The 69,676-nt window shown below is 54.8% G+C and overlaps 3 protein-coding genes across 6 annotated transcripts in view; 1 reads left to right on the top strand and 2 right to left on the bottom strand.

The window, feature by feature from the left end:
* Window positions 1-27,362: 27,362 nt before the first annotated feature.
* LOC142008214 (uncharacterized) lies at window positions 27,363-53,053 on the bottom strand. 4 transcript variants are annotated; one of them, XM_074985347.1, is made up of 9 exons: window positions 52,758-53,051; window positions 50,305-50,418; window positions 46,639-46,752; window positions 43,117-43,230; window positions 39,509-39,622; window positions 35,345-35,461; window positions 31,188-31,295; window positions 30,157-30,252; window positions 27,363-27,931 (listed from the first exon to the last, which is right to left on the bottom strand). In XM_074985347.1, the coding sequence occupies exons 1-9, from the start codon at window positions 52,863-52,865 to the stop codon at window positions 27,728-27,730; spliced, it is 1,089 nt and encodes a 362-aa protein (XP_074841448.1). In that variant the 5' UTR covers window positions 52,866-53,051; the 3' UTR covers window positions 27,363-27,727. The 4 variants fall into 4 exon arrangements, with proteins under 4 accessions (XP_074841448.1, XP_074841447.1, XP_074841450.1 ...); XM_074985346.1 differs by having other exon boundaries at window positions 30,157-30,255; window positions 52,758-53,049; XM_074985349.1 differs by lacking the exon at window positions 35,345-35,461 and having other exon boundaries at window positions 52,758-53,053.
* A 5,834-nt stretch (window positions 53,054-58,887) lies between these two features.
* On the bottom strand, window positions 58,888-60,076 carry LOC142008353 (uncharacterized). The gene is given in 2 exon segments (XM_074985533.1): window positions 58,888-59,749; window positions 59,854-60,076. Coding segments are annotated over 2 exon segments (1,041 nt in total). The 3' UTR covers window positions 58,888-58,931.
* Window positions 60,077-67,647: 7,571 nt separating this feature from the next.
* The window catches only part of LOC142008352 (uncharacterized), a 5,378-nt gene continuing 3,349 nt past the window's right edge, over window positions 67,648-69,676 (top strand). Inside the window, exons 1-2 of the mRNA XM_074985532.1 lie at window positions 67,648-67,730; window positions 69,590-69,676. The exon at window positions 69,590-69,676 is cut by the window's right edge and continues 69 nt beyond it. Of these exons, the coding sequence (XP_074841633.1) occupies window positions 67,712-67,730; window positions 69,590-69,676 (106 nt within the window). The 5' untranslated portion in view covers window positions 67,648-67,711. The remainder of the gene's footprint in view (window positions 67,731-69,589) is intronic.

Raw genomic sequence — 69,676 nt, 5'->3', positions numbered from 1 at the left:
CTCACAGGTTAAGCCTATCTGGACTGGGGGCCCATTCTGCAAGGGGGATGATGTGGATTTAGCAGCGTCCATCTTGGATCGTTTGTCTTGTGGTGTCCAAGGGCCCATGTCCTGGCACGTAGACCCCAGCAGGCTGGATCTACAATGCTTTGACAACTGAATCTACGTAACCTGAAATGAACTTTCTGAGACTTTCAAGTATCAGCAAATAATATCACTGGCTGCATCAGTAGTTATGACTGACGTAGTTTGTTTACCTCGGGTCCACCATCACTGACACCCTGTCGTTGGACACTGAGCTAAATAGGCGGATCGGAAAAGCGGCCACAACTCTGTCCAGACTCAGCAAGAGAGTGTGGAATAACAACAAGCTGTACGCTCACACCAAAATGCAAGTCTACAGATCCTGCATCCTCAGCACCCTCCTTTATGGCAGCGAGACTTGGACCCTGTATGCCCACCAGGAAAAGAGGCTGAACGTCTTCCACTTGTGCTGCCTCAGGCGCATCCTTGGAATATCATGGAAGGACAGAGTTACCAACACTGCCGTCCTTGAGCAAGCTGGAATCCCAACCGTGCACACCCTCATCAGGCAGCGTCGACTCCGCTGGCTTCACCACGTCCACAGGATGAACGATGGAAGGATTCCAAAAGACATCCTGTATGGTGAGCTAGCCTCTGGTAAAAGACCTCCCGGACGCCCTCAGCTGCGCTACAAAGATGTCTGCAAGAGAGACCTCAGAGAGGTAGACATCGAGCTGGACAACTGGGAAGAAGTAGCAGACGACCGCGGCAGATGGAGGCAGGGGTTACACAAGGGCCTTCAGAAGGGCGAGATGAGGATCAGACAGCTAGCAGAGGAGAAGCGAGCGCACAGAAAGCACAATAAGGACTTGCCAGACACCCACCACATCTGCAACAGATGCAGTCAGGACTGTCACTCTCATGTGGGTCTTCATAGTCACAATAGATGCTGTAAATGAAGTCCAATTGAAACTATAAAGGGCGCGATCCATAGTCTATGTAGACTGAAGGATTCCTACTACTACTACTACTACTACTATGTAAAGTATTGATTTAACAATTCTTCTCTCTAACCCTGTTCTTTCTTTTGTATTAATAAGTCTCTAGGTATTAGATCGAAAGAATTGATGGGCGTAGTGTTTGGGTAAGATCCAAGTATTTATCGACAGGGGACTGGGGCTGGGCCCTTTGGGGTCTGGAAGAATCTGTGTGGTGTTTGGTGACACAGGCTTAAGAGCCCCTCACCTGAATTTGGGTGGTGTTGGTCTGGGCTGGTAGAGCGGTGGGGAAGTCTGTGGGTTTGCTTGTGTGGCTTCTGGCTGGCCAGTGGGGCTGGCAGAGATGCTACTGAGGTCGGTTGGATTTGCCTTAGTGAGATGGAAATCCCAGACCAGGGCTGTGAGTAGCCTGGGTTTAAGCGAATGTGCCCTGGATTGATTTCTCTAGCTGTACCCACAAACCCCGTTCTATTACACCAGAGAAGGGGCAGGACCAGCTCCCGGGTACTGCAGGCACCTCAGAGGAGCAGGGCTGGGCAGGCTAAGTGTGGCTAGGGAGAGGCTCCAGACTGATGCTTGCCAGACTGCTGGCCCTGCAATAGAGACCCAGCAGGTGCCAGGGGCCGTGGGGGAAGCGGCCCGAGGAACAAGGCAGTTGAGGGGGAGGAGAGAAGAGCAGAGCAGAACCAGGCTGTTGCTGGAGGGCCCCTGGGGCAGGACTCAGAGTAGTGGGTGGGCCTGAGTCCCTCCCCCTCCTCCTCCCCCTTGTACTGCACCTGCCCACACCTGGGTGGCCCAAATGAACTGTCGTCTGCCCCCGACATGAGGGGTTAGACCCGGGCTGCCGTGGGCCACAGTGACGGGTGCCCTGGAATGAGCCAGGACTGCTGAGTCCCCTGGAGGGGGGCAAAGGACTCCTAGAGGGGTCACTGCTGGAGGGCAGCGTCCTGAAGAGGATGCCGCAAGCCAGAGAGCGACGTGGGGCCGGGACTGACCACACACAGGGAGCGGCGGTGGACAACTCACCCGTCAGACGGAGGTGCCCTGCTGAGGACAACCAGCGAATTCCTGGGCCAACCAACAGGAGGCGCCGTGGTGGTGAATTGCCCCATGACAGCCCGTTAGAGCCACACCCTCGTGCCACCTCCTTGAGCAGCACTGAGCCGTGGCGGCTGACTGCGGTCGAGGCTGTGTGAGGGCAGACTCTGAGTTGCCTGCGTTGACCCGCCCAGGTACAGACGGAGCATGTATTGCTGGCCTGGGAAGCCCGGCCCCCCCCCCCTCAGCAAGCGCTGGGAATCAGCAGTGAGTTCAACTGGCTGTTGATAAATGCAAAGTGACGCTCACTGCAGGGAGAGATTTAAACTCCTCGGATACGTTCTAGGTTTCTTGGGCAATTGTAGCAACTCATCCAAAGGTCATGAGCATCACTGCAGCCACCTCACTGATGCCCTCTGCTCAGGCTGCGGCTGTGGGCAGAAAGCTGGCAGGACATGAGGGCCCATGAGGGGCGGGGTAGTGCAAAGAATCTAGTTGATAGTGAGGTCCAGTTGGGATCCTGTGGGCGGTGCTGTCACCCCATCGCTAACAGGACATCGCAGACCTGGTGGGGCCTCAGTTGGGAATGAGACCAGACAGGAGCCTGGAGAAGTTGTTGGATGAAGAGAGGGAGAGAAAGGAACATCCGGAGTTGTTTTACTTAATGGTGACAAATCTCGTACCTCTGGGCTTAAGGCAGGTGTCCCTCAGGCTGTGGCTACAGAGGCGCTTGTTTTTGGAACCAGCTGTTCTGGAATCCTGCATCTACACACGAATGTGTATTGAACTAGCGCTCAGCAGCCACACTGATAGCGCACCCTGGGTAGGGCTGGATGCCCCCTGTTTTGAGATAACTCCTATTCCCCCTTTATACAGCCTCCATTCAAAATGTCTATTTTGACACAGGCGCTGCTCCTCACCGGATATTTGCAGAAATCAAAAGCAGCCGGAGGCTATTTCAAAATTATTTCAAAGTCTCAGTTTTGCTCTGTGGACACTCGCAAAGTTATTTCAGAATAGTGGCCATTATTCTGGCCCAGGTCTACATGAGAGGGTTTTACCAACAAGGCTCACAGACCACGTCTGCCCAGAGCTGCTCTCCTGGCAGCTCCATGCTAATGAGCTGTCTCCCAATTGGCAATGGCTGCTCATTAGCATGCTCACATAGCTAATTAGCATAGCCACACAAGACTTCACTGTCAGCGGAGGGTCCAAGCAGAGGGTCGTGCCACAGTAAACATGCCATAAAGATGTGCTTCTGCTGGCTAAATCCACCTCTGTTGACCGTCCCTCTAAGCTAGTTGCAGAGACAAAAAGTGTGACCCAAGGTAAAACATTCGCTCACCCCTGCTCTAGAGCACTAGTTACAGCCAGTTCCACTATTGGGGGATTTTGGCTGACTTGAAGCATCAGCAGCTTCCTAACCACTCCTTGCCATGTGAGTGAGTTAACCTGTGAAAAGCAGAGTTCCCGACATTAACAGAATGAGGCAATACAGATAAGGGAAAGAGAAGGAAAGTCCTAGTGAATTTGCAATGGGGGTGGTGATATCAGGACTTTCCACTACAAAAGCTGTATCCAGGAGAACACGCCTGGAGACCTGTCAGGGTGACAGCCGCTGGTGACGGTGGTGAAGCTGCAGACCAGGATGACAACTGACACTTCAGATTGTTCTGCGAGGGATGGTGGGAACTGGTGGACGCTCAGCTGCTCATTCTGTATTCTCTCCATCTGCTTTGCTGGGATGGCGTCTTCGTAACTCTGCAAACTGTGTGAATAAAGCTATTGCAAACACACAACAATTCTCCTATGTGTGTGTGTTGCAACCCTGCACATTGGAGTCCCAACTAAACAGTAATTTTGGTCATACCTGATGTTGGGACCAGAACCTAAGAAAATCTCAGGGTGTTCACTGGTTATTCTCATGTAATTAATGTAATTATTACACCATCAATAGACAACAACAGACAGGTAACAATTGCCACCAATGGAGACAGGTCGTTAGGAATGTTGCTGGTGTTGTGTTGATGCTGGATGGGGCTGCACAGACTCCCTCTTGCTCTTGCCGTGGCAGGGCAATGTTAACTGCAGCACAACAGTTGGTAAATAAGCTCATACACAGTCGTTTTCTGACCTGCATTTTTCACATGCAGAAAAGGGCCCAGAGCCTTGACGTATTTAGGCTCCTGACAGCCTGCTCCCGCCACCAGTTATTCAACGAAAGTGTGAGGGTCTGCATGGTGGATCTAAGGTATCAGACCCTGCTGATGACCCCATGTGGGTCCAGTGGGCTTCCATATTATGGACTCATAGTGTTTATTTTTAAATGAAATTACAACCCTAAAGCTACATGAGACGTACGTTAAGTTTGCAAAGTCCAGAGCTGAGAAGTTCGGAAACGTCAGCTGTGAGGTCACCCCTGTGACGTCTGTACGTCCCTGGGATGGGTGGAGTGTATGGAGCCTACAAGGGGATGGACACGAAAGGCTCAGCCCAAAGCTCTTGGGACCTGCCTGACTTGGTTCTCTTCGGCTGAGACGCACTTTCAAGTCTGTTATTGCAAAAGCAGTTTCTGTAGCTGTGCAAGATGCTAAGGGGGTGGGGGTAGAGGTGGCACACGGTAGCTTTTGGGGCTATAGCTGTGGCAACCACCGTGTGCTTCCCCTCCTCACTTCGCTGGGGACATTAGCCCTGTCGGGTAGGGGTGGGTGTGGCGGTGACATCACAGGGGTCATTTGTAGCCCCTCAGCTGATTGGTCAAAGGAGATTAGAAGACAGTGACCTCACAAAGTCCATGACAGTGCACAGGGAGGACCAGCTGCACAGCAGAGACAATGTGAGAGACGCCCAGAGCTTTGACACGGGGAGTCTCCTTCTTGAGGTCTCCCTTGAGGAGAGGGAGGGAATTTAAGGTCATGTAGGTGAGCGTGAGAAGGAACCTCTTTGAAGTGTTCTCCTTTCCCACTACTAGTTTTGTTGGAAGACTGATGTCCCTGTGGAGAAGGTAGGAGCCTCTGAGATTTTTGTACCCTTGTAGCCTGATCCACCTGGTTCTGGCCAAACAGAACATGTGGAAAACTTTAGGTTAAGATGGGAGGATTTTTTTCCTACCTAGGCCTTTGTCCCTCAGCCTCACTGGGGACATCAGAGTTTAATATTCTTCATTTCCCTTTTCCCTGCTTATCTCCCTGCACTGGCGAGGAGGGGGCTGATCTTGAGCCCTCCGGGGGAGGGAGTGAAGCGCTCACAAAGAGATGGGGCAGGAAGAGACCTCTGAGATTGACCTCACTGGTGACCTGAGCCATCCCTGGGCTGTCTGGGGGGAACCTTCAGATGCCGCCCCCTAAGAATGCCAGTGCTGATTGGCTGAGCTGGGGACTTAAGTGTTCCCCTTTCTCCTCCATCCTTGTGCCTGTAAACGTACGGAGTTTACCAGGGTTTCAGTCTCCCCCTGCAGCAGAGAGCTCCTGGTCCACAGAGTTCCTCCTCGCCTCTGCGTTCCGATGGCCTGTGATCAGGGCTGGGTGCTTGGTCACCATTCAGCTGGGTTCTTGGCTTTTAAATTAGATCCTGTATGTAGCCAGGGCCCAGACTCCCCATAAAGGGACCGGCCACCCCATGCCACTCCACTGACATTCATTCAGCTGCATGGATTATGGGAGCTACATTAGCTAGGATTTTCATTTGGTTCCCATCACCATATTCTCTAAAGGCCAGTTATCTTCGGCTGCATCTACACTACAAGATAAAATCAAACATATTAATACTGATTGTGTAACCCTGGAATTTATAAATTCGATTTTGACTATCCTCAACTTCCCACTCGCTCCTCACAAAGTCAACGTACTGCTGCTGCACTCAACTGGCAAACATCGACTGGTGCAGTAGAGCATTGTGGGAACCTACTCCACAGGGTTCCCTCATTCCCATAGCATTCTGGGTATGCTCGCTGGCCTTTGACATCATCTTCCCACATTGCATTGGCCTCATTCCATCCCGTGTTAAGCAAACATCCATCAACAAAGATGACAAAGTTCACAGAAATCTTTATCCTGCAACTGAATTATCAAAGATTTCATAACAATCAGCAAGTGTGCGTCTTCTCAACTGGGCGTCCGCTGACTGTCCCCACCTCCTGTCACTGCATCCAAGTCCTGAAAATAACACAGGGGCAATGAAAAACTTGAAGGAAGAGAGTTGATGATAAAGTTTTGGAACAAAGAGATTTGCTGAGGGGAGGGTATTTGGCTTCCCTGTAAACTACACGGCTTCTGTGCACAGTCTGGGTTCTCAGCTGGCCGTCCACTGACCGTCCCCCTGCCCTTGATTGCATCTGATCCATGAAAATAGCACAGGGACAGTCTGTATTCTCAGCTGTTGGAAGAAAGAGGATAGAAAAGTCGAGGAAAATTTTTTTTGTCTTCCCTCTTCACTACACAGACGTTGCCAACACGGGGGATGGCAGTGAAATCTGCTACACTGAACTCATAACAGAAAGAGGAATCTCCACTGGCCCTCTACTCACTGTTCCCTGTGTTTCAGGGGGGGTCACAGCACGAAGCAAGAGGGTAGGAAAGGTTTGGGAACAGATTTTATAGATGAAATATCAAAGATTTTGCAAAAAGCAGCAGCAGCCCCTGAACAGCTTCCAGGGGAGATGTCCCCTCCCCAGGCAGCAGCCAGCCCTGACTCCTTGCTGAGGTGTGGGGGAGTTTCAGTGGTGGCCCAGTTGAAGTAGTTCCCCCAGATATCTTAGCCACAGGGACGGACTTTCCCCCACCGTGGCAGAAAGGCCCTGAAAATATTTTTGATGGGGGAGTTGAAGTGGTGCCCCCCCCATGTGGAGAAAAGCCCCGAATGTATATTTGGGGGGGCAGTTGACGTAGGCCCCCCAAATATCTTAGTTGCCAGAAGAGACCTCCTGCTGGAGGCTGCAGGCCCCCCAGAATTTTTTCCCACCCTTGGGGCCCTAACCACGCACAACCCATGGCATGGCACTGCCTGGCAGCACCGTCAGCACCAAACAGCAGGCACATCCTTTCATTGGGTCAGGAGCTCCCCACGTGATGCGGCTGAGCATAGGAAAGACCCCAACTGTGTGGCGCCTGTGCGGGAGGTAAGTGGGGGGATGCACACAGGTAAACCGCTGAGAAGTTTCTGAGCCTCTGACGCAAGCTCGACCCCACCACAGGCTTGTTGCTTTGTGATGCGGCAGGACAGCGGCTGGAGACAGGCAGAGCAGAAAAAATGACAAGTGTAGAGACAGAGTCACAAACTCCCTGCAGGGGCTGTTTGCAATGGGTAGAGGCGCTCACAGCACTAATGGCAAAGAAAGACAGACATTTCTCAGGCTCTCATGCCAACGTGAGCCCACAGCCACTGGCTTCCTGGTCCTGATTTGAAATTCGCAGTGTTCCTGTTACCTAATTCCTGAGCACCTGGAGAGCAGCTGCCAGAGCGGAGCACCGAGGGCCATTGTGGGTTATATACGGGACATCTCTGGAGGCTAATAAATTCGATTCTGAGACATGGCGCTTCCACACCGGCCTTTAATTGAATTTTTGAATTCAAGCTTGATGCTACACCCAACCAGTCCCGTCGATATTGTGATATCAATATTAGTGTTCCTGCAATCCAGCTAATGGCATTTCCAGTGAAGACAGTCATGCGGTAATATCGAGCTAATGGCCTGAAATTCAAATTTATGTTGTGGTGTAGACACAGCCCTAATGTCCCAAGTCCTGAGGGGAGGAAATCTCTCTTCCCTTTCGACAAGAGCCTTTACTGATCTGCTATTATTGAGGACATAAAGGCAAACTATTCCACTGCGTAGGAAAGTCCGGAAGCGGCAAGAGACCACCCTGCCTTAACCAAGGGATCCTGAATGACATAAAAATCAAAGGGAGGTCTAGTAAAAGGGGTAGCTAGGACCAATTACAAAGGAGGAATACAAACAGTGTCACAAGTCTGTAGCAGCAAAATGAGAAAGACAAGTGGTTTTCCCCAGCCCTGGCAAGAGACGCAGGAGGGGGCCAAGAGCGGGCCCATTTCCCTGGCCCCAACCTCAGCTTGGGAGGAGCAGGGCCAGAGTTTCTGGACCCAACATCTGGGAAGGGGCTAACTGTAGGAAAGACTGTGGGGGGCAGCAGCCCTCCCCCACTACTGCATGGGGGGCATTTACCTCTCCAAGGACAGTTGAGAACCCCAATCTCCACAAGGCCACTGTTTTCTAGCTGCCGTTGTCCCCAGTGGCCACTCTGCAGAATTGCTGTTCCCTGTGCTCGCTGCCACTAGGAGTGAGTCTGAAGTATGTCCTCCCTCCTCTGCGTGCCCCTCCCTTTCCATGTTCTGGACAACCGTGGGATTTCAGTCACTTCCCACTTTCCAGGCACAACCAAACCCTGAACTTGGCTTACATTAGGGTAAACTGCACACTAAATGTCATGGATGTAGCTCTTATGGTTTAACATGAGGACTTGAACAAATGTAGCACAGACAGACACCATGGATAGATAGATAGATGATGTCCAGATTGGGTTAGACCATAGGTCCATTTAACCCAGTGTTCTGTCTTCTGACAGTGGCCAATGCCAGGTGCCCCAGAGCGAGAGAAGAGAACAGGCAACCATCAAGTGATTCCCTCCCCTGTCAGCCATTCCCAGCATCAGGCAGGCAGGGGCTAGGGAATAACTGTGCACTCATTAGAAGTTGTACTGGGACAACTGTTCAGGTAGAAAGAAATAGAGGACTTCATCCCTCCCCAGTACAGTTCTACAACCACGAAGAATGGTGCACAGCTCAGGCCAGTGAGCATTAGGACATACCAAAATTAAGGAGTTAGTGGCTGCTCCCCACTTCACACTTGGAGTTCAGAAAGTGGGGCCTTGCAGAGCTTAAGAACACCTTGCCCAGTCACAGGCTGTACTATAAAACGTCCCCAGGTCACAGATTTCCTGGACTTTGGAAGGTAGACTGCCACCCCCCGAGTGAGAAAAGACCCCCTGTTCCAAACAAGACACACTTGGGACGTCTCCTGGTGGTGGTGGGTGGTTGCCCCAAGGTCTTAATCCCCCTTCAGGAGAGAACTTGGACACACAAAACCTGTAATTCAGTAGTGGACTGTTTGGTCTGAGGCACAGACTCTTCTTAGGACACACAAATCAGATCAGTTGCTTACAGACAGAGATTTATTTACAGAACAAGAGCAAATGAAATCCTGGGTTGCACGCAGAGAAACATTTCCCTGGGATTCAGCTTAAAAGCTACAGGGGAAAAGTCTTAAACTAAACAACAAAACATAACTAAAAACAGAGCAGCCAACAAAAAAACAAGGTAACAAGCCCACAGTCCATCCACATTTAAAATAGCCAGAACCGTGAACGTGTCTAACAGTACATGTCCCTTGTACTTACACCTCTATGGCTGATTGTATGAGTTAGGAAGTTTTTGATTTTTATTCCAGTTTCCTTGGAGCCATCTCCCCTCTGGGTCTTGCTCCATGCTGTCAGCAGAGAGGAAAGCCCTGGGAACTGCCATTGTTCTCAGTTTAAAACAATTACTTCACTCCCATTGGCTCCCCTGGGATTCAGGTTACTTTAGGGAGATTAACCCCTTCCCTGCACTCATTTGTAACATAAGATTACTTGTATAACTGTAGCAAAGTGCAGTTGTATATGTTTGTTATGATACAGACTCACAACTGAGGGCTTGGGGTCTGTTCACGTCCCCTCACTGCTTCAATATCATCCAAGCTACGACAGCAAGCAGCACTTTGTCATCTCTTGGTGTCCTCCAGTGAATGCCAGATGCCATCTTGAGCGTGTTTTGGTCCAGGACTCACTACCCCAGCAGGCCTGTGAGATGCTGGAGGTAAGGGAGAGGAAGCAAATCAGATGATCTAAGCATCTCTTCTAGCCTCAAAGTCTCCAAATCTCTGCAAAACTGTGGGTGGCTCTGAGCAGCCTCTGATGTTCCCATGTGTAGCCCGGGTGATCCCCAGAACTAGCAGTGAGTGAGTGGGGCTGGCACAGGGGGAGCAGCTCAAACATGCAAAGGGGCTGGCCAGGGGCAAGACATTAGCCCTATGGGTGGATATGGAAGTGAATCACAAGGGCCTTTTGCAGCATCTCAACTTACTGGTTAAAGGAGGTCTGGAGGCAGTGACCTCACAGAGAGTCCATGACAACAGCCGGGTAGGACAGGCTGTGGGGCAGGGGCAACCTCAGAGACCCCTGTGGTTTTGCTGCCAGGTGTCTCCTTCTTGAAGTCTTCCCATGCTGTGAACCGATGCCCAGGTGCCAGCTAAAGGTCCGGTGGGGCAAAGGGGGTGATGCCGCACCAGCAGCTACGTTAAGCAGCCAGGGCAGGCTGGGTTCTTTGGTTTGTGTTTAGTTCGGGCACAGCAGCAAGAGGGAAAATTACACTTATTAGAGGCTTCAACAATTACTTTTTATTTATACTACGACAAATGATTAAAGTACCACAATTGTGAATTTTTGTTTATAACTTTAGTAGCAGTTAATAGGAAACCGCTGGCAGCGATTTTACAACAGCAGCAGCTGCCGCGTGTAAAAGGGGGTTTTAAACTTACCGCTCGATTTATGAATGAAACTAAGATGGCCGCCGAGTGAGTGACAGGATAATGGTTTTCTTGTGGTTACTAATGTTCACAGAAGGTCATTGCTGCCCGCAGCTCGCCAGTTCAGGTAAGGTGAGGACAGGACCCCCTGTGGTTTGACAGACAAGATAATGATTTTCTACAGTTCTATGTAAAAGATAATGGCCCATCGCAGTTTTCTAATAGATCAAAGGGGTAAACGCATTTTAAAGATAATATAAGGGGTTTCCCCGGCTTGAGTGCCAGGCTAATGGTTTGTAGCAGTTTATAGCCAAAACCAGTTAGCACCCGCGGTTTTTAAAGGGGAAACAACACAATTTAACTTAAGAAAAGTTTTAGACAAACTAGCCAGCTTAAAGTAATACAACTAATGTGTACACAAGAAAGGCCTGTTGCAGGTGTGATTTTCACCCCTGCCTCTTAGACCTGGTGGAACCAGAGTCTTTTCCTCAATTCCTATAGGAAAGAAGTGTAATGCAGGTGTAATTCTTACCCCTGCCTCATAGATCCAGTGTGACCCAGAATCTTTCTTTCAATCCCTCGGGAAGAAGTAGATACGAACCAGGAGTCCCCAGTCTCGGGAGTCAATACCGGACCTGGCCAGCAGGTGTAGGTGATTGGAGCTCAAAGGGGGTGGGCTGCCAAACCCCTCTTTATGCCCCTTTGGTCACGTAGGCTTCTTCCTGGTCTCAAGTGGCCAATCGGGAGGAATGTCTTTGAACCCCAGGTTTCCCAGGGAAGGTGCAAGGCTCAATTCGCGCCTGTGAATTGTGGACAACTGGGCACCTTCGGAGGTGATGGGCGGAGGTTCCCCATTCTTCCTGGGGCAGTGATCAGGCGTGTCAATTACCGATATCAGCCAGAAGGGCAGCCATTAGTTAGCCCATTCACTGCCTGGTTTCTGTGTATGGTAGACAGGCTGGGTGAGACAGCACACCTGCGTTCCCAGGGCATCAAACGCTGCCTGTCTCCCTCTCTGTCTCTCCCAGTGGGGGGGAGAAGAAGAAAAGGCCAAATGGGGGGTTCGTGTCTGGCTACACATGCAGACAGAGAGAACTGAGGGCCAGGTGCAGGAGCAGGAGGAGAACCCTCTTTGCATTTTTCTCCTTCCCCACTACTATGAGCTAGAATGGATGGCCCTCTGAAGGGGGCATGAGTCTCTGAGAGGTTTGGTACCTCTGCAGCCTCATCCACCTGGCGCTGGACAAATTCAAGGCACTGGAAACACTAGGAGAAGGTGGGAAATTTGCCTCATCTGAGCCTTTGTCACTGAGAGTCCCAGGGACATTAATGTTTGTCTTTTTGTTTTCCGTTTTCTCTGGTAGAGAGAGGGCTGCTTCCCACCCTTGTGATGGGAAGGCCTCACACAGAGATGGGACGGGACGGGAACTCTGTGTGTGATCTCCCCTGGTGATCTCAACCATCCTTGGGCCATTTGGAGAGATCTTTCCGACTGCCCCCAGCGAGAGTCTCAGTGCTGACTGACTGCACTGGGGGGCAGTGACAGAAAGGAAACTCAGGACTTCATTATTCTCTTTCCCCATGGCTGGGGAAGGTGGAGGAGCTGTGACCGTCCGTGTGAGCGTGTCCCTTGGAAACAACAGGGTTAAAAATATGAGGTCTCCTGTCATGTGGGGTCATCACAGAGGAGGAGGTGCTGCAGCAAAACCCCATTTTCCACCCTCCCATCAGGCACTTCCTATGTTCACGCACGACCCAGCGCACACGAGTGGGCAAGTTCTCCTGTGGTCACTAGAGGGCGCTGCAGCCTCGCACTGGCCCATTCTCCTGATTGGCCCCATTTGTGATGGGGTGTCCTGGCCCCAGCCCCAGTTCTGTGTGAGAAATGGGGCTCTGCTGTGTAGGGGCTGAAACCATCTGTTTAAGTGGCAGTTTATCATGTGTAAATCATTGAGAAGCCTTAGCCTGTACTGAAGCGGCTGATCACGTTTCTAAATCAAAGTGTCTCCTCTGTGCGTGCGATGAGGCAATAGAACGGTGTGTGGAAACCCGAAGATGCAAAGAATTTTTATCCAGATCGATTCAGGGTTTCGGAAATGAAACTCGCTTAGTGCCCTGGGCTTTGCCGACAGAAAACTGTTTCCATCAATATTTTCCACCATCTGAGTTCCTGGGCTCTGTCCCCACCGCTGGAGGGTTGTTGTGTGTTGGTTGGAGCGAGAGTGAGAACCGTTGGCTTTTCTCTCTGGCTCTGATATCCCCTTGCTGTGTGACTGGTGTGGGTCTTCCCCCGTCTCTGCACCTCAGGACCCCAGTCTGTCCGATGGGAAGAGAGACATTTGCGTAACTCCTGGTGGAAGTGATTCTGGGTGCGACAATGGCATTACAGCACGTTGGGGCGGACAAAGGATTGTCCCATGGTGCTGAGCGCCATTCTGAAACAATCTAAAACAGCTCGTCCAGAGAAAGGTGACGCGGGCGGGGACAAATCCCGCAGTTGAAGTGAATGGGAGGGGCCAGGGTACAAGTTTGGGGTCTCACCAGCACTTCACACACCTGACTGTCCTGGGAGTGAGGCAGCCCCTGACCCGTGGCTCTCCCTTCCCTTACAGGCTCTGCACAAGGTCTTGGCAAACCTCCTGGGGGCCGGGCTGGGGAACCTGCTGGCAGAATCCACAACATACAGACAGACTCCAGTACATCCTCGCAGTGAGCCCAGTGAGGAGGGATCAGAGGTATTTTTACCCTGACACTGCAGTGGCCTGGAAAGGAGAGACAGGAAGATTCATTGGCTCCTTCCTAGAGAAACAGGAGTGTGGCCACCCTGTTTTGATCACCCTGACAGTTAGGAACTTTTTCCTAATGTCCAACCTGAACCTCCCCTGCTGCAATTTCAGTCCATTGCCTCTTGTTCTATCCTCAGAGGCCAAGAAGAACAAGTTCCCTCCTTCCTCCTTATGACTCCCTTTTAGATACCTGAAAACCACTATCATGTCTCCCCTCAATCTTCTCTTTTCCAAACTAAACAAGCCCAGTTCTTTCAGCCTTTCTTCATAGGTCATGTTCTCTAGACCTTTGATCATTCTCGTTGCTCTCCTCTGGACCCTCTCCAATTTCTCCACATCCTTCCTGAACTGCGGTGCGCAGAACTGGACACAATACTCCAGCTGAGGCCTAACCAGTGCAGAGTAGAGCAGGAGAATGACTTCTCGTGTCTTGTTCACAACACACCTGTTAATGCGTCCCAGAATCATGTTTGCTTTTTTTGCAACAGCATCACACTGTTGACTCATATTTAGCTTGTGGTCCACTATAACCCCCAGATCCCTTTCTGCTGTACTCATTCCTAGGCAGTCCTTTCCCATTCTGTATATGTGACACTGATTGTTCCTTCCTAAGTGGAGCACTTTGCATTTGTCCTTATTAAACTTCATCCTGTTTACCTCAGCCCATTTTTCCAGTTTATCCAGATTCTTTTGAATTATGACCCTATCCTCCAAAGCAGTTGCAACCCCTCCCAGCTTGGTATCATCTGCAAACTTAATAAGTGTACTTTCTGTGTCAATATCTAAATCATTAATGAAGATATTGAACAGAACCGGTCCTAAAACAGACCCCTGCGGATCCCCACTAGTTATACTTTTCCAGCAGGATTGAAAACCATTAATAACTACTCTCTGGGTACGGTTATCCAGCCACTTGTTCACCCACCTTATAGTAGCCCCATCTAAGTTGTATTTGCGTAGTTTATTGACAAGTATATTATGTGAGACCGTGTCAAATGCTTTACTGAAGTCTAGGTATACCACGTCCACCGCTTCTCCCTTATCCACAGGGCTCGTTATTCTATCAAATAAAGCTATTAGATTGGTTTGACATGATCTGTTTTTAACAAAGCCATGCTGGCTGTTCCCTATCACCTTACCACCTTCCAAATGCTTGCAGATGATTTCTTTAATTACCTGCTTCATTATCTTTCCTGGCACAGAAGTTAAGCTGACTGGCCTGTAGTTTCCCGGGTTATTCTTGTTCCCCTTTTTATAAATGGGTACTATATTTGCCCTTTTCCAGTCTTCTGGAATCTCTCCCGTCTCCCACGATTTTCCAAAAATGATTGCTAAAGGCTCAGATACCTCTTCTATCAGCTCCTTGAGGATTCTAGGATGCATTTCATCAGGCCCTAGTGATTTGCAGACATCTAATTTTTCTAAGTAAATTTTAATTTGTTCTTTTCTTATTTCAACTTCTAAACCTACCCCTTTTTCACTAGCATTCTCTGTGTCAGGCATTCCTTCAGATTTCTCAATGAAGACCGAAACAAAGAAATCATTAAACATCTCTGCCATTTCCATATTCCCTGTTACTGTTTCTCCCTCCTCACTGACCAATGGCCCTACCCTTTTCTTGGTCTTCCTCTTGTTATCAATGTATTTGTAAAAAGCCTTCTTGTTTCCCTTTATGCTTGTAGCTAGTTTGAGCTCATTTTGTGCCTTAGCCTTTCTAATCTTGCTCCTGCACGCTCGTGTTGTTTGCCTATATTCATCCTTTGTAATTTGTCCTAGTTTCCATTTCTTATACGATTCCTTTTTTATTTTGAGATCATGCAAGATCTCCTGGTTAAGCCAAGGCGCTCTTTTGCCATGCTTTCTGTCTTTCCTACGCAGCGGGATAGCTTGCTTTTGGGCCCTTAATAATGTCCCTTTGAAAAACTGCCAACTCTCCTCAGCCTTTTTTCCCCTCAGTTTAGCTTCCCATGGGACCTTACCTACCAGCTGTCTGAGTTTACCAAAATCTGCCTTCCTGAAATCCATTATCTCTATTGTACTGTTTTCCCCTCTACCCTTCCTTAGAATTGTGAACTCTATGATTTCATGATCACTTTCACCCAAGCATCCTTCCACTTTCAAATTCTCAATAATTTCCTCCCTATTTGTTAAAATTAAATCTAGAACAGCTTCCCCCCGGTAGCTTTTTCAACCTTTTGGAATAAAAAGTTGTCTGCAATGCAATCCAAGAATTTATTGGACAGTCTGTGCCCTGCTGTATTAGTTTCCCAACATATACCTGGATAGTTGAAGTCCCCCATCACCACCAAATTCTGGGCCCTGGATGATTTTGTTAGCTGTTTAAAGAAAGCCTCATCCACCTCTTCCACCCGGCTAGGGGGCCTGTAGTAGACTCCTGGTAGGACCTCATCCTTGTTTTTAACTCCTCTGAGTCTAACCCAGAGACTTTCAACCCGTCCATCTCCTACGTCCATCTCCACCTCTGTCCAAGTGTGTACATTTTTAATATACAAGGCAACACCTCCTCCCTTCTTTCCCTGTCTGTCCTTCCTAAGCAGGCTGTACCCTTCAATACCAACATTCCAATCATGAGTATTAGCCCACCAAGTTTCTGTGATGCCAACGATATCATAGTTATATTCATTTATTAGTACTTCCAATTCTTCTTGTTTATTTCCAATTCTTCTTGCATTTGTATATAGGCATCTCAGAGGTTGATTTGGTCTTGCCTCCCAGTTTTGCCCTGGCCCTCTTTTTACTCTCCCAGTGTAGCCCTTACTCCCTCCCATTTCAAGTTCTTCTCCCAGGTATCCATGCTCTCCACTTACCTGCAGGCTTTGCTCCCCTGCCCCCGTCGAACCTAGTTTAAAGCCCTCCTCACTAGGTTAGCCAGCCTGTGTCCGAATATGGTCTTCCCCCTCCTCGAAAGGTGAACGCCATAGGTTCTGGTACATGAAAGGCTGGATATGAGTAAACAGTGTGCCCTTGTAGCCAAGAAGGCTAAGGGCATACTGGGGTGCATTTGGAGGAGCATTTTCAGCAGATCTAGAGAAGTGGTTGTTCCCCTCTATTTGGCACTGGTGAGGCCACATCTGGAATACTGTGTCCAGTTTTGGGCACCCCACTATAAAAAGGATGTGGATTTGCTGGAGCAGGTTCAGCGAAGGGCAACGAAAATGATTAAGGGGCTGGAGCACAAGACCTATGAGGAGAGGCTGAGGGATTTGGGCTTGTTTAGTTTACAGAAGAGAAGACTTAGAGGTGATTTAATAGCAGCCTTCAACTTCCTGAAGGGGAGCTCTAAAGAGGAGGGTGAGAAATTGTTCTCAGTGGTGTCGGATGGCAGAACAAGGAGCAATGGTCTGAAGTTGCAGAGGGGGAGGGGGAGGTTAGATATTAGGAAAAACTACTTCCCCAGGGGGGTGGTGAAGCACTGGAATGCGCTGCCTAGAGAGCCTCTAAAATTAAAGCAGCTTCACTGCCGTGGGTGTTAATATCTCCACTTTAGACTCTGACAATGGGCCACATCCCCCTTGTCTGATCTGACTTGTTTTATTTTCTCTTTTGATACATCCTACTGATAATGAGCCATTTCTATCTTGACTAATAGACCTTGTCCGCTCTGGCCCTCCCTTTTACTGGGACTCCACTCTTTAAATACCCCTTTAAACCCCCCCACCCCAGGCATCTGACGAAGCGGGTCTTTGCCCATGAAAGCTTATGCTCCAAACTACCTGTTAGTCCATAAGATGCCACAAGACTCCTTGTTCTTAAAATTAATCCAGAGACTCTCAACAGGTTTTGTCTCATTTCGCACTGGAGCTCTAGCATACATTGCTACTCCTCCAGCTTTTCTCCCCCACCTGTTTTTCCTGAACCATTTATATCAGGGGCAGGTGAGATACGGCCCATGGGCTGGATCCGGCCCACCAACTCTTTTCATCCGGCCCACATTTGGTCTATACAGCAGCACAATTTTTCAGTTCCCATTGGCTGGTTTCTAGACAATAGAAGATGACAGGTTTTTTGGGAGGTGGGGGCATCCCATGAAATCAGCCAATGGGAGCTTAGAGATTTTGCTAGGGGCGGGGTGGCAGGTGAAGCTCTTACCCCCAGCGCTGAGAGCCACATGGAACAGCCTGTGGGCTGGGGCTGCTGGCTGGCAGGGAAGCCTGCGTGAGAGTGCTGCTGTCCAGGTACTGCTCAGATAAGTGCCTCCCGGCCAGAGCCTGCTTCTCTCACCCCACCCCAACTCCCTCCCAGACCCTGCACCTGCTGTTACACCTCCCAGGCCAGAGTCCTCCGCTGCACCCAGATCCCCACCCAGACCCTGCACCTCCTCCTACACAGGCCAGAGTCCTCCGCTGCACCCAGACCCCCTCCCAGACCCTGCACCTGCTCCTACACCCCCACCACCACCCTCAGCCTTGGTGCCCGTTCTTCCAGTTACGGCTTCCCTGGAGTTCTCGATGATCCAGGGACTCGGGGTCAGGGCTGCCTTCCTGGAATGCCCTGTTTCACCTCCCAGGGTTTGTAGCAGTTCACAGGACGCCAGCTGTCGCGCTACAAGAATGAGCGGTTCGGCGTAGGTGGAGGGGTCATTCTGACCTACCCAGGCTCGGTCCCAATGGCAATCCCCCTATACAGTGGCCCAGCATCAGGTGCTCCCATCGTGCTCTCAGAGCGGGGGGCCTCCAGGAGCATCACTTTCAGACTAGGTGGATGAGGTCAAACAGTTGTGATCACAGTGTCTTGATTTCACTGTGCTGCCATTCATGGAGTCTCTGGGCTCGCAAAGCCATCGTTATCCTGGACCTAGCCAGGGCCTGAGTCTCCAACTGGATTCATCTGCTGCCTCCTCTGCGATCCCATCACAGAAGCCTTCTGGGCCTCTCTGCACAGGAATGGGGTGAGGATGACCAATCACTGGTCCTGGGGCCAGGCCTCCCACAGGGCTGTCCTCTGAAAGGCCGGGAGGTAGAGCGCCATGTCATCCACTCATCTCATTTTGTGCAGAGAGCAGCTGGCCCGGATGGTCTGTGTTCTTTCATGCCCAGAGCTCAGCTGTGTAAGGACCTACACCTGGTTCACTAGATCCTGCAGTCTGGCATAATCTTGGGTGGCCTGGGTCACAAGCAGGCACATGGCCTCCTGTTGTGGGGGCTGCCTGAATCCAGCAGCCTCCTGCAGGGTGGCCGTGGCTTGCACCAGTACTTTGACCAAGACGATGTGCCGACCTATTCCGGGTCCTGTGGGTGTGTGTGGGGTTTGATACAGCAGGTGGGTGGATGGCCCAGGACCGACCACTCCACTGCTATAGCAGCCTTATATAGTGTAGCAGCAATATGTGATTCAGTGTATCCGCTTTAAAACCTGGGTTTCCACAGTATTATGAGTACCAGGAACAATAACACTCCGATTGTGAACACCACAATGCCCTGTGGCTGTTCTAAATCCCCGTAATTCTCTATACAGCCCCAGCTAGTCCAGCTACTGGTATTTACTAATAGCGACTGATTCATTTATTCGTAACTACAACTACTTAACGCTTGTCTTATATGTGTGTGTGTGTGTATATATATATATATATATATTTGGCATAGGCTAAACACTATGGCCGTGTCTACACTAGTCCCAAACTTTGAAATGGCCATGCAAATGGCCATTTCGAAGTTTACTAATGAAGCACTGAAATGCATATTCAGCTCTTCATTAGCATGCGGGCGGCTGCGGCACTTCCAAATTGACGCACCTCGCTGCCGTGCGGCTCGTCCCGACGGGGCTCCTTTTCCAAAGGACCCCGCCTACTTTGAAGTCCCCTTATTCCCATCAGCTGGGGCTCGTGTAGACGTAGCCTACATTACATACAGCTGTATATAATTACATGTGACTTCCCAATAATATCCAATGCTCCCACATCTCACCAACAACTACCTTACAGTGGCCCTTCGAGTCAGAGATACGGCTTGGTTGGGAACTTTCATGGTGGTGACGTCCGGGTGATCAGGCCGGGGTCCGCTGTCTGGGCTGGAAGTTGCTGGCCTCCGCCTGGTGTCCAGGAGCCCACCCCCTTGTCCCTGCTAAATCACCTTTTATACTGTTTCTTAACTGGGGGTTCGATACCTGGCCAATTAAAGCGTTTGTTACCTAATTTGGGCTTTCTATCCTCCCGGCCTGTCAGAACATGTTACAAGATTTCCTCTGTCCTTGGTCATTTTCCCAACCTCCCGCCAGGACCCTCTGATATTGCACAACCAAGATGTTCTCTCTGGGGGGCTTCCAGCTACTTGCCCCAGCTGTTCTCTTTGGGGACTTACTATCTACTTGTCAGGATGTTCTCTTGTCAACTTTCTGATTTCTTTCTCCTGGCCTGGCTTCAGGCCACCCTGCCGTTGTATGATAGCGTTCCAGGATGGAGTGTATGGTCATCCTTTCTTGCGAGTGAGGCCCGGCCACCAGGTGCTTGTGCTCCCACAGACCACATCATCCATCTTGGGGGCTGTTTGCTCATGACTCATGCTGGGTTACAACTGCAGCATGGAAATCCCACGGCTGACACCACATGTGGCAAAATGGCCCTGCTCTTGAGGCACCAAAGGCCCCACTAGTGGTGCAGATGGGTGATAGGGAAGGGAAACGGGCAAGTGGTCTGAGCCACAGCCCCTCTCAAACACTGCAGGTTTCTTCTCCCTTCCCCCAGGGGTAGGGGTATCCTCTGTCCTTGAGGCTGCGGAGAGAGTCTTCCTGCTCTACTGCAGCTCTGGTCTCTCAACTCTCAGCAGCGCAGCGCCAAGCCCCAGGACCCTCTGCTTCCTCACTCACCCCTTCGCACTCTCCCACCGCTTCCTGGCCCTGCCGTCTGATGCCCCCTTAGCTAGCTCTTTCCCAAGGGAACAGTCCCCCTCTTTTTCCTTCTCCCCTCACATGGAATCTGTTCTGTACCCCTCATCATTTTTGTTGCCCTTGTCCGTACCCGTTCCAGCTCTGAGAGCTTTTGGACACAGGGTGAACAAACTTCCTGCCTTATCCAACGTGTGGAGGCTGCAAAGGTTTATATAATGACACTGATATTTACTGTCTTGTTGATCCCTTTCCAAAAGGCTCCAAACAGTCTGCTCACTTTTTGGACTGCCAGTGCACGCCGAGTGAATGTTTTCAGAGAACTACCCACAATGTGGCCAAGATCTCTCTCTTGAGTGCTAACAGCTAAATGTAGACCCCACTGGCTTGCATGTAGACTGGGAACTTTGCTTGCCAGTGTGTGTTACGTTGCATTTATCAACACTGAATTTTTGTCTCTCATGTGTTGCCTGTTCACCCGGCTTTGTGAGAGCCTTTGTAGCTCTTCACCGTCTGCCTGGGACAGAACCCTTTCAAGTAATTCTGCAACAGCTGCAAAATTTGCTGCTTCCAGGTTTACCCTTTTTTCCAGATGATGTATAAATATGTTGACTGGTCTTAGTTGAGACTCTGGGGAACACCACCAGGTACCTCTCTCCATTCAGAGAACTGACCGTTTATTTCCACCCTTTGTTCCTTGTCTTTTAACCCGCAGTTGATCCCTGAGAGGAGTTTCCCTCTAATCCTGTGGCTAAATATTTTGCTGAGGAGCTTTTGGTGAGGGACCACATGCAAGGATCTCTGATAGGCCAAATATACTATAGACACTGGATCATCCCCTACAGCTATGACCACTGCCAATGATTCATCTAGCTTCTCTGCAATGGTCTTCTCTTCTCAGAGTGCTTCTTAGCACGTGAAAAAAGCAAAGCAGCAGAAAAGTAGCACTTTAAAGACTAATAAAATGATTTATTCGGGGATGAGCTGATCACCGAATAAATCTTTCTGTTAGTCTTTAAAGTGCCACTTTGCTTCTGCTTTGTTTCGTTGGAGTACAGACTAACACGGCCACCTCTCTGTTACTATTTCTTAGCTCTCTGAGGTGCTATTTTATTTTTTGCTGTAGTTTTTGTATCTTTTGCTAGGTGCACTTCCAAGCTGTTCACAGGGAATTTCAAAACATTCCAGAAGTGCACCCACAATAGCAGCTCCTCTGCCGGGTTCTTTCACCTCCCTGTGCTCCCACCACGTTTGTCCAGCACCTGGCCTGCGTGGGCTGTCAGTTCCAGCTGTGCGGAGCAGGCCAAGGGGAGACGCACAGGGGAATTCACTGGCACCACGCCTCGCGTTTCTGGGAAATGGTTGGAGCCCAGAGCCAAGTCCTGCGCCAAGAACACTGTGGCTGGGCCAGCATTACGCCCCCATTTTCACTGGCACCAAACCAGCTGAACACAATGTAAGGAAGCTCTGTGCAGAGTCGGCTGCCCTACGAGGCCATGAGTTGAAGCGATACCGAAACAATGCACCAGAGACAAACCGTGGCAGGAGACCGCAGTGGGGGAAAGGGGGAAAGGAGATGAAACTGAGGGCCAGGGGTCGGAGTGGTGGGGAGTCACAGGGAAAGGCTGCCAGGGGGCCTGGAGGAGAAGGGAGAAGAGAGGGAGAAGGAAACAGCCCTTTATAATGTACAACAGCCATTACTGAGGGAAATAGGCCACGATCCAGATGACTATTCCCCTTCTGCGGCCGGTGCTGTCCTCAGGCTGCCCCTGGCTCTGCCTTACATGGGCAATAAGGCTCAGGGAATTCCTCCTTCAGCTACAGCCGTCCTGTGAGCTGGGCCTGAGCTCCCCCACCGGGGGCAGAGAGGACAGCTGGGACTGCTGGACCATTCAGCTCCTTCCAGCACCTCTCCAGCAGCACCGGGAATGGAGCTCATCCAAAGTGTCCCTGAGACAAGCACGAGCCGTGGTCGGAAAGTCCGGCCCTCATCTACCTCCCCGCTTGTGGCAGCTTGGATCCAGAGGCCTTGCCTCTCAGGGCAGGGCTCTGGGCCTGTTTGCCTGCCCCTGTGTGTACTGGGATCTGGGGAGTCTCTGGCTCTGACTTCTGCTCCCTCTCATCTGAGGTGGGATGATGGAGGGGTAGCGGCCCTTCTTGGGGGCTCTCCACCCTTCACTCTGTCTCCCATCGTGTGGGAGCCAGAATCAGGTGGGGGGGGGCCTTGCATTGGAAGGGCTCTGAGCCCCTCTCATGAGCTGGCATGTGAAGAAGTCCTGGCCCTCTGGGCTGGCAGCTGAGAACAGACAAACTTGGTGCATAGCAGCCCTGACACTTTGCAATACAAAATGGAACCCGAGCAAGCTCTCATCCAGCCCTCTGGCAAACTGCACACCCTGGGGGGCTCTCACAGGCAGCATGTCCCCTCTCGCAGGCGCTGAGTCTATGCATTAGAAAGAAAGCTGCCAGGAACAGGGAGCCCAGCATCAGTCTGGGAAACTCTGCAGCTGCAGTCGGAAAGCACGTAACAATTAGCAAACCCCTTCCCCAGAACCTGGTGCGGTGCCCTCGGCCTCCGGTTTCCACCTTGCTGGGTGGAAGTCCAACAAGCAAACGACCCTTTAAAACGACACTCCCTCCCCTCCGCTGCACCCCACTCAGAACTGATTGTCCTTGGTCAGCAATGACGCAGCATGCAGAGGTGCATCCACATGGGTCCACATCCCACCCCAAAAATGGGGTGAGGGGAAATGGGCCAGTGAACCTGCAGGTGCCACCGCCCGCACAGTTGTCTCCTTCCTGCCGTCATCTCAGCCACTGCTCCTGGCTGCTGCTAGTCACAGTGGCTTGCAGCTGGCTGCCGCTTCTGCTCTGCTGTGCTCTGAGACTCTCCCAGCCGTAGCCCAGCACTTAGTGAGGAACCTTTCAGAGACTGCTGCTGCCTTGTCTTTTACTGCAGCACTGCCCTCCCAGCAGGTCTAAGGCTTAGCTCCAAGTACACTCGGCTCTAGTAACCTCCGAACAGAAAGACGCGCTCTCGGCTGGGCCCACTCAACTCTGCCTTTAAGTACTGGGGAGGGGAGGGCCAAAGGTCTGCGATTCCGTAGGCAAAGTTCACACCACCCAATTAGGAGGAAGATCCATCCATCCATCCACTGGGATCCAGCATCCGTAGATCTTGCTTAGCAAGTGAGGTTCAGTTTATGGTGAAGCCCTCAGTCAGGCCAAGCAGCTAAATAAATGCTCTGGCTTCCAGATGCACTGGGCACCGCCCCCCCCCGAAAGCTCTGGTTGATTTCAGTGGAGCTGTAGCTGGGCAGCACCAAAGCACAGATTCAAGAGCCTAAGTTTTAGCCTGTGGGTCAGGAGGTGTTGACTTTGAACCAGTGTGGGCTGGAAAGAAGAAGGTTTCTAACCATCATAGGGGTGAGGCTCTGAAACAGCCCAGTGGGAGTCATCTGAGTTAGTTTCCAGGACAAGCTGGACAAATTTCTGAGTGTGACTGTGTGATGGGGTTGCTGGTAATGTTGGGGCACAGACAGGATACAGGCAGCCTGAGGGATCATTCCCCATTTATGTCATATTCCTAAATCTCATGCTCCAGGGTTTCTGCCAGCCACTGAGAAGGTCAGGAAGGAGTTACATGATAAAGCATACTTAGTTATTAGGTGTTACAGACCAACTAAAAAAAAGAGGGTGTGTAGATAAAAGCCCTGAGAATTACTTCCGGGGGATTCGGTGTATGGGGATGGGTACATCAAGCAGACTGAGACGTCCTGAACCAAACCCAAAATTTAAAAATAACCTAATGGCAACTGATTAAACATTTCCTTTCTACTTACATATCTGTATGCCCAGCTCTCCTTATGGCCTAGGTATCTACTGAATTCTCTCAATGTGCTCAGGCTCAAACATCTCTGCATCTCTCTCCTCCAGCACACAAAAGAAAGACCCCTCAGCAGGTAACTGCTTCAATTCAAAAGACCCTGTCTCTCTCCTCGATTGTCTTGCTTGGCTGCTTGCCAGAAGAGAACCACTGTCTCTGGGGCTATGTCTACACTGCAGGGTTTTCAGAAATTACTTATTTTGACGTTCTAACGCTGATATCAGTTATTGCTGAAGAGCCTTTACGCTGCAAGAACCCTTCAAAATGGAGCATTCACACCAGTGAGCCAAATCTCGAAATAAGAGCAACAATGGGCTGCCACCCTGGGGGCCAAAGAAGTTGTAATTACCTCTGCTCAGTACACACCGAGTCAGTTTCGAAACAGAAAGGGGGCGAGGGGTGTCAGCAAAGGTCATTTGTTTTGGCGGAGTTACTCTTTCAAGTTAAATGCCCCCTTATTCCACAAGAACAAGCTGTGCAGTGTGTACACATGGGCTTTTTTTTTCCACAAAAAAGGGGAGCTTTACACACGCAGGGGCCATTTCTGCACATGCCACTTACTCCGAAAATGGCATGCTGGTAAACGGCCCGACATATGCTAATGAGGAGTGAATGTAAATGCCCAGTGCCTCATTAGTATAGGGTCGCATGATTTGGAGTCCAGAGGAGCTTTGGAGAAAGGGGCATGTGTAGAACCAGCCAGGCTGTGTCTACACGTGCCTCTTCTTCCAGAAGCGCCATGCTAATGAGCTATCTGGAAGATGCTAATGGAGGCGCGGATGCAAATTTTCCATGCCTCATTTGCATATCAGCATATGGTTTGGCGTCTGGAAGAAGCTCTTCCATACTCCGCAGAACACGTGCAGAGGCACAGCCAGTGGGGATCTGCCGGAAGGAAACCCTCCTTCCGGAAACCCCCTCTTCCCCAAAATTTTGTGTAGATGCAGCCATCATGTGCCAATAAGCTACATGCCAATATGCTAATGAGGCACAGAAAATTTGCATCCTCGCCTCATTAGAACCTTCTGGATAGCTCATGACTGTGCCACTTCTGGAAGCAGCATGTGTAGACACAGCCACACAGTGTAGACAAGCTCTGGGTTTACCCTTTACAGGCTTTCATTCATGACACCCACCCCTGGCCCCAGATCAGCACAGTCGCCTTGCTACACGTCCTCTCCTTCAGCCGCCGGGGTGGCAGCAGCAGATCCTTGCTGGGGGCGCCAGCCCCTCTGCCCAGCCACTCCCTCCACTGGTTACTGACCAGCCCCTTGTACCCACATATTGAGGGGAATATGACCTCTCCGTGTGGCACCCCAAGGCCACATGATCCAGCAGTCCCTGAGAGCTGCCCGGCGCCAGAGCAACCAGCCAGGCCTGGCGTGAGAAGAGATTCCTTGGCTACTAATTGTCCCCCAGGGATCATCACGTGACGGGGCAGGAAGCCGCAAGGACAAACCATGCGAGGCGGCCCCTCCTTTCCCAGGCCGGACAGCTTCCCTTTCCTGACGGCAAGCGGAGCCCGGGCCAGCAGCTGGGTGGTGTTCTCCTACATGGTCTGAGCTACGCACGGAATTCCCTCCCCGCACGCTGACCTTCTCCAGCCCGGCTCCCTCCGTAGCACCCAGCCGGGGCATGCGGTCCCCACTCTCCTATGCCGCCATTCTCCAGCTGGGTGTGTTATTGTCATTGCAGACGGCTGCATGCAGCGCTGGGGTTCTTTGCAGACTTCCTCCATTGCTCCCTGCAAGAACCTGATAGCCACAGCCCAGGCCAGCAGTGGTTACATGGCTGCATCTTTCTCGGGGGAGCCTGGTTCACAGCAGCATGGAAATGACTTTTGCTAGTGGCTGCACAAAGCAACAGCTATTTTGAAACAATTTCAAAATAGCGATCGGTTTATTTTGAAAGAGGTAAACCTCATTCCCCGGGGAATAGCGCCTGTTTCGAAATAGGGGCTGTTAGGGGCCTATTCCGAAATAAGCCCCAGTGCGTCCCTTGGCTCTAGTGTGAAACAGGCTGTATGTGCGTAGATGTTCTATTTCAAAACACCCCAGTGCTATTCCAAAGCACATATTGGCTACGTCTACACTAGCCCCAGAACGTTGCCAGTGCCGCTTTCGATCGTGCACAGCTCATCTACACGGGGTCCTTTTCCAAAGGCCCCTGCGCACTTATAACCAAAGAGGAAAGAGGGGATTTCGAAGTGCGCAGGGGCCTTTGGAAAAGGACCCCATGTAGATGTGCCACACATGATCGAAAGAGGCACTTTTGAAGTGCCGTGGCCACTATTATGTTAATGAGGCACTGCATATTCATGGCAGTGCCTCATTAGCATCTTCTGATTAGGTTCATTATCATGCCCCTTTGGAAGTTCTGGGGTGCGTGTAGATATAGCCCTTGTGTGGAGCAGCATTATTTTGAAATATGCTGTTTGGGAATATCTCTTCTGAAATAGCTAATTTGGAAATAACTTGGCCATGCAGACGTACCCTTACAGAGGGAGCAAGGCTTCTGCTCACAGCCGTGGCTGAGAGGCAGCCAGCTCTTAGCGCCTGCAGCAGAGGCGCATACATTGAGATCCCAGGTTTGAGCCTTCTGGAAGGACTGAGGGCATCAGGGTAAGACATGAGGGGGACCTGGCTGTGCACCCCAGAAGGGGTGGGGCCAAGGGCAGTCAGCCCTTGCTGCTGCCTGGACTGCAGCATTCCCCCCACTCCCTTGCAGCCTGGGGCGGCTGGAGCGATGCTGCCGTGGCAATTCGCAGGCCCTAGGGGATGGGCAATTGTCCCTTTGCATCTCCCCACCACCACCAGCAGTGGGCCTGGCTTCTGCCCTCAGATGACCAGGTGCTTCTGGCATTACACTGGGTCTGAATCTCCCATCATACGCAGGGACAGGGGCTCCAGAAAGCGGGGGGACTGGGGGTGCTTGCACAGGCCAGGCAACTCAAGGAAGAGCACTGCATGCTGGGAGCTGCGGTCTCCATAGCATGGCCTAATAAATCCAATGGGCTGTGTGTCCCCCCAGGCACTCAGGCTCCCTCTCCCCAGCGGACCCCCCAGGAGCCAGTGCAGCTGGGGTCTCCAAGGGCCCATCCCACCCAGCGAGTGTTTGCATTTATTTGCCCTCTTGGCTCCTGCTGGAGCAAACACAGCACATTTCTCACAGCACAGCACAGCTGGGCCCACGCAGAGCCCAGCGAGTTCAGCTCTTTATAATCAGCTTTAATTGCATCTTAATCTCTCTGCCTTGGCATGGTGCCGTGGGAGCCCCGGGGGTCCCCAGGGACAGCCCGTCCTGCATGCGGCCGCATTCCTCGACCGCTCTGTTACGGGGAGTGAGGCTGGGAGTGGGGAGCTGTGTGCATGCAGGACTCGGAGGAAGGGCCGTGGCTGCACGCCAGCCCTACGGCGGGATAAGGCGGGTGCGTCTGGGTCAGCTGGAGGGGGAGGGAGGGTTAGGACCCAGGTTCGGTTTAACTGACCCCCAGGGCCAGGGGAGGGGAGATACCAGGCTCCAGGCTACACCAGGGAAGCGAGACCCGGACGCGCTCCGGCTCAGGGGGGTGCGGCAGTTAATTTCCAGTTGCTCCTCCGTCCGCCTCAGAGCGGCTGCCCTCTTCTCTCTGGGGGGCGGGCTGGCCCTGCAGCGTGAGGCTGGAATAACAGCCCCGGCAGCTCAGCCGGTCTCTCGCTCTCTGCCGGCCTTTGCGCTTCGCCGCCGAGGGCCGCTCCTCTTCCCTCCTGCTCCTGGAGCTTCCCTCCGCAGGGCCCCCCTCCTGCACCAGAGAGACAGCAAGCTGACCGCTGGGGTCCTCTCCCCGCCGGGGCGCCTTGCTTCCCGCGGACAGGCTGGGGAGGGAGTCCCAGCACACGTGGCCCCTGCTCTTTGGGCAGAGGAGGGAGAGTGGAGGCAGGGTGCCTCAGTTTCCCCCACTGTCTCATGGCGATAACACTGGCCCAGCTGCGGCCGGCAGACTCGGGGGGATGTGGTCATGGCTATCCATGCTGTGCTCTGAGCCCAGGCAGCGCTGGCTAAGCAGCTGGAGATCACCGGCATTTATTGGGCAGGGAAGCCGTCCCTTCGGCCCTGCGCCACGCCTGTGGCCCTCCCTGCCAGCCGGGGACTCGCTCACCGTCTCTGTGCGGCGGCGGTTCTGCCAGGGACAGCGCCACGCTGGCAGCTCTGCCGCACGTTTCCCCAGTGCCAGGCCCCCCACCCCGGGCCTGGTCCTTCAAAGGGGCCCAGAGCTCCAGCTGCCACCACTGCGACCTTGGCAGCTGCAGCAGCTGGCGCACCGGGCCCCTGCGACACACCCCAGCAGCGCTGCACCAGCTGCCTGCGGCTGTCAGGTGGGGTGGGGGGTGCTGAGGGCTGACTGCCGTTGGCCCTGCCCCTTCTGCCCTTGGCCCTGCCACTTCTGGGGCGCAAAGCCAGGCCCCCTCCCAGGGCAGCTCCCTGGGCGGCCCACTACAGATGAGGCTGTGACAGGACTGCCAGAGCCCCTATGGAAAGCAGCAGCAGTACCGATCCTTCCCTGCCATTGTTATGGGAACAGAAGAACGGCCATACTGGGTCAGACCAAAGGTCCATCCAGCCCAGTATCCTGTCTGCTGACAGTGGCCGGTGCCAGGTGCCCCAGAGGAGGTGAACCGAAGACAATGATCAAGCGATTTGTCTCCTGCCATCTGTCTCCAGCCTTTGACTAAAGGCTACGGGCACCATACTTTACCCCTGGCTAATAGCCATTTATGGACCTAACCTCCAAAAATTTATCAAGCTCTGTTTTAAACTCTGTTAGAGTCCTGGCCTTCACAGCCTCCTCCGGCAAGGAGTTCCACAGGTTGACTGTGCGCTGTGTGAAGAAAAACTTTCTTTTATTAGTTTTGAACCTACTACCCATTAATTTTATTTGGTGTCCTCTAGTTCTTATATTATGGGAACAAGTAAATAACTTTTCTGCATTCGCTTTCTCCACACCATTCTGCGGCCATCCCACCCCTCCACCCTGTCCATCATGCTTGTCCTTCCCCAGTAGTGTGAGCAGGGCTGCTCCAAGGGGGCGGGGCCTGGGGCAACCCCTCCCCTCCATAGGTCCTTCCCCTTCCCTGCTCTGCCCCCGGTCCTGACCCCGGCCTCCTCCCTGACCAGCCTGGCCAGAGATTCTGTGGGGCAGGGGCAGGCGGTGGACAATCCTCCCCACAGCCTCCCTCCCCACACGTGCCTCAGCCCCACCCTCCTGACCCACTGGGCTCGCTTCCCTGCTGCAGGCTGCCAGCTGTCCCTGGAGAAGTCGGGCTCAGTGAGCCAGGAGGGGAGAGTGCTGATAGGGGGGGCGAACCTCTGCAGCTGCCGTCCCCTACCCCAGCTAATCCTCCCCCTCTCCTCCACAGGATGGGTCGGGGCAGCTGCCACAGGGCCCCTGGAACTGGCAGGGCTGCCGCCCCACTTTGCCCCACGGACAGGATGGCTCTGGCTGTGACCCTACTGCCTGGTCTGGCCGGGCTCTGCCTTGGACACCCCAACTTCCTTCTGTTTTTATTGGACAAAACCTGCTGACTGCCTGGCAGGAGCAAACGTTGGACTGAGCAGGCTGGGTGTGCTCCCGGTGGTGCAGAGCTCAGGGGTCAGCCCCTGCCCCAGAGAAAGTCCAGGCCCGGCTGCAGTCAGCCTGGGGGGGCAGCACCAGCCCCCGGCAGTGCAGGGTAGGGTCCGTCCCAGGCAGCTCTGGCCAGCCCTGCAAGCGGCAGGCAGCTCGGAGGAGCCCCAGGCTGTCCCCTTTTTACCTTCAGAATTACGGTCACCTCGGCCCTGACCCAAATGAGCCGTACCCACGACAGCTCACGGCCCCCTAATGGGTGGGTCTCTAGGGTGCTACAGAATGGCTGGCTCTAGGGTGAGCTGTGTTTGCCAGGAAGAGGAAGGGTGCCGGAGACGTCCCCGCTCACGCTCCTGCCTCCCCAGTTACTGCCGGCCGTGCCCCAAGGCGAGGCCGCCTCTCACCTGGCAGCCGGCGCACGGCAGGTGCTCGGAGGCAGGGAGCTTGTCCTTGATTTCCTCTTGTGGGCTGTCTGGAAGCTGCTGGTGCTGGTGCTGGTGCTGCTGCAGGAGGAGAGGGGCGGGTTGGGGGGCCAGGCACGGGGAGGCCGTAGCTTAGGGTTTGTCGCTCAGTGGCACCCGAAGCCACAGCGGGGTTCCCAGGGCAGCTGGGGGCAAGGCCGGGGGGGCGCACGCGAGAGTAAGCGCCGTCCTGCCCCTGCAGTGGCAGAGCACGATTTCGCCTCGGCTGCCCCAGGGCAGGTGCCCCGGGGCCCTGGCAGGGCCACACCACAGCTGCAGAGACAGGCTGGCCCTGCTCTGCTCGAGCGAGTGCGCTAAAAATAGCAGCGTGGCCATTACTGTGCTGGTAGCGGCTGAGGCCCAGGGGGTTGGGTGGGCTTGGATGGGGGGGTAGCCTGAGCCCCCACCCACACTGCACCATCCACAGGGCTCTTCTTACTGCACGAGCGCTAGCAGAGCCCAGGCGAGTCTGTCTCCCCAGGCAGCGGGGCAGGACGGCACCTTCCCAGCTACGGCACAGACACCCCTTGAACGAGGCTTCCCCCCCAGCTGCCGTCAGGCCTCAACGCTGTGCCCACCTCCCCACCGGCTGCCAGTCCTCCATGCAGTGTAACCTCGGGTGGGTCACCTACAGTCTGCCACAGAGACAGAATGAGTCTCCTCTGAAGCCTGAGCTGGGAGCCAGCTGGTCTTTAGCTCCAGTGGTAGAGGCTCCTGAGGTCCCAGGTTCAAGCCCCCCTGTGGGCCATTACGCAGGTCGGGAGCGGGGCTGGTTTGCCCCATGGCTGTGGAGCTGGGAGTTCACCTCAGTCCTGTCCCTCCTGGGCCAGCATCTCACCTGCTTCCCTCTCCCTGGCTGGTGGGGCCTCCCCAAAACACCCAGCACACTGCCCCTCCCTTCGGCCAGTCGATCCCAGAATGGGCCAGTCGATCGCCTGGAGCGCCTCCGTTCTGCCGTTGCCCCTCTTACGTACCACAGCTATACGTGTCTGGGAGCCAGGCCTCCAAGCAGGGCTGGGGGTGGGTCTGACTCGCTGCGGTTTCTTGCTCTCCCTTGTCACTCTCACTTGGTGATAGTTGTCCTGCGGAGAGAGCAGCGCATCAGGACACGCTGCACGGCAGGAGGGTGGCTGGGCACAGCCTAGGGAGGGGATAATGCTGACGCCCACTGAAGAGCTCCTTTAGCTCCAGTGCAGGCCCATTGACGGGGGGCAAAGGGGGCTGCTGCTCCAGGGCCCGGCATTTCACAGGGGGCCGGAGCACCAGCCGCTGCCCCTTTGACGTGGGGTGGGGCAGCGCCGTGGTGCTGAGAGCTTACTGCCCCTTCCGCTCTCAACCACACCCCTTCTGGGCGAAAACCACCCCCCCAACTTGCCCTGGGGCCTGCAGCAGCCCCAGGGGAGAGATGCTCATGGGAGCAGCGAGAAAACAGCTGTTGGTATGAGAGAGGAAAACTAAAACAGCAGGTGGGTTTAAGCCGCCCTCCCCCTGCCATGCCCGCTCAGCAGCTCTCTGAGGGCTGCCGGGAGTCCAAGCCCTGCAGCGGCACCTTGGGGCAGGCCACCGGCTCCCGGTTAGATCCTATGTTGCGAGTGGAGCCGGCAGGGGCAGAGGGCGGGCGGCTGGAGGCCAAGGACCTGCATCCTCTGGGCAGAGTTTGCAAGAGAGACAAAAATAGGAATACGAATCTGTTCAGACCCGTTTCCAGCCTTGTTCCCTTTGCAACCTGCCCCATCAGGCCTGCGTGAGCAGCATCTGAACGAGCGCGTGAGGAGCTGGAAGAGGCTTGGGGAGCCGTCTGCGTCCACACACACATTCGCTCTGCCCAGGGGTGCAGCTGCTTTGCCACCTTGGGCAGTTTGGCTGGTGCTGGGTAACATTTTCCGAGTGATGTGCCTGACTGATGGGGTGCCAATGGCTCAGCTGAGCCAGTGTGTGTATTAACCTCCCGCTGGGACATTGCCGATGGTGTGTGAGAGGTGCCTCGTGGCTTCTGCGCCAGAGTTGGTGGGTTTGTCTAATTTAAGCGCCGTAGTGACACTTTTCCCTAAGCCCAGGGATTCGATCATTTCCGCGGTCGCTAGAATGCAGGGCAATGAAGTGTTGGTATCTGACTGTCTGCGCAGCGGGAAATGGAGGAGTACTGAGCGTGTCCTGGATGAGGGGTTCCCTTACACTGAACCTCTGTGCTAAGCCAACATAGAGATGCCAACCACCACGGACGGGCCCACCATGGGGGGAGGGAGGAGCTGCCTCCGGGCTCAGCAATTCAAAGGCGATTCAGGCCCCTTTGAATCATCGGTGGAGCACTGGGCCTCTTGCTCTGTACAGCTCTGAGAAACCCCACCCAGCCCCTTCCAGAGGTGCAGAATTGGGCCCTGCACACACGCCATGGCCCAGGGCCAGTGGTAGCTGTCAGCCCCTCTGCCTAGGTACTACCTGGCCATCTCCTCCACTCCGTTCGAAGGCAGAGCCGTCAGCCTCCATTGCGAGCCCTTGTTTTACCCCATGATGGCTGGAGCTGAGCGCCCTGGTGCTGAGCCTTAGCGCTGGTGTGGGACAGGGCTGCCCCGAACACCACCACCCAGCCTGCGCTGGAGGAGAAGTTGCCTGCGGCCCCTGGGGGGGAGTGGTGGGACCTCAGAGCCTGACAGGGCAGCAGAGAACACAGGAGTGGAGTGCGTGGGCCATGGCCCCCGGGAGTGCAGCAGCTGGGGTCTGGCTTGACGTCCCCTCCCCGGCTGGGTGGGGTGCACTGCATGGACCACCTCACTGAGCTCTGGGTCTTCGCTGACCCAGCACAGCGGCTGGGAGGGGAGGGAGAGCAGGTCTGCTGTGAGGGCTTTCCTGGCGCAGAGGAGAAACTGAGGCAAGGGGCCCTGCCACGTGTCCTCTGGGGTGGTGCTTGTTCCAGTCAGCTCACGGGCTTGCTGCTGCCCCACAGCAAAGCTGGGTCTGCGCCCCGGTTACGGGCCGTTTGCTTTGCCGTGGCCAGACGCAGTGCCTGCCAGAAGGGACGTGCTGCCCCTGACATTTTCCCAGATCACGCGAGTGGGAGGGGGCTTGAGATGCATATTGAACCCCTCTGGTGTCTCCTGCTAAGGACCATGGACTTTAACCCCCTCAGAGTCACGCCTGCCCCATCCCTGCAACACTGCCCGAAAGGGGAGGGGACAGTACATAGTCCTCTGGCCTGACCAGTGTCTAGCCCTGGAGTCCCGTCCTGTGCTCTCAGGGTGGGGTTTGCTGGTCTGGCAGCTGCTAAGGGCAGGGGCTGCCCTCCCCTGGGGCTTGCACAGCACTGCTCACTTCGGGGCATGTAACAGCCCCCTCCTCGGTCCCCTAACTCCCCCCACCGCTGCCTCCTGTGGTCCACAGAGGGCCACTCCCAGAAGGAGGTGCTACCCTACAAACCCAGCCTGTTATCCACAGCGATAGCCCCACGCAGCTCCACGCCACAGATGTTTCCAGCACCCATGGGGGAGGCTATCCAATACATATGTAAATCTCTGGCTCCTGATTGGCTCACAAGAAATAAAGATTTGTTTTTCCTAGACTTCTAACACCACCCACATTATTCTGGTCTACGCAGTAGGGCTGTGTCTGCACTTGCATGCCTCTTTTGAAAGAGGTATGCAAATGAGGGAAATTGAACATGCAAATGAAGCATAGGTTTGCATATCTGGTACCTCGTTTGCATGTCCTTCTTTTGAAAGATGAAAACAAGTATAGACACTGATCTTTTGAAAGTAAAAACCCATCTTCGAAATAATCCTTCGTCCCTTTTTTTATGGGAAGAAGGATGCTTTGGAATCCAGGGTTTACGTTCGAAAGAGCAGTGTCTGCACTGGTTTTCTTCATTTGAAAGAAGCTCTTGAGAGCTAGTCTCGTTGCCTAGAGAGGTGGTGGATTCTCCATCCCCTGAGGTTTTTAAGTCCCAGCTGGACAAGGTCCTGGCTGGGATGACTTAGTAGGGGTTTGATCCTGCTTGAAGCAGGGGGCTGGACTAGATGACCTCGTGAGGTTCCCTTCAAACCCTATGATTCTGTGATTCTTTCAAAATAAGAATACGCAAATGAGGTTCCAGATATGCAAATCTTTGTCTCATTTGCATTTTTGATTTCCCTCATTTGCATACCTCTTTCGAAAGAGGAATGCAAATGTAGACACAACCTAGATGCTTGTAAGGGTGGGTGGGATGAGAAGGGTTTCGTAGGCCCTAGACATACCCAGGGGCTTGTCCTGGAGATATTAAGGACGATGTAACTGCTGACACAAACTCTGTGATTCAGCAAACAGCAAGACGTGTGCCTGGCGGTAACGATTAACCCTGACTTCATGCTGGTCAATACTGACAGTACTTTTCAGGTCAATAAAGCTGCAGTCACCTGGGCAGCCCATGGCCAGATTCAGAGGTTGGGCCATCAAGTTGTTCACACAATTTTTTTTCAAGTAAAATATTACAAAGCTGTAAAGTTGCAACTGTGCGAAGCTAGGGAACCTCCTGGTAATCCAATGGTTGGTCTAGACAGACCCTGGGGTAACTAAAGTCACACTAGGCCAATGGCATTACTCCTGATTTACACCAGTATAAGTGAGATTAAGTCTAGACCCCGGAGGCTTGCTAGCTAGCCAAAGGGAGCCCCACTGAGCAGTGTTCTCTGTAAGCTCAGCACTTTTGCGGCTGCTCGGGAAAATCCCAAATGCCACCCAGCTGATTGGCAGAGCTCCCACAGCTATGTGTGTGGTGCACATTCACACAGGCCTTGGTGCACATAACAATTATTCCGCCCAGGGGTGGGAACATTGCCACGGATCTCTCGCCCCCCTCTGCAGCCTTGCAGCCCTGCCCCAGAGGGACCCAGGTTGAGCTGTTTAGTTCACCCTCTCTCTGTATTTCCTCCCTTCTGTAGACGGCAACAGGGCAGCTGTGTGCCGCTCAGTCTGGAGAACCTCACTGAGGCTGGAGCCGTTGGCCTGAAGGGTTTGGGAAATGCGGCCTCTGACCAATGGAGGAGACAGGTCCCAGCAGTGCTTTAGCATGTTCTGCAGAGCCAGGGGAGCCCCCAGACTCCAGTTCGAGTGATGCTGAGGCTGAGAATTCCCCGGCTGGTCTCTGCCTCTCCCTTACCTTGGAAACCAGCGGGCTGTAGCAGCCCGAGCAGGGGAGCCTGGGCCGCTTGGGCGTTAGCGTGTGTGGCTGAGTTCTTCCAACCTCCCTCCTGACTCTCCCTTCTCCATCAGGCCCCTGTGCGAGGAGAGAGGTGGGGTTGGGCCTCAGTCTCGCTGCCGGTGAGCAGCCCCCGGGTGGGCCCAGCTCACCCTGAGCCCTCATGCCCAGCTCCCTGCTTCCCGCGGGTGCGGGTGCTGCTGCGTGAGATGCACGACCACCAGCGGTGCTGGGAGCAGAGCAGCCGAGAGCTACTGGACAGGATCAGGGCTAGAACACACCATGGGTGGCAGGCGTCAGCGGCCAGGGAGGCTACACCTCCCCTAAGCCAGGCGATGGCCCTGCCCAAGGCCCCATCTCCCTTCCCCAAGCCCTGAAGCTGGCAGGGGCTCAGCTGCAGCCAGCAGCCTGGAGCTGAGGCCCACTGGCAGCCAGGATTTGGGCTGCCCAGAGGATCAGGCAAGTGGCCCAATGTGGGGCTCAGGTCTGCCCAAGGGATCGGGTCCATTCTTTGGAGCTGGCACTTAAGCCAGCCCCGGGGATTGAGCCAGTGGCTCATGCCAGTGCTGGGGCCAACCAGTGGCGTGGGGAGGGCCGGGACCGCGCTCAGGGCTTCTCAAGTGGAGTGGGGTTTTTTTGGGGAGGGGCAGAAGGGACGGGACCAGCAGGTTGACCTCCCTGAAGAGGGGGTTCGTGCACCCGTGGAACGCACCAAAGAAAACCCGCAGCAGGCAGGGGCACGGGCATCCGGAAAGCTGTGGTTACAGTGGGTCTGTAACAGAGCCTCTGGCCTCGACAGATCTCTTTATACAGCAGCTAAACCCCCACGGCTGCCCTGTGCTAGCCACTGCATCCCCACAGCTGCCCTGTGCTAGCCACTGCACCCCCACGGCTGCCCTGTGCTAGCCACTGCACCCCCACGGCTGCCCTGTGCTAGCCACTGCAGCCCCCAGGGCTGGCCTGTGCTAGCTGATGTACCCCCATGGCTGCGCTAGTGGACGCAGGCTGCAGGGCTGCTCCAGATGTCCAGGCCTGGAGGGAGCTCGGGTTCTCTGATCCTGCCATGTGGGAAGGCCCGGGGGCCCGTGCTGTCCCTTGCATCCACAGACCTACGCAGAAATGAAAGAGCACAAACCCTGCACTCCCAAGTCAGCTGGCTGGGCCAGGCACAGGGGTTTCTTCGCTGGTGGGACCCAGGAGCCCCATCCCTCCCCCATCCAAACGCCCTGGCCTACCTGCCTACGGTCCTGGGAGGGAGTTTGTTTCGCAGGCTGCCTGCTTCTGATGTCCTTTTCTTCTTTTTTTAATTGTTTTGTTTGCTGTTGCTTTGAGGTTTCGGCTAGCTGCTCTGCACGTTAATTGTGGCCTTCCAAATTACATTTTTAAGCTTCATATGACAGTGTTTATGTGCCTTTCAATTTTCCCCACCGGGATTTAACTTCCACTTTTTCAACAATGCCTTGTATCCCTTGCTGGTTTTTTCACCCGGGTGTTAAGCCACGAGGCCACTTTCTTTGTCTCTTACTAGGGTTTTCATTTTTTAGCTTGAGGTATCTATTGCTTTAAGCCTCTACTGTGGTGTCTTTGAAAAGTTTCCACGACGGGATTTTGCTTTTGGCACTGAAACTTCTAACCTTTATTTAATGAACCTCCTCATTTGTGTCGTTCCCCTGTCTGAAATTAAATACCACATTGTTGGGCTTCTGAGGTGTTTTGCCCACCACAGGGATGTTAAATTGTATTAATTAACTATTTCCAAGTGTTCCAGCTCTAGTCACCTCCTGGACCAGACCCTGTGCTCCACTTAGGACTAAATCAAGAATTGCTTCTCCTCTTGTGGGTTCCAGAACCAGCTGCTCCAAGAAGCAATCATTTAGGCTGTCAAGAATGTTTATCTCTGCATCCCGTCCTGAGGGCAAGTGTACCCAGTCAATATGGGGACAGTTGAAATCCCCCACTATTATTTTTTTATTTTTATAGTCTCTCTCTAATCTCCCTGAGCATTTCACAGTCACTATCACCATCCAGGTCAGGTGGTCAGTAATATATTCTACTGCTCTATTCTTACTGTTACAGCACAAAATTACCATCCAGAGAGCATCTATGGTACCATTTGGTTCACTGACAATTTTGACATGGTTTGATTCTCTGCTTTTTTCACATATGGTGCCCCAGCCCCACGAGCACGACCTGCTCTGTCCTTCCAGCATAGTTTGTGCCTTGCTATTACTGTGGCCCATTGAATATCCTCATTCCACCAAGTTTCTGTGATGTCTATTATAGCGATATCCTCATTAATACAGGGCTGTCTAGTTCACCCACCTGATTTGTAGCATTCGTCTATCAGTGCTTTAAAAACGTGCCACTTTAGCTCTCTGCCATTACCCGATGTGACTGAATGGAATTCTTCTTCACTTGTCTGTTTCTCATCAGACCTCACCTGGATTTTATCAACTCCCGCCCTCTCCTCTTTACTAGACTGTCGCAGGAACCCTCCTCATTAGTTACTATGGAGCTCCCAGCTCCCACCCACCTCTTCTCATACCACACCTGGGGGCTCCAACTGGCCAGGAAAGCAAGAAAAGTCATGCAAGCCATTGTTGTACGGTGAGTCGCCCACAGGCCGCGGTCTGGGTCGCGGCTGGGGATGCCTCTCAGCACTCCTCCTGGCTCTCCGTGCCAAATGCAGGGCCCGCAGAAGGACAGGGTTAGCACTGCCCTGTGGGGCGATCGCTGGGTGGCCATGGGAAGCACAAGGCCGGGTGGGGTGGTGAGCTCTGCTTCGGGCACCAGCCCCTCGCTAAGCTCATTTCCCGCTGCAGAGCTGTCCTGCTGGCAGGAATTCAGCTGGTAACTTGGAGCCAGGGCTCCATCGTGGGGTGGCTGGGTGCTGAGTTTGCCATTTTGTCTCCCCTGGTGACTGAAAGAAGCTTTCCCTTCCCTGGGCTGCCTTGCAGGCCTCTCAGCAGCGTGCCAGGAGCTGAGATCTGCGATAGAGACACCTCCCCGCTCTGCAACAGGATCCGTGGGCTGCCCAGGGGCTTCTGAAATGGGCTTTCCCAAGGTGCTCTGGAGCTTTCTGGGCAGAAAGGGAGGCGGGGTGGGGACAGGCAGGGCAGGGCCTCGGGGAGGGGGCAGGAAAAGGAGCTCGGTCTCCAGAGATCAGACACCTGGGAACCCTGTCTGCACCTTCGCACTTAGTAACATCAGGGAGCCTGGTCTCTTCTTTGGTCTGGCTCTGGGGCGCGGCTGCCTCCCCACTTACCTCCTGGCTCTCGCTGGTGCCTCTAAAGTCTGCACAGAGAAGACGGGAACTCACACGGTGGTGCTCACGGGACAGCCATGCACCACAGGATAACACGGCTGTGGCTGCTTTGCTCTGTGGTCCCCTGTGCCCTGCCTGCCGAGCCACCGATTCCCCTCAATAACTCCCTCCCAACTCCCAGGGCATGGACCAGACAGCTGGGGTCCATGGCCCATCTTCCTCTGCTGCTCACAGGGTCCAGCATCTCCTCCCCTGATAGTTGCAAGGCTCCGGATTTCAACAGGAGCAGCTGGTTGGAAAGGGGACCTGGCCACCTGTGGCCAGTACAGCTGCACAGATGCTCAATGGCCAGTTCCCTGCAGAGACCCACCTCCGCCCCCTAGGGGTGGGAAGAGCAGGGGCTGGAGCCTGGAATAGCGGCTCTGCTCTGCTGCTGCCTGTTTTCCAACCCCACCAGTCTGATGGGGAGAACTGCTGCTCCCAGCTCGGGCTCCAAAATCTGTACTGGGGTCATGCAGGGGGTAGGGAGAGTAGCCAGTTTGCCCCCCCTCCTGGGGTACCCGTTTTCCCACCCACTCCGCTAGCTCCCAGGCTTGAACCTGCTCTGCTTTGCCTGGCTCCTCACAAGAGTCCACCAAGCACCAATTATAGACACAGGCTGTGCATTTCCCCACCCCACCCCTCACTGCAGGGACTGACCCCAGCTGTGCCTCAACTCCTCCAGCCCAGCAGTCCTGGGAGATGAGGGAGTGACTGACGGGAGTAGGGGTGGGAAAGATTGATGGGGCAGGGAGCCAGGCAGGGTGTCAGGGGGGAGAAGGGTGGTGGGTTTTTAGGGATCAGACAGCTGGGAACCCCACCTGCACCTTGCTGGGCCTTAGGACAGTCAGTGAGCCTGGTCTCCTCGTTGGTCGGACTCGGGGGCGTTGCGGCTTCTCCACTTGTCTCCTGGCTCTCGCTGGTGCCTCTAGATTCTGCACAGAGAAGATGAGAGCTGAGAGCCAGCTCAGGGCTCAGCACCAGGATGCAGGGCCCCAGCACCACTGCCGGGCGGCTGGGACCTGTGGGGGGCAGAGAGGTCCTGGTGCCATTGCGAGCTGTAGGACATGGCAGCGGAGTGAACTAAGCAGGAACCATGGCGTTGAGTTCCCAGAGGGGCAGCTGGGATCTCTGCCCCCTGACCAGGGAAGGCCCCTCCCCGTTCTCGCGCTGACACTGGTGAGGAAGGGACGGGCGGATCACAGCGCCGAGCGGAGCAGCGTGCAGCAGCGCAGCCCCCACAGCCGGTCACTGTGCACCAGGCTAGTGTGCCAGGAACTCACACCCTGGCGTGCCACACACTGGCTCCCCACATGCACAAGACCTGAGTCCAGGGGCAGAGGCAGCTCCGCCCCCCCAGGGACGCAGCCACAGTGGGGTTGTGAGAATGGCTCGTGCCCTCTCCCTGAGCCCTGCCAGGAGTTCTGGGCATTGGCACCGCACACAGCACAGGCACCCGTGGGAGAGCCGCCCCCGGGGCAGTGGGGATGGGCGAGCGCAGCGAGAAGGGAAAGGGGGACGCTACGACTTAGCAGGGTACTGTGTGCTTTGCGCTGTGACCCACTGTGCCCTGCCTGCCAATCTGCCACTTCCCCTCAGTACCTCCCTGGGCATGGGCCAGACAGCTGGGGTCCATGGCCCATCTTCATCTGCTGCTCAGGGGGTCCACCTCCTCCTCCCCTGAGGGCTCCTGGGCCTGGATTTCGACCGGAGCATCCGGTTGGAAAGGGAACCTGACGGCCAACGACCAGCACAGCTGTGCAGATGCTCCAAGGGGAGGATTCAGCAGTTAGGACCGCGTCTCGTGGCCAGTCCGCCTTTTCACCAGCTGACTTCCCAGTCCCAGGGAGCCACCGAGCAGAGTCCGCTGTGGGCCGGGGCGCACTCGCTGAGCTGGCAGGGCAGGGCGGTGCCAAGCAGGAAGCCAGGCACAGGGTATGAGGAGGCAGAGATGCAAAGCATCTGGGCCGTCCCCTGGCACCAAGGCAGCGCTATTCCCTGCACTCCCTGGGGCCGATCCGAGCTCCCATCGCCCTCACGTCACCTGCACCCTGCAGTGCTGCCCGCAGAGGCCGTGTCTGCGCTATGCAGCTGTTAACAGCACGGCTGTGGGGACACAGCCCCCTTGCTAAACCTCAGCCCGCGGGAACCCTGTGTATCACCACGTGTGCCCAGAAAGTCCTCCCACCCGCCGGAGCACGGTCGCCTCATTGGATTTCTCCTTCCCGAGCCCCAGCAAAGCTTTGTCCTTCGTGGGCAGGGGGCCAAGTACCCATGAATAACAAACGTTTGTCGATCGATCGAGCGCCAGTGCAGACACAGGCTCTGCTCTGAGCATAGACTCGTAGAACACAAGGACTGGAAGGGACCTCGAGAGGCCATCGGGTCCAGGCCCCTGCCCCAATGGCAGGACCAAGTACTGTCTAAACCACCTTTGATAGACATTTATCTAACCTCTTCTTAAATATCTCCAGCGATGGAGATTCCACAACCTCCCTTGGCAACTTATTCCAGTACTTGACCACCCTGACAGTTAGGAACTTTTTCCTAATGTCCAACCTAAACCTCCCTTGCTGCAGTTTAAGCCCGTTGCCTCTTGTTCTGTCCTCAGAGGCCAAAAAGAACAAGCTTTCTCCCTCCTCTTTATGACACCCTTTTAGATACCTGAAAACCGCTATCATGTCCCCCTTCAATCTTCTCTTTTCCAAACTAAACAAGCCCAGTTCTTTCAGCCTTTCCTCATAGGTCACATTCTCTTGACCTTTAATCATTCTTGTCGCTCTTTTCTGGACCCTCTCTAATTTCTCCACATCTTTCTTGAACTGCGGTGCCCAGAACTGGACACACTACTCCAGCTGAGGCCTAACCAGCGCAGAGTAGAGCGGGAGAATGACTTCTCGTGTCTTGTTCACAACACACCTGTTAATGAATCCCAGAACCACGTTTGCTTTTTTTGCAACAGCATCACACTGTTGACTCATATTTAGCTTGTGGTCCACTATAACCCCCAGATCCCTTTCTGCTGTACTCATTCCTAGACAGTCCTTTCCCATTCTGTATGTGTGACACTGCTTGTTCCTTCCCAAGTGGAGCATTTTGCATTTGTCCTTATTAAGCTTCATCCTGTTTACCTCAGCCCATTTCTCCAGTTTATCCAGATCCTTTTGAATTATGACCCTATCCTCCAAAGCAGTTGCAACCCCTCCCATCTCCTGTGCCAGGCCCTGCAAGGGCGTCTTGACTGGGTAGTGTTAAGGCAGCCTTCCACAGGGCCTGCCCTGGGAAATCCTTCCCTGGGGGGCTGAGGGGTTGGAGGTCACTTTCTGCAATGGAGATGTGGGGCTCGCCCATGTCTCTGTACACTGGGGCATCTGTTGACCGTGGCCAGGTGAGGTATTAGTGTAACTGGGCTCAGGGATTTCCTTTTCCACCTTGTGGTCTGGGTCGCACACTTCGGAGGAAATCTTCCCCAGAGATGACAACAGGAGAAGGGATGTGGGGCTCTCGCCCTCCTGGCTTCCCCTGCCCCCGCACCCCCCCAGACCAGGATGTTGGCAGAGGGAAGTCTGGGGAGACTGACCTATTCTGGGCCCCTGGAAGGGATGGGGAAGCCATCTGCTCACAGTGCAGCGCTCACAGGATTGACTCACACCATGAATTAGTGGGATAGTGGCTGCTTTGCTCTATGACTCCCTGTGCCCTGCCTGCCAACCTGCCAGTTCCCCTCAGTGCCTCCCTTCCCGCCTCCCTGGGCGTGGGCCAGGCAGATGGGGTCCATGGCTCATCTTCATCTACTGCGCAGGGGGTCCAGGTTCTCCTCCCCCGAGGGTTCCCGGGCTCTGGATTTCGACAGAAGCGTCTGGTTGGAAAGGGAACCTGACGGCCGATGACCAGCACAGCTGTGCAGATGCTCAAAGGCCATTTCCCTGCAGTGACCCACCTCCATCACCCGGGTCAGGAAGAGCAGGGGCTGGAGCCTGGAATAGTGGCTCTGCTCTGCTGCTGCCTGTTTTCCAACCCCACCAGTCTGATGGGGAGAACTGCTGCTCCCAGCTCGGGCTCCAAAATCTGTACTGGGGTCATGCAGGGGGTAGGGAGAGTAGCCAGTTTGCCCCCCCTCCTGGGGTACCCGTTTTCCCACCCAGTCCGCTAGCTCCCAGGCTTGAACCTGCTCTGCTTTGCCTGGCTCCTCACAAGAGTCCACCAAGCACCAATTATAGACAAAGGCTGTGCATTTCCCCACCCCACCCCTCACTGCAGGGACTGACCCCAGCTGTGCCTCAACTCCTCCAGCCCAGCAGTCCTGGGAGATGAGGGAGTGACTGACGGGAGTAGGGGTGGGAAAGATTGATGGGGCAGGGAGCCAGGCAGGGTGTCAGGGGGGAGAAGGGTGGTGGGTTTTTAGGGATCAGACAGCTGGGAACCCCACCTGCACCTTGCTGGGCCTTAGGACAGTCAGTGAGCCTGGTCTCCTCGTTGGTCGGACTCGGGGGCGTTGCGGCTTCTCCACTTGTCTCCTGGCTCTCGCTGGTGCCTCTAGATTCTGCACAGAGAAGATGAGAGCTGAGAGCCAGCTCAGGGCTCAGCACCAGGATGCAGGGCCCCAGCACCACTGCCGGGCGGCTGGGACCTGTGGGGGGCAGAGAGGTCCTGGTGCCATTGCGAGCTGTAGGACATGGCAGCGGAGTGAACTAAGCAGGAACCATGGCGTTGAGTTCCCAGAGGGGCAGCTGGGATCTCTGCCCCCTGACCAGGGAAGGCCCCTCCCCGTTCTCGCGCTGACACTGGTGAGGAAGGGACGGGCGGATCACAGCGCCGAGCGGAACAGCGTGCAGCAGCGCAGCCCCCACAGCCGGTCGCTGTGCACCAGGCTAGTGTGCCAGGGACTCACACCCTGGCGTGCCACACACTGGCTCCCCACGTGCACAAGACCTGAGTCCAGGGGCAGAGGCAGCTCCGCCCCCGCCCCCCCAGGGACGCAGCCACAGTGGGGTTGTGAGAATGGCTCGTGCCCTCTCCCTGAGCCCTGCCAGGAGTTCTGGGCATTGGCACCGCACACAGCACAGGCACCCGTGGGAGAGCCGCCCCCGGGGCAGTGGGGATGGGCGAGCGCAGCGAGAAGGGAAAGGGGGACGCTACGACTTAGCAGGTTACTGTGTGCTTTGCTCTGTGACCCACTGTGCCCTGCCTGCCAATCTGCCACTTCTCCTCAGTACCTCCCTGGGCATGGGCCAGACAGCTGGGGTCCATGGCCCATCTTCATCTGCTGCTCAGGGGGTCCACCTCCTCCTCCCCTGAGGGCTCCTGGGCCTGGATTTTGACCGGAGCATCCGGTTGGAAAGGGAACCTGACGGCCAACGACCAGCACAGCTGTGCAGATGCTCCAAGGGGAGGATTCAGCAGTTAGGACCGCGTCTCGTGGCCAGTCCGCCTTTTCACCAGCTGACTTCCCAGTCCCAGGGAGCCACCGAGCAGAGTCCGCTGTTGGCCGGGGCGCACTCGCTCAGCTGGCAGGGCAGGGTGGTGCCAAGCAGGAAGCCAGACACAGGGTACGAGGAGGCAGAGATGCAAAGCATCTGGGCCGTCCCCTGGCACCAAGGCAGCGCTATTCCCTGAACTCCCTGGGGCCGATCCGAGCTCCCATCGCCCTCACATCACCTGCAACCTGCAGTGCTGCCCGCAGAGGCCAGGTCTTTGCTATGCAGCTGTTAACAGCACGGCTGTGGGGACACAGACCCCTTGCTAAACCTCAGCCCGCGGGAACCCTGTGTATCACCACGTGTGCCCACAAAGTCCTCCCACCCGCCGGAGCACGGTCGCCTCATTGGATTTCTCCTTCTCGGGCCCCAGCAAAGCTTTGTCCTTCGTGGGCAGGGGGCCAAGTACCCATGAATAACAAACGTTTGTCGATCGATCGAGCGCCAGTGCAGACACAGGCTCTGCTCTGAGCGTAGACTCATAGAACACAAGGACTGGAAGGGACCTCGAGAGGCCATCGGGTCCAGGCCCCTGCCCCAATGGCAGGACCAAGTACTGCCTAAACCATCTCTGATAGACATCTATCTAACCTCTTCTTAAACATCTCCAATGATGGAGATTCCACAACCTCCCTTGGCAATTTATTCCACTGTTTGACCACCCTGACAGTTAGGAACTTTTTCCTAATGTCCAACCTAAACCTCCCTTGCTGCAGTTTAAGCCCGTTGCCTCTTGTTCTATCCTCAGAGGCCAAAAAGAACAAGTTTTCTCCCTCCTCTTTATGACACCCTTTTAGATACCTGAAAACTGCTATCATGTCGCCCCTCAATCTTCTCTTTTCCAAACTAAACAAGCCCAGTTCTTTCCGCCTTTCTTCATAGGTCACATTCTCTTGATCTTTAATCATTCTTGTCGCTCTTTTCTGGACCCTCTCTAGTTTCTCCATATCTTTCTTGAACTGCGGTGCCCAGAACTGGACACACTACTCCAGCTGAGGCCTAACCAGCGCAGAGTAGAGCGGGAGAATGACTTCTCGTGTCTTGTTCGCAACACACCTGTTAATGCATCCCAGAATCATGTTTGCTTTTTTTGCAACAGCATCACACTGTTGACTCATATTTAGCTTGTGGTCCACTATAACCCCCAGATCCCTTTCTGCTGTACTCATTCCTAGGCAGTCCTTTCCCATTCTGTATGTGTGAAACTGATTGTTCCTTCCCAAGTGGAGCACTTTGCATTTGTCCTTATTAAACTTCATCCTGTTTACCTCAGCCCATTTCTCCAGTTTATCCAGATCCTTTTGAATTATGACCCTATCCTCCAAAGAAGATGCAACCCCTCCCATCTGCTGTGCCAGGCCCTGCACGGGCGTCTTGACTGGGTAGTGTTAAGGCAGCCTTCCACAGGGCCTGCCCTGGGAAATCCTTCCCTGGGGGGCTGAGGGGTTGGAGGTCACTTTCTGCAATGGAGATGTGGGGCTCGCCCATGTCTCTGTACACTGGGGCCTCTGTTGACCGTGGCCAGGTGAGGTATTAGTGTAACTGGGCTCAGGGATTTCCTTTTCCACCTTGTGGTCTGGGTCGCACACTTCGGAGGAAATCTTCCCCAGAGATGACAACAGGAGAAGGGATGTGGGGCTCTCGCCCTCCTGGCTTCCCCTGCCCCCGCACCCGCCCCCCGAGACCAGGATGTTGGCAGAGGGAAGTCTGGGGAGACTGACCTATTCTGGGTCCCTGGAAGGGATGGGGAAGCCATCTGCTCACAGTGCAGCGCTCACAGGATTGACTCACACCATGAATTAGTGGGATAGTGGCTGCTTTGCTCTATGACTCCCTGTGCCCTGCCTGCCAACCTGCCAGTTCCCCTCAGTGCCTCCCTTCCCGCCTCCCTGGGCGTGGGCCAGGCAGATGGGGTCCATGGCTCATCTTCATCTACTGCGCAGCTGTGCAGATGCTCAAAGGCCATTTCCCTGCAGTGACCCACCTCCATCACCCGGGTCAGGAAGAGCAGGGGCTGGAGCCTGGAATAGCGGCTCTGCTCTGCTGCTGCCTGTTTTCCAACCCCACCAGTCTGATGGGGAGAACTGCTGCTCCCAGCTCGGGCTCCAAAATCTGTACTGGGGTCATGCAGGGGGTAGGGAGAGTAGCCAGTTTGCCCCCCCCTCCTGGGGTACCCGTTTTCCCACCCAGTCCGCTAGCTCCCAGGCTTGAACCTGCTCTGCTTTGCCTGGCTCCTCACATGAGTCCACCAAGCACCAATTATAGACACAGGCTGTGCATTTCCCCACCCCACCCCTCACTGCAGGGACTGACCCCAGCTGTGCCTCAGCTCCTCCAGCCCAGCAGTCCTGGGAGATGAGGGAGTGACTGACGGGAGTAGGGGTGGGAAAGATAGATGGGGCAGGGAGCCAGGCAGGGTGTCAGGGGGGAGAAGGGTGGTGGGTTTTTAGGGATCAGACAGCTGGGAACCCCACCTGCACCTTGCTGGGCCTTAGGACAGTCAGAGAGCCTGGTCTCCTCGTTGGTCGGACTCGGGGGCGTTGCGGCTTCTCCACTTGTCTCCTGGCTCTCGCTGGTGCCTCTAGATTCTGCACAGAGAAGATGAGAGCTGAGAGCCGGCTCAGGGATCAGCACCAGGATGCAGGTCCCCAGCACCAGTGCCGGGCGGCTGAGACCTGTGGCGGGCAGAGAGGTCCTGGTGCTGTTGCGAGCTGTAGGACATGGCAGCGGAGTGAACTAAGCAGGAACCATGGCGTTGAGTTCCCAGAGGGGCAGCTGGGATCTCTGCCCCCTGACCAGGGAAGGCCCCTCCCTGTTCTCGCGCTGACACTGGTGAGGAAGGGACGGGCGGATCACAGCGCCGAGCGGAACAGCATGCAGCAGCGCAGCCCCCACAGCCGGTCGCTGTGCACCAGGCTAGTGTGCCAGGAACTCACACCCTGGCGTGCCACACACTGGCTCCCCACGTGCACAAGACCTGAGTCCAGGGGCAGAGGCAGCTCCGCCCCCGCCCCCCCAGGGACGCAGCCACAGTGGGGTTGTGAGAATGGCTCGTGCCCTCTCCCTGAGCCCTGCCAGGAGTTCTGGGCATTGGCACCGCACACAGCACAGGCACCCGTGGGAGAGCCGCCCCCGGGGCAGTGGGGATGGGCGAGCGCAGCGAGAAGGGAAAGGGAGACGCTACGACTTAGCAGGTTACTGTGTGCTTTGCTCTGTGACCCACTGTGCCCTGCCTGCCAATCTGCCACTTCCCCTCAGTACCTCCCTGGGCATGGGCCAGACAGCTGGGGTCCATGGCCCATCTTCATCTGCTGCTCAGGGGGTCCACCTCCTCCTCCCCTGAGGGCTCCTGGGCCTGGATTTCGACCGGAGCATCCGGTTGGAAAGGGAACCTGACGGCCAACGACCAGCACAGCTGTGCAGATGCTCCAAGGGGAGGATTCAGCAGTTAGGACCGCGTCTCGTGGCCAGTCCGCCTTTTCACCAGCCGACTTCCCAGTCCCAGGGAGCCACCGAGCAGAGTCCGTTGTGGGCCGGGGCGCACTCGCTGAGCTGGCAGGGCAGGGCGATGCCAAGCAGGAAGCCAGGCACAGGGTACGAGGAGGCAGAGATGCAAAGCATCTGGGCCGTCCCCTGGCACCAAGGCAGCGCTATTCCCTGCACTCCCTGGGGCCGATCCGAGCTCCCATCGCCCTCACGTCACCTGCACCCTGCAGTGCTGCCCGCAGAGGCCGTGTCTGCGCTATGCAGCTGTTAACAGCACGGCTGTGGGGACACAGACCCCTTGCTAAACCTCAGCCCGCGGGAACCCTGTGTATCACCACGTGTGCTCACAAAGTCCTCCCACCCGCCGGAGCACGGTCGCCTCATTGGATTTCTCCTTCCCGAGCCCCAGCAAAGCTTTGTCCTTCGTGGGCAGGGGGCCAAGTACCCATGAATAACAAACGTTTGTCGATCGATCGAGCGCCAGTGCAGACACAGGCTCTGCTCTGAGCATAGACTCATAGAACACAAGGACTGGAAGGGACCTCGAGAGGCCATCGGGTCCAGGCCCCTGCCCCAATGGCAGGACCAAGTACTGCCTAAACCATCTCTGATAGACATCTATCTAACCTCTTCTTAAACATCTCCAGCGATGCAGATTCCACAACCTCCCTTGGCAACTTATTCCAGTACTTGACCACCCTGACAGTTAGGAACTTTTTCCTAATGTCCAACCTAAACCTCCCTTGCTGCAGTTTAAGCCCATTGCCTCTTGTTCTATCCTCAGAGGCCAAGAAGAACAAGTTCTCTCCTTCCTCCTTATGACTCCCTTTTAGATACCTGAAAACTGCTATCATGTCCCCCCTCGATCTTCTCTTTTCCAAACTAAACAAGCCCAGTTCTTTCAGCCTTTCCTCATAGGTCACATTCTCTTGACCTTTAATCATTCTTGTTGCTCTTTTCTGGACCCTCTCTAATTTCTCCACATCTTTCTTGAACTGCGGTGCCCAGAACTGGACACAATACTCCAGCTGAGGCCTGACCAGCGCAGAGTAGAGCGGGAGAATGACTTCTTGTGTCTTGTTCGCAACACACCTGTTAATGCATCCCAGAATCATGTTTGCTTTTTTTGCAACATCATCACACTGTTGACTCATATTTAGCTTGTGGTCCACTATAACCCCCAGATCCCTTTCTGCTGTACTCATTCCTAGGCAGTCTTTTCCCATTCCGTATATGTGACACTGCTTGTTCCTTCCCAAGTGGAGCACTTTGCATTTGTCCTTATTAAGCTTCATCCTGTTTACCTCAGCCCATTTCTCCAGTTTATCCAGATCCTTTTGAATTATGACCCTATCCTCCAAAGCAGTTGCAACCTCTCCCATCTCCTGTGCCAGGCCTTGCAAGGGCGTCTTGACTGGGTAGTGTTAAGGCAGCCTTCCACAGGGCCTGCCCTGGGAAATCCTTCCCTGGGGGGCTGAGGGGTTGGAGGTCGCTTTCTGCAATGGAGATGTGGGGCTCGCCCATGTCTCTGTACACTGGGGCATCTGTTGACCGTGGCCAGGTGAGGTATTAGTGTAACTGGGCTCAGGGATTTCCTTTTCCACCTTGTGGTCTGGGTCGCACACTTCGGAGGAAATCTTCCCCAGAGATGACAACAGGAGAAGGGATGTGGGGCTCTCGCCCTCCTGGCTTCCCCTGCCCCCGCACCCCCCCAGACCAGGATGTTGACAGAGGGAAGTCTGGGGAGACTGACCTATTCTGGGCCCCTGGAAGGGATGGGGAAGCCATCTGCTCACAGTGCAGCGCTCACAGGATTGACTCACACCATGAATTAGTGGGATAGTGGCTGCTTTGCTCTATGACTCCCTGTGCCCTGCCTGCCAACCTGCCAGTTCCCCTCAGTGCCTCCCTTCCCGCCTCCCTGGGCGTGGGCCAGGCAGATGGGGTCCATGGCTCATCTTCATCTACTGCGCAGGGGGTCCAGGTTCTCCTCCCCCGAGGGTTCCCGGGCTCTGGATTTCAACAGGAGCGTCTGGTTGGAAAGGGAACCTGACGGCCGATGACCAGCACAGCTGTGCAGATGCTCAAAGGCCATTTCCCTGCAGTGACCCACCTCCATCACCCGGGTCAGGAAGAGCAGCAGCTGCAGCTGGAGCCTGGAACAGCAGCTCTGCTTTGCAGCTTCCTGTTTTCCAGCCCCACCAGTCTGATGGGGAGAACCGGCTACTCCCAGCTCAGAGTCCAAAGTCAGGACTGGGGTCATGTGGGGCGGTGGGATTAGTCAGTCTCCTCCTTCCTGCTGTGCTCCAGTTTCCCCACCCAGTCCTCTAGCTTCCAGATTGAATCTGCTCTGCTTTGCCCTGCCCTGGCTCCTCGCACTAGAGACCTTCCTCCTGCTCTGCTGTGTCCCGATTTCCCCACCCCAACCCTCGCGCAGGGACTGACCCCTGCTGTGCCCACTGGGGTAAGTGGGTCAGCTCTGCGTCTGCTCCTCCAGACAAGCTCTGCAGGCAGCAGCTGAGTCCTAGGGGATGGGGGATGATCAACAGGAGTGAGGGTGGCCACTGACAAATGGGAGAGGGACCAGACAGGGCGGGGGAGGCAGACGGGGAAAGGTTTTTGATTTTCAGGGATCAGGCAGCTGGGAACCCCACCTGCACCTTGCTGGGCCTCAGGAAAGTCAGGGAGCCTGGTCTCCTCGTTGGTCGGACTCTGGGGCGTCGCGGCTTCTCCACTTGTCTCCTGGCTCTCGCTGGTGCCTCTAGATTCTGCACAGAGAGGATGAGAGCTGAGAGCTGGCTCAGGGCTCAGCACCAGGATGCAGGGCCCCAGCACCAGTGTTGGCCCCTGGGCCAGGTGGCTGGGGGCTGTGAGGGGGCAGAGAGGTCCCAGTACGGTTCCCAGCTGTAGGACATGGAAGCCAAGTGAGCTAAGCAGGAAACGGTGTTCATGCCCTGGAGGGGCAGCTTTGGTTTGCTGTGGGTTTTCACTCCCTCTCCATTTTCACATCCACTGTGCCAGGCTGAATTCCTTTTCCTTATCTCCTGCCCCAGTTCCAATCTCTCTCAGCAGGGAAACGTCCTGACCAGGCGGCTCACACACCAACACGGTTTCAGGCCATGCAAAGCAGCTATGGGCAGAGTCAGACTTGCTCCATGCATAAATATGTTAGCGCAAGTTCCTGCAGTGAGCCCCAGCCTGGCTTTGCTCTTGTCAGCAGGGCAGCATGGAGACTCCAGGCAGGACTGTGGGATAACAGTGGGACTAAAACAGCAGCAGACGGTGGAAGGGGATTCATGAGCTGCTGGCGTGTGCCCCAGCCTGGAGGGCTGAGGCGTGTGAACAAACTTGGGGGAGTGGAAAAGGCTGCGTGGGGTGCAGGAAAGGGCTCACCCCATCTCATTTCTCCACCTCCAGCCCTGTCCGGGCTTCACCAAGTCCCTGATGAGCTGCCAGCCCATTGCACAAGCCTGTCCCTGCGCAAGGGGGATGGGGATCTGCCCAAGGAAAGCACCCACAGTCACATGGATGTGTTCGGCAGAGCCGCCAGCAGCGGCAGGGAGGGGAAGGGTATCAGCCAGCCTGTGAGGGCAGCAGGGGGACTAATCCTCAACCACAGCCAGCCTGGGCAGCCCTACATGCACCCTGAAAACCACAGGCTCCTGGGGCTGGAAGGGACCTCAGGAGGTCATCGAGTCCAGCCCCTGCTCAGAGTAGGATTAACCCCAACTAAATCATCCCAGCCGGGGCTTTGTCCAGCCACGACTTAAAATCCTCCAGGGATGGAGAGTCCACCACCTCCCCAGGCAACGCATCCCAGTGCGTCACCACCCGCCTGGGGAAAGAGTTTTTCCTTAGATCCACCTTACACCTCCCCTTCTGTAACTTCAGACCATTGCGCCTTGTCCTGCCACCTGCCACCACCGACAACAGTTTCTCTCTGTCCTCTTTAGAGCCCCCCTCAGAAAGTTGCACACTGCTGTCAAATCCCCACCCCCACACACACACAGAGTGCGCTTCTCTTCTGTACGCTAAGTAAACCCAAATCTCTCAGCCTCTCCTCGTGGGCATGTGCTCCAGCCCCCTCATCATTTGCAGGGGGGTCCATGTTGGTCTGTGTCTTCAAAAACAGCAAGAAGTGCTGTGGCACCTTGCAGACTAATAGATTTTTGGAGCATAAGCACTCAACACACACACACACAGACACACGACAGCACTGAATGCACACACACAACAGCACTGCACACACACACACGACAGCACTGAATGCACACACACAACGGCACTGCACACACACACACGACAGCACTGAACATACACACATAACAGCATTGAACACACACACACACGACAGCACTGAACACACACATGACAGCACTGAATGCACACACACAACAGCACTGAACGCACACATGACAGCACTGAACACACACACGACAGCACTGAATGCACACACACAACAGCACTGAACACACACACGACAGCACTGAACATACACACATAACAGCATTGAACACACACACGACAGCACTGAACACACACATGACAGCACTGAACATACACACAACAGCACTGAACACACACACAACAGCACTGAACATACACACATAACAGCATTGAACACACACACACAACAGCACTGAACACACATGACAGCACTGAATACACACACACACACACACACAAACTGCGGGTGGGATTGCAGTGGGCGGTGATGGACTGGTGCTTGGTTGCCAGCCGACTGCTTCCCCGGCATGGCCCATGCCCCGGGCAGGCCAGTGGTGCAGCCGGACGAGCTGTCCGGGGGGTGCAGCAAAGCCTGTGGGCTGGCAAGGAGGGGCGAGCAGGCTGAAGGCAGCCAGGCTGTTGCTGGAGGCGTTCCCAGAGCAAGTGGGCGAGGAGCCGGCGCCCCTGGGCTCAGGCCTGGGAGTGCGTCTGCCCCTCGCTGGCTCAACGCCCGGCCAGCACCACTACATGTCCCGCTCGGCTGCCCTTCGAGTACCGTCAAAGCTGATCCCCTTGTGATTCGATGGGTCTGGTTCCTCGCGCCCCTCTTCCCCCAGCCCCCCTCACTGCTCAGGCCTGGCTGGTCCCACACAGCACCGACCTCCTCTCCTCCTGCTTCATCTGCCTCCGTCGAGCCCCCCGGGTCGGCCCCGGCCATTGCCACGATGGCGAGCGCGGCAGCCAAGGCTCCCAGCAGCCAGAGCCTCATCCTGCAACCGCCTCAGGCCAGGAGTGCAAGGGGCTTGGGCCGCCTGCAGACGCAGCTCCTCAGATGGGCTCCTGTCCTGCTGCCAGCCCAGCGGGCAGGGAAATATCGTCCGGCCCTGCACGGCCCCTGACTCTTGGCTCTTAGCTCCCAGGCAACCAGCCTCACCGCTGGGCGTCCTGCCTGTGGTTACACATTCACCCTCCTGCCAGGCCGCTGGCTCCTCCATCCCACCCCCAAAAAAGCAGGGCTGGACCTGAGGGGGAGCCAGGCCAGAGCAGAGTCAACAAACACCCAGACGGGAAACTAGGTCAGCACCACCCCCGTGCAGGGAGCTGCCAGATGGGCAGAGATTCAGCTCAGCCAGAGCTGTCCGGACCAGAGCTCCAGTAAATATTTCACACCCAGGGCCAAAGTCCCGAGCCTGGCACCTCCCAGCCCTGCAGAGTTCAGAACTTCGGACCCCTTTCCCCACACTGAACCCTGGCCCCACTGCCCCGAGCTCCCCCCAGCCCAGCTGCTGAAGCCTGGAGCCCCTGCTGGGTCCTCGAGGTTTTATAGGACGGGATGGGGGCTCTGGGAAACACCATGAGCATTTAAGCCCTGGAGTGGGGGCTCAGCCTGGCCCCCAGCCACAGCCCGGGGTTGTGGAGCAGGGCATGGGCTGGCCATTTGCCCTCACTGAGCGGGGAAGGGAGGACAGATCTGCTTGGAAGCTGCCAAGGGAATGTGGGTGAGAGCACAGCAGCAGAGGACGAGGGGATGTGGGCTGCATCCGGCTTATCCCAGTGCGGTCGAGGTTGGGGTGTGACAGGCCCAGGCCTGGAAGGCGATGGAGCTGCTGCAGGCTCGTGCCTTTTTAGCCCGTTTCAAACACTTATTTTGAAAGTCGCCCGTCTCTGACACTGCTCTCCAAGGGCTGTTGAAATCAGCAGCTCAGAATCCTGCCCCAAGTCAGCTCCCCTAACGAGGGAACCCCCGGGTTAGTCACTCTATGGCAGCATTTCCCAACCTGGGTTCTGTGAACGCTGGTGTGCCACAGGATGGGGGATAGGTGTGCCGTGAAATAACTTCCATGCTAGCGATATTGTTCCTTCTAAAATATTAAATATGAAAGTCTGTGTGTATCAAAAAATGTGAAGGCATTCTAGTATGTAGATGATAGTTATACTAATATTTATAACACATTCAGAATAGTATAGTCATTGTTATGTGACATGCCAAAACAATCAGAGTCAGTTCAGAGAAATCATGTGTTGCTGAACCTGCTAGGAGGATCCCATCTCTCCAGCATCATTCCTAGTATTAAGTGGTTTTGTGACCAAAAGACACAAAAACACTCTTCCCATTAAAGAACAGTCACAGGTTGCTCATTTTTATTTTCCTGTAGTTTTCTGTCAAAATAACATTTATAAAAACATAACATTTAAAATATTTGTCCATATTTGTATCTGTTTTGTTTTGCGTTTCTTTTTCACAAAAATTTCCTTTAAGCCTTAAGTGCTTTTTGGAATAATATTGTCCTTTATACTTTTGTACAAAAGAACAACACTAACCATCCTTTCATATTCAAGTTTTGTTTTTGGGCTGTACGTAAGTTTTAATTTTTATACTTAATTACAGGGTTGCTAACTGTCCTCCTGTCAGAAGGAGATTAGCTGTTCATTCAGATGATTTTCCTCTCGCTATTTTTTGTTCTTTGTAAAATAAAAGACATCTAAAAAAAGAACTCTTTTAAATCAACTTTTGAGCATTATGTGCAGGAATTTTTCAGTGTGACTACCCTCCCCCCCCACGCACGCCCAGAGCATGTGTGTGTTCCATCAGTATATTACAAGCCCCAAAGTGTGCAGTGGCCAAATTAGTTTGGAAAACACTTCTCCATGGGATGAACCAATCCCACGCTCTGTCATGCCATGAAGTACCCAGAGGGAGTCACGGTGTTCTGCCATCAACAGTGCTGGATATCAGCTCCTGTGGCAGCCACACCCATGTCTCGGCCAGGAAAGAAAGACACAAACACCATGAAATTTGTGGCAACAGTTGGCAACCCTAAGTTTGTAACATAAAACCTACTCTTGCTTAAAGACGTGAACCATCTTATGCCCACTGGCCTAGCAGGCAGCTGACAGGTCCAGTCATTTAACCACTAGACATTTGTCCTTTCTCCTTAGCCATAGCCCCATAGTCCTGAAAACCAGAAGGGGCCATCATGATCTAGTCTGACCTCCTGTACATCACAGACCGCAGAACCTCACTACTCATTCCTACCAGAGCCCATCTGCCCCCCCGAAACCTGGCTGGGTTGGGCTCCAGATTTTGGAATGGATCAAATATTAAGAGAGTTGGTTGCAACACAAATGTTGTTGACTCAGCTCAGGAAGGGCAGCTTAGAGATTGGGCACATGGAAGAGCCACTTCAGTGTGTTTTCAGAAAGGCAATAATTAATCAGCGGGAATAACCTGGCCCTTTAGGCAACTTTCACCATTTGTTGTTGTTGTTGCAACTGCATTTACTTGGACATTCAAGTGTGTTCGTCTAAATACCTTAACCATTCAACAGCTGAGAGAAAGGCTTTGTGAAGCCCATGGGGAACCACCTAACCCTTGCCAACGGATCATCCTGCAAATGTATGATCTAGATGGCCTGTGGAACTCCTTGCCAGAGCATGAAGACCAAGACTTTAACAGGGTTTAAAAAAGAGCTCGATAAATTCATGGAGGACAGGACCACCAATGGGTGGGAATGGTGTCCCTAGTCTCTGTCAGAGGCTGGAAATGGGCAACAGGCGAGGGATCACTCAATTACTTGTTCTGTTCACTCCCTCTGGGGCATCTGGCATTGGCCACTGTCCGAAGACAGGACACTGGGCCAGTTGGCCCTTTGTTCTGACCCAGTGTGGCTGCTCTTGTGTTCTAAGTGGCCAGTGACAAAGGGGCAAGTTGTGGTTGCCCCTCTCGGGGAGGTTCATCACCTCAGCACACTCGCAAACCAGGAGGGGAATTAACCACCGGTACAATCTGCTCCAGCACATGGTAGCTTCTGTTGCCCAACGGTTCCAAACTGAGCCTGGCGCATTCTCTAAAAGATTTGCACCTGCTCAGGCAGCAGGGGCGGCATCGATGCAGAAATTAGGGGAGGGTCTCTGGCCTGTGTCAGACAAGGTGGTCCCAATGATGCCTTCTAGCCTCAATGCCCTGAGTGCCAGCCCTGAGTAGGGACGGGCCCCGGGTGTGCACAGGCATGCTGCAGCTCCGAAAACCCAAGCCGTGGCTACGCTGCGTCTGAGGGAGTGTGTGTGGTGCTGATGGTTACAAAGGCAAAGCCCCTGCCCCTAGACGAACCCAGCGCCGTCTGAGGGAGACAGAAGAAGGTTTCTGCTTAGCCATTACACAGCTACAGCTGGCCATTTTCTGAGCTGTAACTGCAGGAGATACTTTGACACTCTCAGCACTGGGCGACTGTTCACCTGCTTGGAGAGAGGAGATGAACTAACCCCTGCGGCTGGGGCAGCCTGCGTTACAGTGCCTTGAGGGGCCAGGCTGTCGCAACAGTGGAGTAGCACTGTCAGTGCCTGTCTGCTGGGGAGGGTGTTGGAGCGCTCGCTGCCTGGCTAGACCGCAGGAACTCTGAGGAACCCTGCCACACCCCCATTCAGCAGGCAAGGAACTTGGGTTTTCCCATTATGCCTGGTGGAAAAGTGAGGGACAGAGAGGAGAACATGGTTTGGCCACTGGTCAGTGCTGGAGTTGGGACTAGAACGCAAAAGTCCTGGTTCCAGGGCCCTGGCTCTGCTCAAGGAGAGTCAGCTGGCAAGGCTGGCCTTTGCATGGCCTTTGGCATTGGCTTCATAGTGGAAACTAGACGTCTCGTAACCTGAGTTGCAGGTGGACATTGAAGCACCTGAGGACCCTGGCTCAGAATGGGCTGCTCTGTTGTTAAGCTGGTTACTCAGCCCCCCCACTGTCCCTCAGGGCTGGGATTAAGGCACCACCACCCCTCTGCCCTGTTGCCTCCCCACTCTGACCCTCTGCCACCAACACTGGGGCTGCAATGTGCCAGGCCATCTTGCAGGCCACGGCTGTTCCCTCAAGTAGGGTTCACCCCAACCTTGGAACAACCAGACTCTCCCCATTTCTGTAAGCATCTCGGTTCTCATTCCCCAGGCACTGAGCTGGGATCTCTGGGCCTGCGTGGGCAGGGAAGTGGTGATGGACAGGCCATGCAAAGGGGTGACGTAGGATGGCCTTGGGGCCCTTAGCTCTGCCTGCACAAGGGGGCTGCAGGGCGATGTAAACTCAGCTAAGCAATGTCCCTGCACAGACAATCTGAGCTTCTTTTATGACTCTGTTACTGTAGTGGATGGGCCGGGGGAGAAGCAGATGCTCATAAGCCAACGAGGGAACTGTTTTCTAGGTGAAATTACAAAAAGTTGGGTGCATGACTGGTTAAAACCCTCAAAGATTCACCGTCAACCCATTGCCGTAGATCGTCTGCTTATAAAAACTGCAAATGACCCCAAGCAGCAAGAGGCTGCAAGCCCTTTGCTGGATCAGAATTCAAAACTGACCTTGGCAAATTGGAATATTGATCAGAATTCAACAAGATGAAATTTAATAAAGACAAGTGCAAAATACTCCACTTAGGAAGGCACAACCAAAGGAACTGCTATAAAATGGGGATAACCGACTCAGCAGGAGCACTGCAGGAGAGGACTGGGAGTTCGAGTGGATCACACACTGAAGAGCAATCATCAATGTGACATATTGGCAGAAAAGTAGAATATTAACAGCAATTGTGTATGTAAGACGTAGAACGGAATTTTCCCATTCTGCTGGGCTCTGGAGAGGCCTCACATGGAGCACTCATTACCATTCCGGGTGCCACACCTTAGCAAAGAGATGGACAGATTGGAGAGAGCAACGCAAACAATAAAAGGTTTAGAAAACCTGACCAATGAGGAAATGTTCAGCCTTGAGATAAGAAGACAGAAGGGGGAACCTGAAAACCATCTGTTAAGGGCTGATACACGAGGCTGAGGATCAGTTATTCTCTGCTCCCACGGATGGCAAGGGTTCCATCCCAACCAAAGGAGATTTAGGGAAAATGTTCTAACACTCAGGGCAGCTAACCTCTGGGCAGGTTCTCCAGGGAGGTTGTGGGACCCCTATCTCTGGAGGCTTTTAAGACCAGGCTGGACAAATGCCTGTCAGGGATGGTCTAAGCTTCCTTGGCCCTCTCCCTGCCAAGGGGCTGAACCTGATGCTGTCTCAAGATACTTTCCAACCCAACCCGCCTAGGATCATAAACCAGCAGCCTGTGAGGTGAGGCAAACAGCAAATGAACTGGAAACCAGCTCCATGGGTTTCTTCAACTTTCTTTTAATTGGTATTCAGGCACCTGCCAACAGGGAACAAAGTGCCTGCCCAGAGCAACTCAAACTGGGATTGGAATCCCAGGGGAAAACAGACACCTTGCTGCATCAGGTCCACCCCGACTGCTTCTCATCGAACAGAGACAGGCAGGCAGTGCTCCGTGAAGGTTGGTCCGGAGAGATGACTGTATTTGTGTTATTCATTGGGACTGGAGGCAAAACTTGCCTTTCTCCCAGCTGCTCCTGGAGCAGGGTAATGAGAAACGCTGGCTACCATACGACAGCCAATGGAGGGAATGCTGGACTTAGTCTGTAAAACCAACTGGGAAGAGACAGCAATTTACAGAGGCTGCCGAAGCCATTTTCAGCTCAGACGCCTGCAGCTCCCAGGGCGCTGAGTGTCCTGGCTAATCCCTGCCCTTCTCCCACATCCCAGAACCACTTCTGGATCGACCCCCAGAATGGGCACTGGCCTACACGCCCCCGTCTCCCCTCCCACCTACCCCTATTGCTCCACATCTTTTTGGAGCAGAGAAGACAAACTCCCCGGACATCCTGAACTGACTTTAACTAGGGCGATTTAACTTCTCACACACAGAGAAACTTGCAAAAGGCCGCCATGCTGCAGAACAGACCGGGCCATGCCGGTGCAGCCGTCCGGGGATGCCCTGCAGTGCAGGAGGCTGTCCCGTTTCTAGGGGCTGAGCTGCGAGTGGGTGGCCTGGTGGCGCACCAGAGCATGCTTGAACCGGAAGGTTTTCCCACTTTCTGGACAGGGGTAGGGCCTCTCTCCGGTGTGCACACGGTGGTGTCTGTTCAAGTCCTGCTTCTGCCAGAAGCTTTTCTCGCAGTGGGCACAGGCGAAGGGGCTCTCCCCGGTGTGGATCCTGCCGTGCCGCAGGGGGTCCTGCCTCGCACGGAAGCTCTTCCCGCACTCCTTGCAGACGTGGGGCCAGGTGCCGGTGTGTGTCTTCTGGTGGGCGTGGAGGTTCGACGAGTGGCTGAAGCATTTCCCGCAGGCGGCGCAAGGGTAGGGTCGCTCGCCCATGTGGACGCGCTGGTGCTTGCGGAGGTCCTGGCTCTAGCGGAAGTGCTTATCGCAGGAGCCACAGGCATAGGGCTTCTCCGCCGTGTGGGTTCTCTGGTGCGTGGCCACGTGAGTCAGCTGGCTGAAGCTCTTCTGGCACTGGGAGCACAGGAAAGGGCGCTCCCCCGTGTCGGTTCTCTGGTGGATCGTAAGATTCGGTATCAGGCAGAAGCTCTTCCCACAATCCATGCAGGGGAAGGGCCGATCCCCCGAGTGTGTCTTCTGGTGTCTCGTCAGCCCTGCCAGTTGGCTGAAGCTTCTCTGGCAGTCCAGGCACGTGTAGGACTTGTCTCCTGTGTGGACTCCCTGATGTCTGGCCAGATCCTTCTTCTGCAGGAAGCTTTTCCCACATTCCCAACATTCATGGAGCTTCTTCTGACCACACAACCTGCCAGGCTTTTCAAGAGGTTCTTCCCCTTCAAGCTCTGCTCACAGGCCAAGCAACTGGGCACCCTCCCACAGGCCATGGCTCTCAGCTCTGAGGAGGATTCTGGGTACTTCCTGGATCCCTTGTCGCTCTCCCTTGAACCGCCCGACTCCTTGTCTGCTGGGATTTTCTCAGGGGTTTGCAACTTGCGCTGCCTCTTGTAGGTTCTTCTTCGTCTTAGGCTCTGGAAAACTGTTTCTTCGCCAGCTGCTGGTGGCAATATTTGTGGCTCTGGAGCCTCAGGCCCTTCCTCTGGGTGCTGCTCCTGAGCTCTGTCCATGTCCCCTCCTCTGTATCTCCCAGAAGCAAACTTCTTTTTCACCATGTCTCCTAAGCAGGATGGGAACCTGACAGCAGAGCCTGAGCTGAACTCCCAAAGCAGTGCCAGAGGAGAACATCCTCATGAAAAGGGTTATAGCTCCAACACAGCCCCCTGGAAGCAAACTCATGGGTGTCTGCATGGGAGCCAGAGGAACCAGAAACCAGGGGACGCCTTCAATTGCCAGGGTGCCGGGGCTCTTTGCAATAGAATGGAAGGCTCAGATCTGAGATGGGCAAAGTAAGCAGAGGATCCCTGAGGGGCGGTGAGACAGCTGGAGACCCAGTAGCTACAGCCCAGTGGAGGGAAGGTTCTTTTTGTCCCTTGACAACCTGGGCAAGGAAACCTTGGGAATTCTAGCCATCAGATTGGGAGCAGCAACAATGAGAGCTCAGGCTGGGCTGGTAATACAGACTGAGGATTTGGACACGGATGGGAAGAGAACAGATTTCATTTTCCCTGGAAAGCAGAACAAGGGGCCCGGCTGCAGTTTGACTCACCTGGCTCTCCTAGCAGAACAACCCTTGGAAAGACTCCTCGGAAAGGGGAAATCAGAAGTTTGCAAAGCACCCTGGGAGTTACTAAGTTGGTGCAGAAATCTGGAAAGGAAAAGGCTTTAGTAAAACAAATCGTTCATCTGATTTCCCTTCCCTTGTCGCACCATATCTCCCTGCCCCTGAAGAGTCTGCAGGGTCACAAAGGAGCCTTCCTGCTCACACAGTGTGGAAAGCTGCTGCCTTTGAGGGGAAGGTCTCATGCAGTTCCAGGAAAAGAGGAACAGAGGGACCGGGCGAAGCAGGGGACTTACCCCTCATTCACCAATCCGATGAAGCTCCTGAATTCAGCCCAAGAAAAGCAGCGGAGTTAGCCAGACTTGGGGAAGGGTCATGTCGTGGGATTTGGGACTGAGCACCAATCAGAACCGGTCAGGTCCAAGCCAAGAGCAAGGGGCGGGAACAGAAATCATGGCCCAGGTTGCTGAGAACATTTGGGGATGTGGCACACCCCAGCGGCAGCACAGGGCCCTGAAAACACTGGCCGTGCCAGTCACAGGCACCTCCAGAGGTAAAGGACTCTCAAGTGCCCCATTTCCTCAGCGAACATCTTCCGAGCCCAGAGGGGTGAGGCTCCGAGCTCGGTGAGTGACAGGACATCCCCTAGCAACGGGATATGGCTGGGGCATTGGGAGGACCCAGCACGGGAGGAATGACTGCAGGGAAGATGGGAAAGTACAGAGATCCCGGAAGGCACCCAGCAGAGGGGCCCTGTGACAGTCTCAGCTGGCAGTGGATGCCAAAAGTTTCTGCTGGCCCGACAGCTGCCCAAACCAACCAGCCCTCCCCACTCATGCTACCACACTGTGCTGGGTTGCATAGGAGAAACTGGCTGTGATCTGGGGGCGGGGGGGGGGGGGCATTGGAGAACAGGGATTTGCTCTCCCTGGGTGTCCCAAGGGCTGCTACACCCACAGCACGAGTCACAGCCAGATGTTATCCCACAGAAATTCTCAGGGGAGGGGAGGGATCATTTCCCTTTAGGGCCTGGATCATTCCCAGCCCAGAATCCAGGGCCCCAGCAGTAGAAGTGAGCTCCTGGGTGAGCCAGAGCAAACGGGGTCCTGTCTACAGCGATTTCAACAGGCCAGGCCATTAGGCAGCTGCTTAATTCAGCAGCTCAATGAGCTGAAAACTTTCAAACCATCCCTTGGGAACCTCCCTTAAAGGGACTCAGAGCAGCTGGATTTCCACCATCTGTCTCAGTCCCGTCTGCCTCCTGCTGGCAGGGACAGGGACGTGCAGCTCCCCAGCAAAACTCTTGTGTGCCTGACCCAGGGGTGGGAACCAGAACCACTCTCTGGGCCAGCCCAGCCATACAGGGCCCAAGGGCCTGGGACAGTGGCTGTTCTGCCTGTTGCAACCCGCTCCCCACTGGAGCATGCAACAGCTCCTGTCCTGGCTGACGATCCAGACCCCATGAGCGCTGGCAGCCCCTGCAGAGCCCCCATGAGCCCTTCAGGAAATCCCCAGTCCCGCCCAGCTCTGAGCCAAGCGAATGCTCCCAGCCCCATGGGGGCAGCACCATCACAGCAGGGCTGGAGCGCAGCCAGGACCTGAACTCCAGGCCTGAGCCCACCGGGAGGTGGGAGAGCCCCGATGTCGTGTGCTAGGGGTTGCTAGATCCATGGGCCCTTGGAATGGCCAGTGCTGGGGTTCCACCACCCAGCAAACCTATTTTGTGCTGGCTGAATCCCTCCGGGCTGGAGACCAGAGTGGTGGTGCCCCTTCTAGGTGTGGAGGACCTGAGCGAGGGGACTCTGAAGGGGGCCCACGGTGAAACACAGCTGCACAGAGAACTCAGCGGTGCAGCCCCAGGTGGTGCCGGGCCAGAGGGCCTGGCCCCAGCCGTGTCACTGCAACCTTCCCAGCAGGCTGTCACGCCGCAAGGGTTCTCCCAGCGGCCGTAGGGCGCCGAGGCGCGAGCGCCCTGGGAGTCCATGACAGCTCGGGTGGCAGGAGCCAGCCCCTGGCAGCACACCCAGCCCAGCAGCCTGCAGCTGGCAGCAGCGGCCACCGGGCGAAACGCTCCCACCAAACTACTGCTCCTGCGTGTCAGCCCCATGGCGGCCATCGCAGCAGCCTCCTCCGGGCTGAGAACGTGGCGGCCGCCTGCCAGGCTCCGCGGCCAGCAGCAAAATCAGGCTGCCCCCCGGGAGGGTGGCCACCGCCGCTCAGGAGGCAGGGAAAGGGACCGGGAGGAGGGGTACAGCTGGGGCAAGTCACTGCCGTCCTCCACGTACGGCATCAAACAGTTACACACTCACTGACCTGCACAATGGGGGCAGCCTTACATGCTCACACAGCCCTGAGCACACGCAGGCCGTCCCGACACACACACACACACACAGAGCCCTGCACACACAAGCCATCCTCACACACACACACACACACACACACACAACCCCCCTGGGCGGACTGTTGTGTAGAGAAATGCTTCCTTTTGGTTGCTTTCAACCTGCTGCCTGTTCATCTCATTGGTGCCCTCTGGAGTTTGTTTTCTAGGAAGCAGTAAATCACCCCTTCCAACTCCCCTTCTCCACACCATGCAGGATTTTACAGACCTCTGTCACACCATTTCTTAGCCACCTCCTTGCCCAGCTGAAAAGTCCCAGGCTTTTTAACTGGCCCGCAAATGGAAGCTCTTCCATAAGATTGATTGTTTTCATTGCTCTTCTCTGAACCCTTCTTCTTCTAACAGACCTGGGTTTGCGACGCACTGGCCAGAATGACGCACAGGTGTCATGGTGTGGATGTACCTTGGATTTACATAGAGGAGTGATGAGATTCTCTGTCTTATTCTCCATCCCTTTCCCAGTGGCTCCTAACATTCTGTTAGCTTTTCCTGATTGCCACTGAACACTTCACTGACAGGAGTTTGTTCCAGAGGGGCCATAAACACGCCAGACACTGCAGTGTCACAACCTGTTCCTGGATCCTCAGGACACCCACAGCTGCAAGCCCCCGTGTCCCCCTCTGCCTCTGCAGGAGGCAGCTTTGCTGGAAATTAGACTGTGCATGTCAGCTTTGCCAGCAAACCTCTCCAGAGTCTGCAAGGCTTTGGGGTAACCATGCACCCCGTTCCTTAGCTCCCCAGATGCATCTCTATGCAGCAGCCATCTCCCGTCCCACTCCCCCTCCCCCCCAACAACTGTGCCACTCACAGAAATTATTAAATTTGCTGCCCCCAGTGAGACAGCACACACCAGCCCCAGTTTGTAGTAAAACCAAGGAAGCTCATTGCCAGAGTGCAGAGTGGTAAGGGGCATTCAGCCAGAGGGAAAGAGACAGTGCTGATTACAAACCCAGCAAAACACACCAACCTCAGCCTGGACCAGTCCACACAAGAGATCCACTTCCTAGACACAACTGTGCAAATAAGTGATGATCACACAAAAACCACCCTATACCAAAACCCCACAGATCGCTGTGCTTCCCTACACGCCTCCAGCTTCCATCCAGGGCACATGACACGATCCACTGTATACAGCCAGGCACTAAGGTAAACCGCTTTTGCTCCTATCCCTCAGACAGAGACAAACATCTACAAAACCCTTATCAAGCTTTCCTGGAACTACATTACCCACCTAAGGAATTGAGGAAACAGGTTGACAGAGCCAGATGTGCACCCAGAAGCCACCTGCAATAAGACAGGCCCAACAAGGAAAACAAGAGAACACCACTGGCCATTACCTACAGCCCCCAGCTAAAGCCTCTCCAGCGCATCATCAGTGATCTCCAACCCATCCTGGACAACAATCCTTCAGTCTCACAGACCTTGGGAGGGAGGCCTGTGCTCGCCTACAGCCTGCCAACCTTAAACAAATCCTCACCAGCAACTTATAGACCACAGCACAGTAACTCTAAACCTGGAACCAATCCCTGCAACAAACCTCACTGCCAACTCTGCTCACGTCTATACCAGCGATATCACCACAGGACCTAATATCAACCATACCAACAGCGGCTCTTTCAGCTGCCCATCTACTAATATAATATATGCCATCATGTGTTGGAAACGCCCCAACTGCTATTTACATTGGCCATACTGGACAGTCTCTACGTAAAAGGATAAATGGACATAAATCAGACATCAGGAATGTTAACATATAGAAACCTGTAGGAGACCCCTTCAATCTCCCTGGACGCTCAGTAACAGACTTAAAAGCAGCCGTCCTACAACAAAATAAATTTCAAAAATAAAATGCAAAGAAAAATTTCAGAGCTGCAATTCATTTGCAAATTTGACTCTGATTCAAACTGGCCAGGCCCCTACTGCATCCTTTGTCCTGTTTCTCAGGTTATAAAGAGCCTGGAGGGCCACTGAGCATGTGTGAGAAGTCATCACACCGAAACTCCGACCACCACTGTGCACCGATGCTTTGCCGAGAGAAACTGAGGCACTCACATGCAACCTAACCAGGAAATAAAATCCTCACACGTCACAGACCCACTCTCAGCCCCCAGCCTGGGCGCAGGACTCGACGCCCACAGAAGCTGGCAAGAAGGCCCAGAGCTCCCACAAGCCCTCTCTCCACCCCAGGGTGGGAAGGGAGGCATTTCATTTCATTGGTGGTCCACTGAAATGACTTGACGTGATTGAGACTCTGATATCTTTGTTCTGTATTCCTCTGCGGTGTCAACAGAGCTCACACCAAACCTTCTGAGCATTTGGAAACGAGCGGAATCCTTCTGATCCTTTCGCGGTCGAGTCGGTGCACCTCCCGCAATGCCCGGAGAGTTGTCAGAGCAGCATTTCCCAGCAGAAATCTGTTCCCGTGGAAACCTTTCTTCTCCCTGGAGACGTCCTTTCCCGTCTCCAACCATTTTCCAACTTCCCACCTACACCTACCAGTGGATCTCTGAGTCTACCACCCGGGGGTTGGGAGACCCTGGTGACGGTGACACCTTTGGGAGCCAAGCATATTGGCTGCAGGGGAGGGGTGTGATTATTTACACCTCTTGAGTGTGGATGGTCAGGTGTAATATTTTATCCCCCGAAAGCTTTCTGTGTGGTTGCCCGGGAGGAAAGGTGTATTTTATGCCCTGCCTCTCCCAACTGGGTTTCAGAGGCAACTAGGAGCAGCAGTGAGCTACCCACTGTGCAGGAGGGGAACACACACTGCTACCCCTCAGCTGCTATAGCCAGTGAATCTCTGGCCTGCCTGTGGCTGCTTGCCACCTTATAAATAGGGCCTTGCTGAATTCACCATCCATTTGGTCACTTTCTTCATCATATGGGCTGTTTCTACACTTGCACTCCTCTTTCAAAAGAGGCATGCAAATGAGGGGAATCAAAAATGCAAAAGAGGTGCAGATTTACATATCTGATGACTCATTTGTATATTCTTCTTTCAAAAGAAGAAAAGCCGTGTAGATGTGGCTCTTTCGAAAGTAAACCCCATCTTTGAAAGAACACTTCTTCCTATAAAAAATGGGGAGAAGGGTTCTTTCAAACATGGGGTTTACTTTAGAAAAAGCGGCATTGACACTGTTTTTCTTCTTTTGAAAGAATATGCAAATAAGGTGCCCGATATGTAAATCTTTACCTCATTTGCATTTTGATTTCCTTTGCATGCCTCATTTGAAAGAGGAATGCAAGTGTAGACACAGTCTTTGTGTTTTAAACAGGAAAGTTCCTGATTTCAGAGAGTTGAATGTGAAATATCACAATATTGAAGTTGTGGAGTCCTGACCCACAAGGGGGTTGGGTGGTTTATTGTATGGGAGCTGTAACACGGCTGCCTTTCTGCGGCACTGCCCTCTGAGCAAGGCAGCTGGAGAATGGTCGCCCCTGGTCCGAAGCCCAGCTCTGAATGTACAGCTACCACCAGCAGCTGGGCAGCAAGAAGGATGGCCTGGTATTGTATCTCCCTTTTCTTTCTACTCTGCTGCTTTCCAAGCTGGGCCTTTAGTCAGCAGCTGCCGCTCTCTAGCCACCCAGCTCTGAAAGCAGCAGCACAGAAGTAAGGGCAACATGGATATGGCATTGCCACCCTTACTTCTGCATTGCTGCTGGTGGGGGGGGGGGTACTGTCTTCAGAGCTGGGCACCTAGCCAACACTACAACCACGGCTTTCCGGTTGCTCAGCTCTGAAGGCAGCAATGCACAAGTAAGGGTGGCAATACCATGACTAGTGTTCCCCGTAAGCTGAGCACTTGGGTGCCTGCCTGGGAGAGATTTAGGGGCTGCCCAGCTGATTAGCAGAGTGCCCAGCGCCGGCAGCCTGTGTGTTTCTATTTGTGGTGCACATCCCCACATGCCTCGGTGCACATAACAATATTTATTCTGCCCCAGATGGAACAGTGAGAGGGAATCCTGACCACAACCCTTCTAAAATAACCTTGCTCACCTCCACAACTTCCTTTGGGGTCAGCACCCCAGTCTGAAGAACGCCAGTCTCCCCCGTGAAATCCCTCTGGCACAGAGGAGCACACCAGAGGCCAGGCTGCACAGGAGGACAGACGTCCAATTCCATGGACCATACTGCATTTCGCAGGGCTGTGTTTGGTAGATAGGGCCCTCGTGACAGAGCTCCTTGCCAGGCCCTGCCAACCAGGGGCACCAGTGCCGGGGGGGAGGGAAGGAAGCAGTGTCCCTGCAGGAGAGCTAGCATCTCCCCTATGCCTGTGGGGCCAAGCCAGCGCCCCGGCTGGGGGGCAGAAGGTTTACAGCTGCCAAAGTCCCAAGGCACCGGCCTGGTGTAGTGCGACCGCCTGGGAACTGCCCCCGAGCACCCCTGGGGCAGGGCCCTTCGAGAAACAAGCCCCTACGCACCCCCCGGCTTGGGCTTTTACAAGGACCCAGGCAGCGGCGCAGGGGCGGGCACCTCTGCGGGTAAAGCGGCAAAAGAGACGGCGGAGCGGGGCCCAGCGCGGCCACTCCCCAGTCTCGCCCCGTGTGCCCGGCGCTGCGCACCCCGCCGGGGGCTCCCTCCCCGCGCACGCGGCTGCGCCCCGGCAGAGGGCGGAGCGGCGGCGGGAGGCTGCCGGGAGCTGTAGTTCCCTCCCCGGCTGGCCGAGCAGGCGCAGGGGCAGGGCCGCCGCCTGCAGAGCCGGAGCCGCGAGAGGGCAGCGAGGGGGATGCATGAGCCGAGATGCCGCAGGTGCGGAGAGGGGGCGGGGGGCGGCGCTCTCCGGCTGTCGGGGGTCCGCTCAGCTGCCGGGTCCCCCTCCTGCGGTCAGGCATGGACCAGGGGCGGGGGCTCTTCGCCCAGGGGGCGCTGGGGGGCAGGGACCCCTGAAGGGGGCTGCAAAGAGCAGCCAGGGGAAACCCCCTCCCCCCGAGGATGCCCCGTGGCACTGACCCGGGTCACTTGGCGCTGCTGCCGGGGGCACGTCCCAGGGACAGGCTGTGGGCGCTGCCCTCCCCCCCCCCCCAGCCATGTGCGCTCGGCAGTGCCAGAGGTCTGCGGGGGAATCCCTGTGTGCCCGTGGCCGGGGGGCCTGAGTTACCAGCGGCGGAGCACCTGCCTTCCCGCAGCGACATGCAGAGGTGAGATGGAGAATTTGGATGCTACAGTCTAGAGCAGGTACTTATCCAGGCCCATCGCCACAGCGCCCTGGTGGCTCACAGGCTGAGTGCACCACTGCGGGCAGGGTAGCTGCAACCCACTGGTAAGGGTCATCAGCAGGTGGGACTGAAACTGTGACCTTAGGGGCTAAAGCCACGTGCTCTACTACCTGGGCTAAAAGCCAGCTGGCGCTCAGCTCAGGCTGCAGCACAGACCTCACTGGCCTTTGTCAGAGGTCTCAGTGACTCTGGGGACACAGATTTGATCTTCACAGTCTGGACAGCAAGTGAGGTCACCCAGAAGCTGGGGCTGTACAGGGGCAAGAACCCAGGTCTGCAGAGTTCCAGGCTCACGCTCCGGTTGCCTGTCCTACACGATGCAGAGTGATGGCCTGCAGCACGGCTCACCATCCCCATCTTTGCTGGCCAAAACAGGACCTGAAATCCAGCCCCACACAAGCCCAGCTACAGGGAGCAGCCATGACAGCCATAGTGTAGACAGGGCCCAGGAGCCAACTCCTGTTCAGAACTCTGTGCTTCGTTCTAGCAGAAGCAGCAGGCCTCACTCCAGGAGCTGCTCTGGGCAGGTGAGGAGCACTGGTTCAGCGGGGCACGGTGCTGCCCTTCCTCTCCCAGTTCGCTTGCATGAGGGCCCAGCAGCTCTAGCTGGCTTCAGCTGGAGCTGCCGCTGGAGAGCGGGCAGGGTTCAGCAATCAGCGCTTCTTGCAAACCCTGACGCTCGGGAAGTAGCCGATGTCTCTCCTCTCCGAGGGGCCAGCTGCCCCAACAGCCCTTTGCACCAGAGGCTCCTCCCTGCACAGTTGAGGCCGCGGTGGCAGGAGCGTCTCGTTCTGCTGGTGCCCTCCGGCGAGGGTCGGAAGGGGGCTGCCCAAGCTGAACCAGGCAGCAGACTCCAACCTGCCGCCCCAGGCCCGAGAGCCAGCAAAGGTCACGGAGCCCATGAGCAGCTGACCCCACTGGGGAGCTCTGGGAATTGAGCTGCTGTGTAGCTTGGCTAGAGCAGGGGGAACCGCATTGGGGAAGAGTCACATGAACAGCACCAATGGGCCCAGTGCATCAGCAGGCTGGGAGTTCAGGGCAGAGGAGAAGGGGCCGGGTGTGGAGAGATCCCCCAAGGGGTCCAAGGGGAATACAAGGTCCCTTCCAGCACAGCTCACAGTACAGAAGTCAAGCGCAGGCCTCACAGGAGGCTGAGCGTCTGCATCTTGCATTGCAGGGAGCGGCAGGTCCACAGTGCAAGAGCTGGTGCAATTCATCATGGGGGACCTGGGAATCTAAACCCACTGAGGACAGGTGCCAGACTATGGCCCTACGCGCTAGGCTAACGGCACCTGTGGAACAGGAAATACCCATGTGCAAACCGGCTCGGGCAGGCGGTAAGCAGTGGGCGTGAGCACAGGCGCACAGTGGACTTGTCTGTTTCTCTCGCAGCTCTCCCGGCTGAGAGCTTGCCCCTCCACAGGCCGAACGGGTTGGAAGAGACCACTGCAGCCAGAGCAGCTCCCACCTCGCCACTGG

The sequence above is a fragment of the Carettochelys insculpta genome, chromosome 2 (genome assembly GCF_033958435.1).
Source record: "Carettochelys insculpta isolate YL-2023 chromosome 2, ASM3395843v1, whole genome shotgun sequence".
In the NCBI taxonomy this organism is placed as follows: domain Eukaryota; kingdom Metazoa; phylum Chordata; order Testudines; family Carettochelyidae; genus Carettochelys; species Carettochelys insculpta.
Note: the sequence above shows the minus strand (reverse complement) of the source record. Positions and strands in the feature narration are given on the sequence as shown.

Bases quoted from the DNA above. Each gene is read 5' to 3' on its own strand.
- LOC142008214 (XM_074985346.1), bottom strand. From the start codon at position 52,865: ATGAGGCTCTGGCTGCTGGGAGCCTTGGCTGCCGCGCTCGCCATCGTG. The intron at 46,753-50,304 runs GTGGGGTTCCCA...TTCTCTGTGCAG, and splicing joins TGAGGCCCAGCAAGGTGCAG to AATCTAGAGGCACCAGCGAG. The intron at 27,932-30,156 runs GTGAGAGGCGGC...TCTCTGGTGCAG, and splicing joins TGCCGTGCGCCGGCTGCCAG to GAGGGGGGCCCTGCGGAGGG.